Genomic DNA, 65,852 nt, shown 5'->3' with positions numbered 1-65,852 from the left:
TGAGTGAATTGTTCCGAGTTGTTCAATCTGCGCGACCTCGACAAATCTATCATCGGTTGCTACGTTCTGTAAGTGATTTATTAATTTCTACCCCATCTCGTTCATTGCCTGCACTATATATATATATATTGTCCTAACTATCTTGTTGTGTACGCTATTATGCAGAATGAAGAAGCGGGAAATGCGAATAAGGAACATCCATGATGTTGGGTTCATTGACCCACACATCGTTAATTCATATGTGTTAGAACACCACCCCGCCGACGTGGAGGATGACCTGTGGCGGTTTATTAGAAAACAACAACGAGAAAAGTGATATTCTATTTCCTTACCATTTTGGGTGAGTGTTTCTGTCTTGAGCACATTCTCTTTTGTTTACTCCATGCATGGTATGTGGCTAATCGATGAGTTATGCATGGTTGTGCATGTATCGTGTCCGCAGGTTCCACTGGATTCTTATGGTAATTAAAGTTCAGACCTCCTCGGTTCTCGTCCACGACTCTCCGAATATGGATCCGGCGCTTTGGGGCGACATGAGAAAAATGATGCAAAAGTAATTATTTTCATTCATTTGCGCTCTATATCGATCGGCCTATTTCGTTCATCATTTCCTAATATCAAGTAACTAATTAATAACTCTCTTGTTTATTTAATTTTCTTTGCCTCGTAGGGTTTGGAGACGGTTCGTAGATACCAAGGTCGGTGAATTCAAAAAAGAGCTACATTTTAAAATGGCGGTGCGGACGGCCGGGGATACTCAGCCACCGGGGACCAATCTATGTGGATACTATGTTTGTGAGAGGATCCGGAGATGCCGCAATGAGCGGGACCAGAATTGTGAGAACAACATCTCGAGGAATAACCTCCGGAAGACGCTTAGTCCGGAAGCTCGCTTCCGACCACTTCAAGAGGAACTAGCTGGATGGTTGGCGAGGGAAGTCATCGATCCTATAGGAGAACACTATTACGATGACGTAGAACTTTATATGCACCAGAATTTGTAACTAACTTGTTCAAAATTGTATATGGTCATCCGATATTGAATATATATTGTATATGGTCATCCGATATTGAATATATATTGTATATTCCTCTTGAATTCTTTTTGGTTCTAATTTCAAATTTGTTTGAAATTGTACATTCATATGCATGTATGTATACAGTACCGTAGAATATGTGAAACTCCTTCAAAATTAAAACCCAAAAGAAATAAAATAATACAAATTAAAAAGAAACCAGATTTAGGGGGAGGGGGGCTAAACCCTAAACCTCGCGGAGGCCTTTAGTCGCGGTTGGCCGGAAGAACCGCGACTAAAGGTCCTCCGCCCTGGCGCTCGCCTGCGGCCCACGTGGACGGGCCTTTAGTCGCGGTTCGTAAGGAACCGCGACTAAGAGGGGGCCTTTAGTCGCGCTACTTTGGTCGCGGTTGCGCCACCGCGACTAATGGCAGTTGCCAACCGCGACCAAAGCCCCTTTTTCCACCAGTGTGTGGAGGGGGTGGGGGGTGGGGGGGGGGGGTGGGGGTCTATTAGGGATGATACGGTTGTCTTTACATAGCATGACCTTGACAAGCCTAAGAACCTGAAATTAATTTTATCATTGTTCGGGCAACTCTTAGGACTCAAAATAAAATTTCACAAGAGCCGATTGTTTAGGCACATCATGATGCCACTCTTTATACCGAACTATTCAGTTGCGAGTAAGACCAAGTTCAAATTGGGTATTCCAATACATTACACGGGATCCACAAATGCCTAATGAAAACAAGTCGAGGACTGCATGCCAAAAAGGCTTAGTAGCTAGAAATGGAAGCTACTATCTGTTGATGGAAGATTATTTTTCATAAACTCGGCACTAAGTGATAAGGTATCGTATATGATTTTTTTTCTTCCAACTATCTAAAGGAGTCTCACACAGAGTAGATTATTTACGTTCGAGATTCTTTTGAGGGATAGTGAGAAAAAGAAATATCCACTAGCAAGGTGGAATGTCGTTTGTAGACCTACGGGGGGGGGGGGTCGGGGGGGGGGTATTCTATAAATTTTCAGCAAATGACTTCTTAAGCTACTCACCGAAGATGGGGTTTGGTGAAGTTTTCTAAAAAGAAAGTACATATGCTCAAATTGTTTTGTTCTTCGTCTATTGAAACAGGGTGACTCTCATTTTTGGGATGTTCTGATGGCGACGAAGAAACATTTCTTTCATAGTGGATCGTTTAATATTAAGGATAGTTCGGAGATTCTCGCATAATAAAAAAAGACAGTTTAGAGATAAGATTCTTACAGGATAACTGGTTAGGTAATAACACACCTTAATGTTAAAAAAAAAGCACCGACCTTGCGTGCCAAGATTCGATCGGTCGATCAATTAGCCAGACAGCCCCCTTTGGGAAGCAAACAGTTAAAAAAAATCAAAACTCCCCTAGCACGCCTCACTTAATTGGGACCCGGATCGATCGTAAAGGAGGCGTGCGCGCGGTTTATCTCGCACTAAAATTCAATGGGCGCCCCGGGCGGTTTAAGAGCATCTCCAGTCGAGTCCTCCAAATCGTCCCCAAACCACACCAGATTGAGCGTTTAGGGGACGAGTTTTGTTCATGCTGCGTTTGCAGGACGTCGCTCCTCAGTCGCGTCCCCCAAAGGCCGTCCCCAATGAGGAATTCAAATAGTTTGCATTCAAAAGAGATCGTTCCCGCCGAAGTCGTCGCGATCAGATTAACGGCGATCAAAGTACTGGGCTCGCGATCATATTACAGGCCGACTCAAGAATTAGAAGAAGGTAAAGGGGTTGGGCGACGCCGACGGTGCATCCTGAGTCAACGTAGGCCCGTCGTTCACGATGAACTCATCGTGATTTGCCCGGTGTACATGCTTCGTCACTGACGTCGAGGCAGAGGCCGACGCAGGTGTAGTAGCGGATGCGTCTGCCGGCTCTTGCTCCGGGGTTGGGGCCGCTACCGCTGCAGCTGCCTGGGCCACCGCCTCGGACTACGCCTCGGCCGCCGCTATTTTGGCTTCGATGTCGTCGAGGATCTGTCCTTTGAAGAAGTTGTGCGCCGCCCGCGTCCGGGGAGACATTCCTTCTGTCGACTGTCTCAGCAGGGACATGTCGTCCCTCCATTTCTTCAGCTCCATCTTCTCCTCTTGCCTCTTGAGCAGAGCCGTCCACCTTTCCTCGGCTTTTTTGTCGTGGGAGAGCAAGGTCGAGGAGACCTCGACGAGGCACTGCGTGAGCGACTCCTGCGTCTTCTCGGCCGATGCAGCATCGGCCAAGGCGGCCTTGGCAGCCTTGTTGCCAATAGGGCGCCTTGTGGATGTTGCCAGCGGTGCATCCAGATCAATGGCGTCTTTCCCCTTCGACAAAGAAAAGCACGTCAACCTCCATTTGTGGTTCATCTTGAGCTTGGTATAGCAATGCATCTGCACGAACGACTTATGCCCGTCCGAGTTCCTCCGGTACAAATCCATGGCCTTGTCTAACCAAAGGAAGCGTAGTCATTTCATCGAACATATTGTAGGCGCTGCAGATTGATGCGCGTGGTTGACGTATTGTCTTTTCGTTCGACACGCGTCCGTTGGGAACCCCAAGAGGAAGGTGTGATGCGCACAGCGGCAAGTTTCCCTCAGTAAGAAACCAAGGTTTAATCGGACCAGGTAGGAGTCAAGAAGCACGTTGAAGGTTGATGGCGGCGAGATGTAGTGCGGCGCAACACCGGGGATTCCGGCACCAACGTGGAACCTGCACAACACAACCAAAGTACTTTGCCCCAACGAAACGGTGAGGTTGTCAATCTCACCGGCTTGCTGTAACAAAGGATTAACCGTATTGTGTGGAAGATGATTGTTTGCAGAGAAAACAGTAAAAACAAGTATTGCAGCAGATTTGTATTTCAGTATTAAAGAATGGACCGGGGTCCACAGTTCACTAGAGGTGTCCCTCCCATAAGATAAAAGCATGTTGGGTGAACAAATTACAGTCGGGCAATTGACAAATAGAGAGAGCATAACAATGCACATACATGACATGATAAGTATAGTGAGATTTAATTGGGCATTACGACAAAGTACATAGACCGCCATCCAACCGCATCTATGCCTAAAAAGTCCACCTTCGGGTTATCATCCGAACCCCCTCCGAGTATTAAGTTGCAAAGCAACGAGACAATTGCATTAAGTATGATGCGTAATGTAATCAATAACTACATCCTCGAACATAGCATCAATGTTTTATCCCTAGTGGCAACAAGCACAACACAACCTTAGAACTTTCCATCACTCTGTCCCGGTGTCAATGCGGGCATGAACCCACTATCGAGCATAAGTACTCCCTCTTGGAGTTAAAAGTAAAAACTTGGCCAGAGCCTCTACTAGAAACGGAGAGCATGCAAGATCATAAACAACACATGTATAATAACTTGATAATTAACATGACATAGTATTCTCTATCCATCGGATCCCGACAAACACAACATATAGAATTACAGATAGATGATCTTGATCATGTTAGGCAGCTCACAAGATCCAACAATGAAGCACAATGAGGAGAAGACAACCATCTAGCTACTGCTATGGACCCATAGTCCAGGGGTATACTACTCACACATCATACCGGAGGCGACCATGGCGGCGTAGAGTCCTCCGGGAGATGATTCCCCTCTCCGGCAGGGTGCCGGAGGCGATCTCCTGGATCCCCCGAGATGGGATCGGCGGCGACGGCGTCTCTGGAAGGTTTTCCGTATCGTGGCTCTCGGTGCGGGGGGTTCGTCACGGAGGCTATTTGTAGGCGGAAGGGTAGGTCAAGAGGCGGCACGGGGCCCCACACCACGGGGCCGCGCGGCCAAGGGGGGCCGCGCCGCCCTATAGTGTGGCCCCTCCGTGGCCCCTCTTCGTCTCTCCTTCGGACTTCGGAAGCTTCGTGAGAAAATAGGCCCCTGGGCTTTGATTTCGTCCAATTCCGAGAATATTTCGTTACTAGGATTTCTGAAACCAAAAACAGCAGAAAACAACGAAGCGGCACTTCGGCATCTTGTTAATAGGTTAGTTCCAGAAAATGCACGAATATGACATAAAGTGTGCATAAAACATGTAGGTATCATCAATAATATGGCATAGAACATAAGAAATTATCGATACGTCGGAGACGTATCACAGATTATGTAAGAAAGAGTCGTACCAGTTGGGCGACGTCGGCGCTGCTATCGCCTCTGGTCTTTAAGTCATGATGGAAACCATGGAACATGTTCACCGACGCCTGGATGATGGCCCATCGCGTCGACATTGCCTTTTGGCTCCTCTTCATTGTCACTTTGTTGTATTCGCCCTTCATGAGCTTGCGCTCATCGAACTCGGCCTTGATCCTCGCCCAATACTTCCCGTATTTTTGGTTCACGCCGATGATGGAGTCATGGCTCACCGTCGACCACGACTCGCACATACATTGATCCTCTAGAGGCGTCCACTTGGGGCCTCGTGTGCCCGACGCCTTCTTCTTCTTCCTCCTCACGCCGTCCACGTCAACCTCCACGAGATCATCGGCATCCTCGCCGGCACCCTCGTCGTCCTCTTCATCGCCACCCTCTTCGTCCTCGTCGTCCTCCACCGCCTCCTCCACCCCGTCCCCCTCCTCCTCCTCCACCACCACCTCCTCCTCCTCAGCATCGGTGCCGTCGAATTCGAGCAGGCCCCTGCGGCCATTGAACGGGGCACCCTCCGGACCGGGGCCTGGCTCGTACGTCGGGGAGTAGAATATAACATTGGGGTTGAAGCCGCCATGAGGCAGCGCATCCTGGTACCGCGTCGACAAGTTTGGCGACACGCACACGGGAGTGGAGGAGGGGCCGTCCTTGTAGAACCCGGATGTCGACGGGGACATCATTCCTGGAATGTACGGCGGCATATTCGTACTCCATGGGCTCGCATTGGTGGCAGCGATACACCCGGCCAGCGCGTGCTGGTGCTGGTGCTGGCATGCCGCCAACGCCTTCTTCTCCAGCTGCGCCGCCCTCCGTCCTTTCCGCTCCGCCGTCGACAACTTCCGGCGCAGACAGTCTTGATGCCACTGATCATCGGTCCAGCCTTCCGGCTTCTTCTTCGGAGCCGGCGCCTTCCACGGCTTCGCGAAGAGCGCCTTCGCCCCTTTCATCTCATTGCTCGGCGGCTTCTTGGTCCCTTTCTTGGCTATTTTTTGGGGCAGTGGGTGGCGCCATGGATGGGGAGAGGGTGGCGGCGGGAGGAATAGCGTAGCGATGGCGGGAGGGAGAAATGAATCGGCCGTCGGGATAGGTCAAATGTGTTGGGATGGCAGAAATGCGCGGCGGGAGAGGAGCGATGTGGCGGGAGAGGCGCGATTTGGCGGGAGCGGCGGACGAATTTTCTCTGTGCCGTTGACGCGTCGGGCCCGCGTTGCTTCGTCTCGCTTTTCGGTGTGTCTGGCGTCCCCGGAGCGTCCCTTGTGTAGCGGGGACGGGCTCAGGGCGCCGGACACCGTATCGGGCCGCGCCGGATAAAAATGGGCTTTGGGGGATACGACTGGGAACGTTTTTTTATCTGGCGCACCCAAATCGCTTTGGGGGACGCTTTGGGGGACGTGAGTGGAGATGCTCTAAAACTCGGGATTTGATCGATTCGTTTCTTATTTTTAGCGTCCAACAAACTACCGATTGCCGGCCTAATTAAACATGGCACGATCTAGTTGCATAAGGCTGGTTATAGTGGGGATTAACTTAGACTAGTAACATATGTCATGTTACTAGTTTATGTTACTACCTTCATAGTGGATAGTAACTTATATGTGGTGTCATGCATTGTGTCATTTATTATGTTGTAGACTCATTTTGCCTTGGGGTGTGTGATGTTAGGGTAACATAGCTAGTTACCACATCACTCTCTTTCTTCATTTATTAGCATGCCATGTCACCAAAATGCCTTGATATATGTGATGTTACTAGCTATGTTACTCCCACTATGAGCAGTCTAACGTCCTGCAGATAGACACCTACTTAATTGCGGATTTGTTGCTTCAGATGGAAGATGGGTTGCCACATCCACCTTTTCGTCCTTCTTGAAAAATCGAAAGTCGAAACCGACGTTCGCGCGCGCGTTACATCACGGCTGGAACCCGTGGCTTATTGGAGAGGAAAAGGTAGCGACGTACCTTGGCCTGCCTGCCTACCCTGTACCCTGTCTGAAAACTGACAGCCAAACCCCAAAAAACGGATCGTTATCGACCAAACGTCTCTAACCGCCCGCTGGCTTGACATGAGGGTCTGAAACTTTGGTCGACCTGTTCTACGGATGAGAACGTACTACTTCCATAGATATAGATCGATCAAGGATCACTGCACCAATATTTGATTAACTTGGGATGGAGATGGAGCCGGGAGCAACCGAACAAACTGGACTCGTAGGAAGATAGCGATTTTGAATTTGTTTAGCTTCGATCGAGGCCGGGAAGAAAGATGACCAGACATATTTGATCCATAGCTAGCTAGCACATGGCAGTTACCGGCCGGCCATGTAAACCTGTACGTCCAAGGTAGATGACTCGGAGAGCCTAGCACAGTATATCCCTATAAGTCTCTGTAATGTAGTCTATAAAGTAGTGGCAAAGTGTTTAGTAAACAGGTTGAAGCCTATTCTAGGCAAGATTATCTCAGAAGCTCAGAGTGCTTTTGTTCCGGGCAGACTCACAGACAATGCCCTACTAGCTTTCGAGTGTATGCATTACATACAACAAGAGAAGGACCCAGAGAAGAGCTTTTGTGCATATAAGCTAGATCTCTCTAAGGCGTATGATCGGGTTGACTAGGGATTCTTGAAGCAGATGATGTACAAACTTGGCTTCTCCCATTAGTGGGTGACTTGGATTATGGCATGTGTCACCTCGGTGAGATACTCTGTAAAACTTAAAGGAGTTTTGCTTGAATCGTTCGCACCGTCGCGTGGGCTACGGCAAGGTGACCCCCTGTCTCCGTTTTTATTCCTTTTTGTAGCTGATGGCTTATCTGCCTTATTGAAGCAAGGAGTGGATTCAAACCAAGTGGAACCAGTTCGTGTATGTCGGAGGGCTCCAGGAATATCACACCTCCTCTTTGCAGATGACACTATATTGTTCTTCAAGGCTACTGTCGAGCAAGCCCAAAGAGTGCAAACCATTGTTGACTCTTATGCAGCGGCAACGGGACAATTAATCAACAAAGGTAAATGCTCTATCCTTTTTGGAGAGGGATGCCCGCAAGGAATCCAGGAGGAAATGAAGAGTGTCTTGCAAGTCCAAGCTAATGCATTTGAGGAAAAGTATCTAGGCTTACCTACTCCTGATGGTCGTATGCACAAAGGAAGATTTCAAAACTTGCAAGAGAAATTGTTGAAACGTATACTCATTTGGGGAGATGGACTCTTATCTCAAGGTGCAAAGGAAATCTTTCTATTCTTAATAGGTGATCCCATTTTCCTGCACATGCAAGGTGTCCACCTGATCATCCACCTCCAAGCAATCATAGCTTGCCACCTAAGATAATTTGCCACCTAATCAAAAGAACAAAAAAAAAAGTTGAAAGCCATCAATCTCCTATTATCTTCTTACATTACCAAGCAATCAATCTCAGCCCCTTCCGTTGCTCCACCTATGTCCCCTTTAACTCTTGGCAACTCTTTGATTTACATCTTTGCTCTGTTTCCCCTTCCTCTCCGATGCACTATCATAAGCTGTCCCAAACCAGTTCCTCGCCCTCTCATGCGACTTCTAGAAGCTGCATCGACATTTTCCTGCATCGATGTCGTGTTGATTTATTTCATTTGATTACTGAACTATTAACATCATGCCTATTCTCATTGCAGTCGGTGGTTTTACCAGTCAGTAGAGAGGCGGTGGTAGATGAAATTCGTCCGGTCATGGAGGCGACATGCCATGGACGCCCAACTCACCATATGTATCGTCAAGGCAAGTGACACCCATAGTCCAGGCTCGATCTTGGAAACTTTAATTGGTGTTGAGTGACTTTGCTCAGATCTGTAGCTAATTGTTCGCATGTTTTATGATGCACAACACAACCTGTAGATTTCATTTCTTCCAAATCTGAGTTTTCTCCAGGGGATTTGGATTGTGTTTTCTCCAGGGGATTTGGATTCGGTTTATGAATGGTGGCGGAGTATCTGGATGATGCACAGGACAGGCAGTATATTCTGATAATAGAGCGTTGATCTATGTGACGGTAACCAACAATAGAATCCTCTTTACAACTTCCTCATTCTCCATCGTTATACCTCATCTTTATTGGCCAAAAGGGACTGATTTCAGATTTTCATAAATACAGTACAACAATGTAATCAATATTATGCAAAGAGTCAGTGGAAAAAGAATCGAACCACTTATCCCTAGGTAGCTAATATATGTTCCTTCTGTCATAAGTTATCCTGATCCATCTTCTTTTTGCGTCAGTATAAGATTATGTAGTTTTTTTTAATGTGCAAATGAAGTTGTCTCCTTCATGTCAAGCATACATCAGGAAATGGACCTCCCCCTACGGCCCTACCTCCCAAATACTGAAGGATTGCGTTGTTGCTTCCAGTGATATAGTATCCCAAGTTGTTGAACAGGAATTCCCGCGTGTGTGCTACATCAGTAAACATGATAGAGGAAGAGATGGGTATTATGCTTGCAATCTACTGCCGGCAACATATCTAAGGTTTCTTCTTTATTTTCAATCTCCGAGCTAAAGTTTGATTTAAGAGTACAACCATGGATATTTTATCTGCTCCATATCTCTTTGAAAGATTTTCCATGACTTGATTTTTTTAATTGTCAGCACCGAACCAACCATTGCAGTTTTTCCTTTAGGATCCAAACTACAAATTCATGGATGCAAGCAACACGTCTTTCACCATTTAATGCACGGAATAATCATTTCAGGCTGTCCACTTTGATTGACATAGAACCATTTCTATTGAACACCATTAGTTTGTTCAGGTTTGATTTTTCTGAACAATAATATTTAAAAAGACTTATATATCGTCGCTATTAAGGTTATATTGTAATAGAAACCATAATCCAATATTTTATTCTGGCTTTTAGTTGTTAATTTATATATTGTGTTATTAAATAAAAAATGAAAAACATCTTATGCTTATGGAAAGCCATGTTAAATCCTTAAGATAGAACATTGTTGGACCATTGTGATTTCCCATTATTTTTTCTATTTGATTGCTCTTGCCTAATTTGCTTCACACTACCAAATATGTTTATGTTGATTTTATCAAATATGTCTTTATCTTTCAGGTTGTATGAAACATGATGATTTGAAAATTCATTTTCTGGGAATTCAAAAACTACGCTTTTGTAGGGAATTTGAATATCTCATTGAACTTGCTCCAGTGGTTAGATATAAACAATAATCCACTTTTTTAACATTTTACAACGCTACAAAAATGTATGTAGACCCATTTCCCCATTTGTAAGGAACATCAAAGCAACATATATTTTTCTACTGGTAAGTGCCACAAAATCTATAGAATTTCCCCTATTGAAAGTGCATTAACTATTCACTATCATTTTAGCAATTATAGTTTAGCAAGAGCCGCAGCAACGCGCGGGGTATCATCTAGTACTTATAAAGGTTGTAGCCCAGGCGATTCCAACCTACATAATGAGAGTTTTTAAGCTTCCACGGTCTGTTTGTGATGATCTCACGAGAATGGTGAGGAATTATTGGTGGGGAGCACGGAAAGGGAAGCGAAAAACTCACTGGCTGGCTTGGGATAATGTTACATGCCCAAAGTCTCTTGGAGGATTGGGGTTTAGGGACTTCCGTGTTTTTAACCAAGCACTGCTTGCTCGCCAAGCTTGGAGGCTGATCACCTATCCAGAGAGCCTCTGCGCGTGTGTGCTTAGGGCACGATACTATCCCAATGGATAGATCCAAGACACAGTTTTCTCTGGCAATGCTTCAGCACCCTGGCAAGGTATCCAACATGGCCTTGAGCTTCTGAAAAAGGCCTTATCTGGCGGATAGGTAACGGAGAAAACGTCATATGGCAAGATCCTTGGGTGCCACGGCCCCATGATTATAGGCCGGTCTCAAAACAGAGAAGGTGCAGGCTTAGGCGTGTATCTCAATTACTAATGCCAACTGGAGACTGGAATGTCACCTTGCTTCGCCGTCATTTCTTGCAGGTGGACATCGACACCATCATGAAGATCAAGCCATCACCGCGGGCACATGACGTTCTGGCATGGGCGCCGACGCGTACTGGCGTCTTCTCCGTCAAGTCGGCTTATTGGCTTGGTATGGAGGAAGGACGTCGGCCTTCTCAAGGCGCTGCGAGCAGGGCACCGGATGGTCGTAGGACCATTTGGAAGCAACTTTGGGGCTGCCCTGCCCCCCTAAAGGTACGCATCTTCGGCTGGAAAACTGCAACAAATTCTCTGGCCACTTGGGAGAATAAATTTCGACGGAAATGGAAGTTTCTAATGTCTGTAAATTTTTTGGTATGGAATGTGAGAGCACATACCATGCACTGTGTAGGTGTCCAATGGCGCGAGCTTTATGGATGGAGATGACTGATGAATGGAAGCTCCCAGATGTCACACTGGTTTGAGCATCTTGGGAAGGAGTGGATCCTACACTTGCTGGATGGGAGATCAGAGCTGGAACGCACGAGAATCCTGATGACTTTATGGAGGATATGGCATGCTCGCAATGAGGTCATCCACGACAAGCTAGCTCCTTCGATCGAGAGTTCACGAAGGTTTCTTTGCAGCTATGTTGATTCTCTGATGTCCATCAAGTACTACCCGCAGGCAGATGTAAAAGGCAAGCAACCAGTAGTTGAGAACCATGAGGAGATCCAGAGAGAGAGGAGGTTTCAGCAACGCTGTCAAAAACTGGGCAGTACATGGCTAAAACCTGATGCAGGCTTCCTAAAGCTCAATGTGGATGGGTCTTACTGTGAACATGCAGGGAACGGGGGTGTGATACGCGTACATCACGCGTCCGTTGGGAACCCCAAGAGGAAGGTGTGATGCGTACATCGGCAAGTTTTCCCTCAGAAAGAAACCAAGGTTTATCGAACCAGGAGGAGCCAAGAAGCACGTTGAAGGTTGATGGCGGCGAGATGTAGTGCGGCGCAACACCAGGGATTCCGGCGCCAACGTGGAACCTGCACAACACAACCAAAGTACTTTGCCCCAACGAAACAGTTGAGGTTGTCAATCTCACCGGCTTGTCTGTAACAAAGGATTAGATGTATAGTGTGGATGATGATTGTTTGCAAAGAACAAGTAAAACAAGTATTGCGATGAGATTGTATTCGATGTAAAAGAATGGACCGGGGTCCACAGTTCACTAGAGGTGTCTCTCCCATAAGATAAATAGCATGTTGGGTGAACAAATTACAGTCGGGCAATTGATAAATAGAGAGGGAATGACCATGCACATACATGATATGATGAGTATTGTGAGATTTAATTGGGCATTATGACAAAGTACATAGACCGCCATCCAGCATGCATCTATGCCTAAAAAGTCCACCTTCAGGTTATCATCCGAACCCCTTCCAGTATTAAGTTGCAAAACAACAGACAATTGCATTAAGTATGGTGCGTAATGTAATCAATAACTACATCCTCGGACATAGCATCAATGTTTTACCCCTAGTGGCAACAACACATCCACAACCTTAGAACTTTCTGTCACTGTTCCAGATTTAATGGAGGCATGAACCCACTATCGAGCATAAATAATCCCTCTTGGAGTTAAGAGCAAAAACTTGGCCAGAGCCTCTACTAATAACGGAGAGCATGCAAGATCATAAACAACACATAGGTAATAGATTGATAATCAACATAACATAGTATTCTCTATCCATCGGATCCCGACAAACACAACATATATAATTACAGATAGATGATCTTGATCATGTTAGGCAACTCACAATATTCGACAATGAAGCACATGATGAGAAGACAACCATCTAGCTACTGCTATGGACCCATAGTCCAGGGGTGAACTACTCACTCATCACTCCGGAGGCGACCATGGCGGTGAAGAGTCCTCCGGGAGATGATTCCCCTCTCCGGCAGGGTGCCGGAGGCGATCTCCAGAATCCCCCGAGATGGGATTGGCGGCGGCGGCGTCTCAGTAAGGTTTTCCGTATCGTGGCTCTCGGTACTGAGGGTTTCGCGACGAAGGCTTTAAGTAGGCGGAAGGGCAACGCGGGGGGCCACACGAGGGCCCCACACACCAGGGCCGCGTGGCCAAGGGCTGGGCCGCGCCGCCCTGTTGTGTCGGCGCCTCGTGGCCCCACTTCCTTTCCCCTTCGGTCTTCTGGAAGCTTCGTGCAAAAATAGGACACTGGGCGTTGATTTCGTCCAATTCCGAGAATATTTCCTTTGTAGGATTTCTGAAACCAAAAACAGCAGAAAACAACAACTGGCTCTTCGGCATCTCGTTAATAGGTTAGTGCCGGAAAATGCATAAATACGACATAAAGTATGCATAAAACATGTAGATATCATCAATAATGTGGCATGAAACATAAGAAATTATCGATACGTCGGAGACGTATCAGCATCCCCAAGCTTAGTTCCTACTCGTCCCGAGCAGGTAAACGATAACAAAGATAATTTCTGGAGTGACATGCCATCATAACCTTGATCCTACTATTGTAACCATATGTAATGAATGCAGCGATCAAAACAATGGTAATGACATGAGTAAACAACTGAATCATAAAGCAAAGACTTTTCATGAATAGTACTTAAAGACAAGCATCAATAAGTCTTGCATAAGAGTTAACTCATAAAGCAATAAATTAAAGTAAAGGTATTGAAGCAACACAAAGGAAGATTAAGTTTCAGCGGTTGCTTTCAACTTATAACATGTATATCTCATGGATATTGTCAACATAGAGTAATATAACAAGTGCAATATGCAAGTATGTAGGAATCAATGCACAGTTCACACAAGTGTTTGCTTCTTGAGGTGGAGAGAAATAGGCGAACTGACTCAACATAAAAGTAAAAGAAAGGTCCTTCAAAGAGGAAAGCATCGATTGCTATATTTGTGCTAGAGCTTTTATTTTGAAAACATGAAACAATTTTGTCAACGGTAGTAATAAAGCATATGTATCATGTAAATTATATCTTACAAGTTGCAAGCCTCATGCATAGTGTACTAATAGTGCCCGCACCTTGTTCTAATTAGCTTGGATTACCGGGATCATCGCAATACACATGTTTTAACCAAGTGTCACAAAGGGGTACCTCTATGCCGCCTGTACAAACGTCTAAGGAGAAAGCTCGCATTTTGGATTTCTCGCTTTTGATTATTCTCAACTTAGACATCCATACCGGGACAACATAGACAACAGATAATGGACTCCTCTTTAATGCATAAGCATGTAGCAACAATTAATGTTCTCATATGAGATAGAGGATATATGTCCAAAACTGAAACTTCCACCATGATTCATGGCTTTAGTTAGCGGCCCAATGTTCTTCTCTAACAATATGCATGCTCTAACCATTAAAGTGGTAAATCTCCCTTACTTCAGACAAGACGGACATGCATAGAAACTCACATGATATTCAACAAAGAGTAGTTGATGTCGTCCCCAGAAAACATGGTTATCGCACAACAAGCAACTTAATAAGAGATAAAGTGCATAAGTACATATTCAATACCACAATAGTTTTTAAGCTATTTGTCCCATGAGCTATATATTGCAAAGGTAAAGAATGGAAATTTTAAAGGTAGCACTCAAGCAATTTACTTTGGAATGGCGGAGAAATACCATGTAGTAGGCAGGTATGGTGGACACAAATGGCATAGTGGTTGGCTCAAGGATTTTGGATGCATGAGAAGTATTCCCTCTCGATACAAGGTTTAGGCTAGCAAGGTTATTTGAAACAAACACAAGGATGAACCGGTGCAGCAAAACTCACATAAAAGACATATTGTAAACATTATAAGACTCTACACCGTCTTCCTTGTTGTTCAAAACTCAATACTAGAAATTATCTAGACTTTAGAGAGACCAAATATGCAAACCAAATTTAGCAAGCTCTAGTTGTTTCTTCATTAATGGGTGCAAAGTATATGATGCAAGAGCTTAAACATGAGCACAACAATTGCCAAGTATCAAATTATTCAAGACATTTTAGAATTACTACATGTAGTATTTTCCGATTCCAACCATATAACAATTTAACGAAGAAGATTCAACCTTCGCCATGAATACTATGAGTAAAGCCTAAGGACATATTTGTCCATATGCAACAGCGGAGCGTGTCTCTCTCCCACACAATGAATGCTAGGATCCATTTTATTCAAACAAAAACAAAAACAAAAACAAACCGACGCTCCAAGCAAAGTACATAAGATGTGATGGAATAAAAATGTAGTTTCAGGGGAGGAACCTGATAATGTTGTCGATGAAGAAGGGGATGCCTTGGGCATCCCCAAGCTTAGACGCTTGAGTCTTCTTAAAATATGCAGGGGTGAACCACCGGGGCATCCCCAAGCTTAGAGTGTTCACTCTCCTTGATCATATTGTATCATCCTCCTCTCTTGATCCTTGAAAACTTCCTCCACACCAAACTCGAAACAACTCATTAGAGGGTTAGTGCACAATAAAAATTAACATGTTCAGAGGTGACATAATCATTCTTAACACTTCTGGACATTGCATAAAGCTACTGAACATTAATGGAACAAATAAATTCATCCACCATAGCAAAAGAGGCAATGCGAAATAAAAGGCAGAATCTGTCAAAACAGAACAGTCCGTAAAGATGGATTTTATTGAGGCACCAGACTTGCTCAAATGAAAATTCCCAAATTGAATGAAAGTTGCGTACATATCTGAGGATCACGCACGTAAATTGGCATATTTTTCTGAGCTACCTACGGAGAGGCAGGTCGAAATTCGTGACGAGCAAAGAAATCTATTACTCGCGCAGTAATCCAAATCTAGTATGAACCTTACTATCAACGACTTTACTTGGCACAAAAATGCACAAAACTAAGATAAGGAGAGGTTGCTACAGTAGTAAACAACTTCCAAGACTCAAATATAAAACAAAAATACTGTAGTAAAAACATGGGTTGTCTCCCATAAGCGCTTTTCTTTAACGCCTTTCAGCCTAGGCGCGAAAGTGTATATCAAGTGTTATCAAGAGACGAAGTATCAACATCATAACTTGTTCTAATAATAGAATCAAAAGGTAACTTCATTCTCTTTCTAGGGAAGTGTTCCATACCTTTCTTGAGAGGAAATTGATATTTAAAATTACCTTCCTTCATATCAATGATAGCTCCAACAGTTCGAAGAAAAGGTCTTCCCAATATAATGGGACAAGATGCATTGCATTCAATATCCAAGACAACAAAATCAATGGTGACAAGGTTATTGTTAACGGTAATGCGAACATTATCAACTCTCCCCAAAGGTTTCTTTATAGCATGATCAGCAAGATTAACATTCAAATAACAATTTTTCAATGGTGGTAAGTCAAGCATATTATAAATTTTCTTAGGCATAACGGACATACTTGCACCAAGATCACATAAAGCATTACAATCAAAGTCATTGACCTTCATCTTAATGATGGGCTCCCAACCATCCTCTAGCTTTCTAGGAATAGAAGCTTCACGTTCTAGTTTCTCTTCTCTAGCTTTTATGAGAGCATTTGTAATATGTTTTGTGAAAGCCAAGTTTATAGCACTAGCATTATGACTCTTAGCAAGTTTTTGTAAGAACTTTATAACTTCAGAGATGTGTCAATCATCAAAATCCAAACCATTACAATCTAAAGCAATGTGATCATCCTCCCCAATGTTGGAAAAAAATTCAGCAGTTTTATCACAAGCAGTTTTAGCAGTTTCAGGCAATTATGCAGGCTTTGCATTAGAAGTGGAAACATTGCCAACACCAATTATTTTACCATTGATAGTAGAAGGTGCAGCAACATGTGGAGCATTAACATTACTAGTGGTGGTAATAGTCCAAACTTTAGCTACATTATTCTCTTTAGCTAGTTTTTCATTTTCTTCTCTTTCCCACCTAGCATGCAATTCGGCCATCAATCTTATATTCTCATTAATTCTAAATTGGATGGCATTTGCTGTAGTAACAATTTTATTTTCAATATCCTTATTAGGCATAACTTTTGATTTCAAAAGATCAACATCAGAGGCAAGACTATCAACCTTAGAAGCGAGAATATCAATTTTATTGAGCTTTTTCTCAACAGATTTGTTAAAAGCAGTTTGTGTACTAATAAATTCTTTAAGCATGGCTTCAAGTCCAGGGGGTGTGTTTCTATTATTGTTGTAAGAATTCCCATATGAATTACCATAACGGTTACCATTATTATAAGGATATGGCCTATAGTTATTACTAGAATTGTTCCGATAAGCATTGTTGTTGAAATTATTATTTTTAATGAAGTTTACATCAACATGTTCTTCTTGAGAAACCAATGAAGCTAACGGAACATTATTAGGATCAACATTAGTCCTATCATTCACAAGCATAGACATAATAGCATCAATCTTATCACTCAAGGAAGAGGTTTCTTCGACAGAATTTACCTTCTTACCTTGTGGAGCTCTTTCCGTGTGCCATTCAGAGTAATTAATCATCATATTATCAAGGAGCTTTGTTGCTTCACCAAGAGTGATGGACATAAAGGTACCTCCAGCAGCTGAATCAAATAGGTTCCGCGAAGAAAAGTTCAGTCCTGCATAAAAGGTTTGGATGATCATCCAAGTAGTTAGTCCATGGGTTGGGCAATTTTTAACCAAAGATTTCATTCTTTCCCAAGCTTGAGCAACATGTTCATTATCTAATTGTTTAAAATTCATTATGCTACTTCTCAAAGATATGATTTTAGCAGGGAGATAATATCTACCAATAAAAGCATCCTTGCATTTAGTCCATGAATCAATACTATTCTTAGGCAGAGATAGCAACCAATCTTTAGCTCTTCCTCTTAAAGAGAAAGTAAACAATTTTAATTTTATAATGTCACCATCTACATCTTTATACTTTTTCATTTCGCACAATTCAACAAAGTTATTGAGATGGGCAGCAGCATCATCAGAACTAACACCAGAAAATTGCTCTCGCATAACAAGATTCAGTAAAGCAGGTTTAATTTCAAAGAATTCTGCTGTAGTTGTAGGTGGAGCAATAGGTGTGCATAAGAAATCATTATTATTTGTGGTTGTGAAGTCACACAACTTAGTATTTTCAGGAGTGGCCATTTTAGCAGTAGTAAATAAAGCAAACTAGATAAAGTAAATGCAAGTAAACTATTTTTTTTGTGTTTTGATATAGAGTGCAAGACAGTAAATAAAGTAAAGCTAGCAACTAATTTTTTTGTGTTTTGATATAGTGCAGCAAACAAAATAATAAATAAAGTAAAGCAAGACAAAAACAAAGTAAAGAGATTGGATTGTGGAGACTCCCCTTGCAGCGTGTCTTGATCTCCCCGGCAATGGCGCCAGAAAATATGCTTGATACGCGTACAACACGCGTCCGTTGGGAACCCCAAGAGGAAGGTGTGATGCGTACAGCGGCAAGTTTTCCCTCAGAAAGAAACCAAGGTTTATCGAACCAGGAGGAGCCAAGAAGCACGTTGAAGGTTGATGGCGGCGAGATGTAGTGCGGCGCAACACCAGGGATTCCGGCGCCAACGTGGAACCTTGCACAACACAACCAAAGTACTTTGCCCCAACGAAACAGTGAGGTTGTCAATCTCACCGGCTTGCTGTAACAAAGGATTAGATGTATAGTGTGGATGATGATTGTTTGCAAAGAACAGTAAAACAAGTATTGCAGTAGATTGTATTCGATGTAAAAGAATGGACCGGGGTCCACAGTTCACTAGAGGTGTCTCTCCCATAAGATAAATAGCATGTTGGGTGAACAAATTACAGTCGGGCAATTGACAAATAGAGAGGGCATGACCATGCACATACATGATATGATGAGTATTGTGAGATTTAATTGGGCATTACGACAAAGTACATAGACCGCTATCCAGCATGCATCTATGCCTAAAAAGTCCACCTTCAGGTTATCATCCGAACCCCTTCCAGTTTTAAGTTGCAAAACAACAGACAATTGCATTAAGTATGGTGCGTAATGTAATCAATAACTACATCCTCGGACATAGCATCAATGTTTTATCCCTAGTGGCAACAAGCACATCCACAACCTTAGAACTTTCTCGTCACTCGTCCCGCATTTAATGGAGGCATGAACCCACTATCGAGCATAAATACTCCCTCTTGGAGTTAAGAGCAAAAACTTGGCCGAGCCTCTACTAATAACGGAGAGCATGCAAGATCATAAACAACACATAGGTAATAGATTGATAATCAACATAACATAGTATTCTCTATCCATCGGATCCCGACAAACATAACATATAGAATTACAGATAGATGATCTTGATCATGTTAGGCAGCTCACAAGATCCGACAATGAAGCAGATGAGGAGAAGACAACCATCTAGCTACTGCTATGGACCCATAGTCCGGGGGTGAACTACTCACTCATCACTCCGGAGGCGACCATGGCGGTGAAGAGTCCTCCGGGAGATGATTCCCCTCTCCGGCAGGGTGCCGGAGGCGATCTCCGGAATCCCCCGAGATGGGATTGGCGGCGGCGGCGTCTCGATGAGGTTTTCCGTATCGTGGCTCTCGTACTGGGGGTTTCGCGACGAAGGCTTTAAGTAGGCGGAAGGGCAACGCGGGGGGCCACACGAGGGCCCCACACACCAGGGCCGCGCGGCCAAGGGCTGGGCCGCGCCGCCCTGTTGTGTCGGCGCCTCGTGGCCCCACTTCCTTTCCCCTTCGGTCTTCTGGAAGCTTCGTGCAAAAATAGGACTCTGGGCGTTGATTTCGTCCAATTCCGAGAATATTTCCTTTGTAGGGTTTCTGAAACCAAAAACAGCAGAAAACAACAACTGACTCTTCGGCATCTCGTTAATAGGTTAGTGCCGGAAAATGCATAAATACGACATAAAGTATGCATAAAACATGTAGATATCATCAATAATGTGGCATGGAACATAAGAAATTATCGATACGTCGGAGACGTATCAGGGTGCTGGCTTGGTCCTGCGGGAGCAGTTTTGTTGGCGGCTTGCCAACATATTCCAGCATGCACCTCGCCGCCGGAAGCTGAGCTTGTTGCTTGCAGGGAAGGCATCGCCAAGACAAGATAGTGGCCTGATCAGATATGCATTGTTGAGATGGACAGTGTGGAAGCAGTTCGGATGATCAAGTCTACAGACTTGGATAGATCATGTTTCAGCCATACGGTGCAAGAAATCAAGCAATTGATGCAGTTAGATCCTAGGTACAAGTTGATAGCAGTCGATAGGAACCAAAATCGAGCTAGTCATTTGTTAGCAAATAGGGAAAGATCGAGTGCTGAAAATGTAACCTGGATCAGGACTGCTATGCGTGTTGCCTACAGGAGGCTCCTCCTGTAGCCTAATCAATACAATATTTCTTTCGCAAAAAAAGGTTTCCGTGGTCAAAGGTCAACTATACTGCATAAAATACCACTCCGTATTATTATTAAACAAAGGTAGTACAATAGAGATCACGCAACTGAGCCAGGTGCATGACACGTAGCACGTACGTGTATGTAAAAAAGGTTTTGTAAAACGACGACTTGTCTGACGACGATCGAGCATCGTACTAGGCTCGTAGCTACCACGGGTAGGTGCATGTGTATCTGTGTGGACGTGTGTATGTAAAAAAAACATTTGTCGATTCCAGAAGCTGGATTACTAATTAACATACTGCCCATTTGCAACCATGTACGCAGGGTCTTCGCCAGTACTTCCACCAGGTGGAGGGGATGCCTGGACCTGATCCGGGAGCGCGAATCTCAAGGCAACTTCACCTACGCCTGGATCCTCTGCACCCGCGTGGACGGCTTCTGGACCGTGCCGCTCTCTGCCGATGACGCCTTCCACGCTCCGATGGCGTCTACGTTCTCCCGGAGGGCTCCACGTTTAGCGGCCTCAATGATCGGCTCGGTGTCGGGACCCGTGCCGCCTCAAAGGTCACGTTGTCACGCCTCTTGGACCCGTGTCGGGATGGTATACTATAAGTACTGAGGTTCAGTGGCATGCAATTGATCATTGTAACACCTTACTTTGGTATTTTATTCCTATTGAGAGTGGGCTTATGATGTTTGTTATCCATACGATCTAGGGGGAGAATGTTGGAATAGATCTTCGGTTGTAACAAACCTGGAGAGAAATAAGGGAGACAAAGTCTCCACTTCTCACGTTTTGTGCATTGATCGGGAGCACAAGCCAACGACTTGGTTTTGGTCCCTGACCCTTACCACCACGATATAAAAGGAGGAGGTTAAGTCCCGCTGGGAATACACATACGTACGGGAAAAACTCCCAAACCTCAACTACCGATCCTAAAAGGGTGGTCAAGGGGTCAGAAGGCCAACTACCACCGCCGGCCACTCCAAGGCTGTGCCGGCGGCGTCCTCCATCATCGACCCTCCACGAGATCTACCACAAGCCTGCATCGAGCAGGCGATTATGTCCAATCCAATCAGGTGTAAGTGTATCTCCTAATAATTTCTCTGTATAAACGTCAATTATGTGCCCTAAGTATGATCAGCACATGTTAATGTTTTCCTAATGACGAAGTAAATCTAACACCCTGCACATGTGTCGACAGTCTCTAGACCGTGCATCCAAGGTGCAGCCCTTTTTCATGCACGGGCATGTACGTTTCGTTTCATTTCCTTGACTCAGCGAAGAGGAAATGGTCCCAATTCAAGAACGCCGCCGGCTACCAACATTCCAATGTTGCTGCTATTGCTGCTAAGAGTATCTCCAATGGTGTTCCCCAAAGCGTTCCCTAAACGGCGTCGGATTGAGCGTTTGGGGAACGTGTTTTATTCGTACCGCGTTTAGAGAACATCGCTCCCAAGCGCGTCCCCCAAACGCCGCCCCCAAACATTAAAATACTTTTTTTTTATATTTTTGTATTTTTATTTCAATAAAGAGAAGAAATATTCCACAAACTAATACATAATTGGGAACGTGGTTTACATGAAGATATAATTTGGAACATGGTTTTCCATAAACTAATACATAGTTTGAACCATGGTTGATACAAATATAAAAGATTGCAAAAAAACTAAACCTAACTAGGCCGAACATCGAAGGTTTCGTGTGTTCGCTGCCAAGATAGAATACTCGAGGGCACACCTAGTCACCCAAACTGGAAAATCCAGCTGGTGAGGGTGCTCCTGTTGGTTCTTCCGAGGAAGAACATCCAGAAACCTTCGTCAATTTTTTCGCTGCGAAGAAACAACACTCTTCAGTCATCGTCCTCCTCGGCGCTGTCGCCGTGGTAGTTCTAGCGGCAACGCATCTCATCGAACACCTTGACGCTCATGTCCCTGTCGCCGAAGTAGGAGAACACGAGCATGAAGCCGGCTTCGAGGTGGTGGTTGTTGAAGTATAAATGCATTGTCTAATCTCTTCCATCAGATCGGTCTTTTGGTTGCATTGGTTAGAGCATGCAGTTCTACATGGTATCAGAGCCAAGAGGTCTTGAGTTCAAGACCCGGCTGGCGCAATATAAAATAAAAATATTGTAGCCCACTTTCGGTCCACGTTTAGGCCTGAGGGAGCCACACGTGAGGGGGAGTGTTGAAGTATAAATGCATTGCCTAATCTCTTCCATCAGATCGGTCTTTTGGTTGCATTGGTTAGAGCATGCAGTTCTACAGTGGTAGCGCGCGAACTTCTCCCAGCCGATGTGGAGTTGCATGTTGCCGCGCGCGTCGTAGATCACGTCGACGATCCACCAGCAGAAGTGGCAGCCATCCTCACGCAGATGCAGCGAGCCCGGGCGCTACTCGTCGGCGACGAAGTCGCCGAAGTCATCCGGAAGCCTCTGGATGCCGTGTGGGTCGCCCTTGAGGACGGCGATGAACTCGAACAGCACGGGCCCTTCCTCGTCCCGCCTGTCCGACGATGAGGACGACGACGGCGTCACATGCGACGGCGAGCGTGCAGCTCTGCCGCGGCCGCGGCCACGACCACGGCCGCGAGCTCGGCCTCCGCCTCTACCAGCAATGGCGTCGACTCTTGAGATGGTGGCGGCTAGGGTTGGGGAGAGAGGCGCTAGGGTTTGTGTGTGAGAGGGACGATGAGAGGCGGCCCTTTTTTATAGGCCGAAGGGAGGCGGGGGAGTGGTGGCGCTCATTAACGCCGGCACGCAGAGCTAGGCGGTGACGAGACGCTTCGCTGCGCCTCTGCGGGAACTGCACCGTCGCTGCACGCCAATAACTTCCGTCGCGAGGTAGGCGACGGTTAGGTTAAAATTCAATTGTACCGCTGACGGGTCGGCCCCGACATTCCCCGCCTCGCTTTTCGGTGCGTCCGACGTCCCCGGTGCGTCCCCTGTGGGGCGGGAACGGGCTCGGGCGCCGGACACCGTATCGGGGCGCGCCGGACAAAAAGCAGCTTTGGGGGACGCGGTTTTTTTGGTCCGGCGCGCCCCAAATCTCTTTGGGGAACGTTTTGAGGGACGCGACTGGAGATGCTCTAAGGCGGATGACAGTTGACAAGGAGGTGGAGTGTGTGGCAAACGAACGTGATGGATGGCAGGAGGTGATGCTGCTGTGTGTGCCGCACAGTCCGGTGGCTCTGCTAGCCTCACCAGCTGCTTACCGCCATGTTTTTGCTTGGCTCAAAGAAAGATGTTGCAGGTGCCTAGCTTCTAGTCACCGCGTTGTTGTTTACAGTGATCTCTTCAGGTGCTTTTGATGCTTTGAGAATGGTCATCGGGCGCATAACTACCGTAACCCTTGGCGTCCTCAGTACCACTGAATTCGGCTGAAGCATTGTATTGTACTGTACAACAATACGTTGAGTCAAGAACTGTCAATCCGTGGGATGGATACACCGAAATTCTCCGTTTTGAAGGCTACTAGAACATTATGAGAACAAGAATTTGATTCTTTCTTTAGCAGAAGAATTTGCTTCAACATCGTTAGGCCCAAAAACATCCTGGGCTCGGAACCTCAACGTGATTTCCCCTACTATATTCTCAATAATATTGGGCCTCCACCTCATTTCACTCCACCAACCCACTGCAGGCATGAGCAGCGACGAGGCCGAGACAACGAGCTCGCCGGCGGCGCCGCCGCTGGAGGACGACGACCTGCTCTCCGAGATCCTCCTCCGCCTCCCGCCGCAGCCCTCGTCCCTCCCCCGCGCCTCCGCCGTCTCCAAGCGCTGGCGTAGCCTCGCCTCCGACCCCCGCTTCTGCAGCCGCTTCCGCTCACACCACCGCCGCAACCCTCCCCTCCTCGGCTGCTTCGTCAAATTCTTTGACGACATCCACTTCGCTTCTACCCTGGACGCGCCCAATCGCATCCCGCCATCCCGCTTCTCCGTCCCCATCCACGCCGGTGACAGCTTCCGGCCCCTCGGGTGCCGCCATGGCCTCGCGCTCATCCTCTCGCCCAAGAACCAGCTCCTGGTGTGGGACCCCATCACCGGCGGCCAGCACCGCCTGGGCATTCCTCCAGCGTTCGACGCGGATGACAGCTGGATCAGCGCCGCGGTGCTTCGCCCTGCCGCTGCCGGAGACATCCAGCACTTCCAGGTGGTCTTGGTAGGAAACAGCGACTTGCACCGCCGAAAGGCCGTCGCCTCCGTTTACTCGTCCGAGACCGGCGTATGGGGTAATCTCATCACAGTACAGCTTCCGCCTGATGATCCTAGTGTTAATCAATACAACCCCGCTGTGATGGCTGGGGATTCCCTTTACTGGTTGATTAGTGGGGAAATCTACGGAATTCTTGAATTCGATTTGGATAGGCAGAGCCTATCTTTGATACCTGTGCCAGGGGAAGAGATTCACTGGTGGGAAGGTGTTGGCAATATTTCGGTTATCTTGTTAGAAGATGGTGGCCTTGGTTTCCTCATCCTGTCAAAATTCAGCGCCCAGTTATGGAAGAGGGAGATGGATTGTGATGGTGTTAGTTCGTGGCTGCTGGAAAGGACTATTGCGCTGGACAAGCTACTTTTAGAATGGGCGACAGAGCACCCATTCATCCTCGGGTTTGCTGAGAACAATAATGTGGTGTTATTACGGACATCGACTGGCGTATTCGCGGTCCAGCTGGAATCATTGCAGTTCAAGAAAGTTTTCGACTACAACAATTGGCATGGCTTTTATCCATTTGAAGTTGTCTATACTGCAGGTATAACTAGACCAAGTTATCTGATACTCTCTTATTACTAGTTTCGAATTATATAGTTCAAGTCTAAGGTAACCAACACTTTGGCTGTTTAATCTATGGGTGTGCCTAGTATAAAACAGAATACAATGATTGATAGAAAAAATATTTTTTGAGGTATACATGCAAATTATTTGTACATTATTGGAACTAAATTTGATTGTTGCCTGTCTGTTGACTTATTCAAGAGCTGTATAATATAGCTAGTGTTAGTGCATAACTTGCTGCTTAGGTATTTCTAACGATGAGATACTCGATGGTCGGAAACTGAGGACAGCTATATTAAAAAACTTGGTTGAATCAATTCACATGTCGAACACATGGTGTGATATTTACACTGTAACTTTTGACCTTTAGAAGAGTCCTGTTGTATGTGGCATTTCCATTTTGCAGTATCCAGGCTACATTTATCTAAATATAAATAGTCATGATCACTTTTATTTGTAGAATTTATTATTACAAGAATATTTTGTTTTATCCAAGATGGCATGGACATACTTAAGATTAATTTAAGGTGACTTCTCCCTTCAGATCTGCTAATTGTTGTGCATCATTGTTCATTTTATGAGATAAGCGAGTATATTCATATACTATATAATTCAACAGAAGAGAGTATACACTGTAATATTATTTGTATTAAATAGTAGTAGATATGGTTTTGTTATCTGTTCTTATTGTCCCACCAAGATTCAATTGGTTTTATATGAAATTACAGCTATGTGTTTATTTTGATATCTCATTTATGCCCCCCTCGTATCTATTTGGCTTTTCGTTGGAATCTTATTGGTTCCTTGAATTCTTATGTTTGTAGACAACAGCATTGGTGGTGCGCATGATGGAGCTGAACTTCCAAAAAACATAAAATGATTTGTCAAGATGGACACGCTATTGTGATGTCTTGATCAAGCAGGTAACTATCTATCGGTGGTAGCAGAATGAAATGTGTTCCTTTCCTCTTATGCTATTTTTCTTTTACCTTTTCTGGATGCTTCAATACATCTGGGTTTTTTTTCTGTGCTTATGAGTTCAAGTTTGAGGATCATGTGTTTGATGTTCCCTCAATGCAAAATAATTGATAACTTAAAACTTGTGCGCATTTGGCTTCGAACTTCCATTATTAATATCGACTTGCCACTTTATTTTATTGCTTATTTAGGGAAACACATTTCATATTGTTGCTCATTCAGGATCTTTGTAATACCTAGTTCTCGCTTATTGTTGTACAATTATGTTAAGCTAGGAGGATAGGTTACATATCTCTATTTATGATTAAGTCAGATAACCTCCAGTATAGTTTGTATGATTCAAACTACATGTTGGATGTTTTTATGGTTTATGTGCAGTCTGATTTTCTTCCATTTCGGTCATTATGAATATTTAATAGTTTATACAGAACACATGATAAGGTTGGTATGACTGAAACATCGCTTTCTTCATAAGTATGTGCTAGTGTTTTGTTTTTACAGTGGAGAGTAAAAAACAATGATGGCGACCTTTACTTCAGGCTTGACAACATGAATTTGATTTGCTAGTGACTATATATCTCGTACATTTCTGCTCTGTTACTCCATGAGCCCCTTATACTTCCATAATAATAAAGAAAAATTCAACATATTTGATAAACTAGGTTGTTCCAGTGAGTTATTTGAACCACTTTTAACCTCTACTGAAACTAGAGTTAGCCAAAAACTTGAGAATGTGCTACCATTTGGAGTTGGAAGGTTTGCCACTACAGATTTACTGTCTTCATGTTGCCTTTCCCTGTTTCTAATGCTAGTTTTTTTTTCCATTAATGCTTAGATGACGAAGCTTTTGACCTTTCGGCACAATCTTGATAATTTGAAGCTAATATTTATCGGTTGAATCATACAAAAATTGTGAGGTGTTTAACATACTTTCCATGAATGAATATTAGGAATCGGTTTGACTGATGGCATCTTTTGCTCCGCAGGTATATAGTTAACTTCCGGTGGCTGAGATGCAGAAATGGATTATTTTCTGTATGTTCTTCCATTTCATTCTGTATGCTGCATGGAACCTGTGAAATTGACCCTTTCTATATCATCCCCTGGTCAAAGATGAAGTGATCTCGTAGGAATTAGCATGCCCTGGTGGACCTTGAAGTGTGAACTCATCTGAAGTAGCTATTTTGTGTATGTTATCTGGTTTCAGTAGACATTATTCCAACTGGCATGAAGAGAGACTAAACTTGCTTCTATTAATTCCATATTGTTGGCCCTCTCAGTTAACCACGTGGTTCATTTCCTATTATGCCTTCCAAGCAAGCATTTTTTTTTTTGTGAAAATGGAACCGATTGGTGCATATAGATAGACTCGAATGCAATCACTAGGGAGAAACTACCCAGCGTCGATCATGGTAGTGGTGGATTATTTTTTTCGATAAAGGGAATATATTAATATCAAGAAGATACCAATTACACCCACCTCTGCAACAACGCACCACCCTAATGGCGCTACAGATGCACACAAATGGCGCTACGGATGCACATAGCCAAAAAAAGAAAAAGAAAAGTAAGAAACAAAAGTCCCGCTACAGTATCTCGGGTCTAACAACAACAATACATCTATCGCCAAGACAACACCAAAAAACGATGCCTCCAACAAGGGAATAGTGCTCAAATACCATCGTCGCCCGATCAAAGATCTTAGGTTTTCACCCTGAAGATAGTCTCCGCTCTCAAAACAATGCCTCCACCAAAGCTATTGCCATGCACAACCAGTTAAGGCCAGACCTTGAGTTTTCACCCTGAAAGGTAGGACTCTGCACTTCACCTGTGTTGTCGCCCCCACTTTCATACCGCTGCTGTGAAATCGGAACACCAAGCAAGCCTCCCAACAACGCGGAGACTTGAACCTCCCTTAGCTAGTCCTCCCCTCCGGCCTTCATGAAATTCTCTTCTTCCGACTTTCATCATGGATTCATCGTCACTTGATGTCAACACAGAAAAAGAGATTCACGCCGCTCCCTCCAGAACCAATCAGTTGGAATAAAAGCATGGGTGTGCACGACCAAATACCTCCGATCCAGCAAAGCACTGTTACATTCACCGGCGGAGCCTTCCGGAACTCAACCCACCGGCCAGATCACGAGTCCAGGCCTCCGGTAGGTCCTCCTCTTCACATAAGAGAGGCCCTAGGACCGCCGCCTTTATACAGGTCGGACCCCACGCCGGCGACCATCCCGGGCTGGCCAATCCAACCCTCCACCGGCGACACCATCACCGGCTTCCATGCCCCTCCATCCCGCCGCTGGATCGCGGTGATAGGTCAAAAGATCCACCACCACCAACCGCAAGACGACCCTCTCCGGCGTAGAAGAGAGCCACCTCCTCCGTCGAACCCAAGGTTGCTGCCCCGGGCGCCCTCGTGACGCAGAAGAAGCCCGACATCGCCTCCACGCACCGATGAGAGGCGGGGGGGGGGAGGGCATGGCGCAGACCGAGGGCCTGGCCGCCGCCCACCACCAGCCCCTGCCGGTGTGCTGCGGGTGGAAGCCTACGGGAGGGGGGGACCGCAGCACAAGAGCCGCCGCCGCGTGCGTCGAGGAGGGGAGAGCCCGTCTGCCGTCCCCCACGTCGGCGAGGAAAGGCCCCGCCGCCGCCAAGCCCCGAGGGTCTTTGCCCCGGCGGCGGCGGCGGCGGCGGTTAGTGGTGGATTCTTAACTCTCTAGGAATGTTTTCTTTGTAAAAGTGTATCATTCATAAGTTAGTGTTAGTCACTGTCTTGCAAACTTCGCAAGAGCAGGAGCTCAATCTGATATGTGGTTAGGTTCTAGACCGGAGTGTGTAACACATGCCCTTGAGCTTGACCTCCATGTAACCCAAGCTGCTTAATATATCCTCTTTTCTATATCTATATCTATACCTACTAATAAAGGAAGTAAGGTTTCTCCCCCAAAATTTTCGTCCGTTATAGATATGCCCCTGTTTTTCGAATGTAATTACAAGCAATGCCACCCCTAAAGTAACATAACGGTTCGTTCAGGAGAAAAATCGCTTGTGTCAATCATGGGAAGAATACGTGCAGTTCAGCTTTCCTCTTGGGCCTAGCAGAAATTGTGCACTTCGATTTTCCTCTTGGGCCTAACAGAAATACGAAAACACGGAAGCCACCGGTCGAATCAATCCAAAACGAGGCACAACTTCAATATTCTGGGCTGAATAGTCCCACACCGTTCCCTTACAATGAGTTCCACCAGTTTATATACCTTGGATTTGCCTGGAATATCAGCAACATGAATCAACAAGAATGCCACCATTGATTGGTCTGAAATCTGATGCCTGCATGAATTAAAGGAGGGGTTGCCTGCTGGATCCAAACTAAATCGACTGTGTGAGACAGATAGGAGGGTTGCCTGCTGAATCTAAACTAAGAGACGGAGAATAGAAGTATATGTCGGTCACTCGGGCCGGCAAGGACAAGAAATAGGCCACGTCAGGAAGAGGAGATAGACGAGGGAGCGGCGGCGCTAATATATGTATTTTAGCATGGGGGAGGCTCGGGTGTGCTGGTCTGGAGACGAGATGTCGTATGGAGCGGATTGCTTTCAGAAAAAAGGAGGCGGGGGCAGAATACAAAGCCGACCAATGCGCGTGTTTTGTTTGGGTTGGTGGCCGGCTACTCAAGGCTTCTTTGCGCTAGCGAGTTGTTGGTCTGCTCTCTCTCTCTCACACTGAAAAATCTATTTGTTTTATTTTTATTTCTTCAAAACTTTTTAATAAATAAGTTTAGAAAAGAAATTTGCACATACTGGTGTGACCTGGCAGGAGGTGTCCGTAGCGAAGCACGGGCGTTGTCCTATCTATACCTATACCTAATAATAAAGGAGCTAATGTTTCCGCGGTTTGGTCCGTCTATGTGCGCTTTCGTCCATCACTTAATACACTTTCGTACGTCTCCGTGCCGCCTAGCTGATCGTGGTAGAAATAAAAAACGAAACCGATCGGGAGGGGAGTCCCAGAGCACCACGGCCGTGGTAGACTCTCTAAAGCACGCGGCCATGGAGCTCCACATGGACTCTGTTGTCCGTTCATCAAGCCAAAGGCACCCATAAAAAAGAGTCGAGGCCCGCCACCGATCTCTCTAGACAATGGACGTCATCTGGTACAACGGGTTCGGCCGGCGCGCGTTTGGCATCGATGATCCAATCGAAGGCTGTGCGTTTCCCCGTCGCCTTTGCTTTGGGGAGGAAGGGATGGCCATGTCTGGGGCTGAGACCTCCTCTTCGCGCTTGGCATGGACGTGGGTGATGCAGACTTGGACCTATTAGCCGAAGCCGTGTTCACCGCCCGATGTTACGGGTTTTCGCCCCGCGGGTCAAGAGATCCCTAGCAGAGCTGCTGCAGCAGCCATCAATTGATCCCTGGCAGAGATACTGGCATACTTCTACAATGGTCGATCGGAATAGGCTCCGTTTCCTCCATACGTAGTCCGCTGTCAGCGAAGCCCACATTGACACGCACGAGCAGAGTCCAATGGAGACATGGAGACATGGAGTCAAAACAGCAAGCAGGTGCAGGGCTCCCTTGTACGCACGGCCAGTCCGATCAAAATAAAACATCCTAGCTAGCCAGGGCTCCTTGGTGCATATACGTCAGAGGGTGCGGCCACACGATTATAGGTCGGTGCTGGAAGACATGAGTGATCTGATCCTCCCAAACCAGTGCTGTCTACTACTCTCTGCCCGTACCTGACTTGATTTTGACCTGATCAATTTTCGTGAATCGTGAGCGGTATCTTTCATCGAGGATCAGAATATCAGATAGAGCTGAAGCAGCAAGCTGGCCAGGAACCCAAGCCCAACCAAGATCGCCGCCCAGAAGTCGGCGACCACCAAGACCTCTGCGTTGTGTCATACTCTCAGCCTGCCCCGCGCCCTCCAGCCTCTCTCCGAGGAGGAGCGATGCAGACGTCGACATCCACGAAGACCTTTGCGTTGTGCCCTACATGCTAACGGGGAGGACACTGTTCATGGCGCGACACGCCGCAGTGCTGGAGCTGGATCACTCCCACAAAGTCTAGGGAGAGGCTCGCTTGGATGCAGTGATTTGATCTGGGGTGGACATCTACCTATGCTTTTGTAACCAACCTCGCTAAGGTGCTCTTTGTAGCATCGCCCCGACTCAAGATGAAGATCGTCCGGTCAATCCCGGAGATTGTGGGCGACCTGGAGTATTATACAAAATTGTTCAGTTTGTGCATACCTTCAGTCTTTGGCTCTTTGCTGGTATAACCGTCTTTAGAGTGCGACGGTTCATTTTTTTTCCCATTTCAATCTGTTCTCAGTAATAATAAGAATTGTTTCGAGACCTGCAAATTTGGATCGGAGTGTATTCAGTAATATTTTTTGTCATGGATTTGGATTTTTTTTACATGGATTATTGATCGAGAGCCAACACTGGGTCTTTCTATATTCTTTTGATAGTTTCTTTTTTAATTCAACATATCATGTATCTGAATAACTGAGGTTCAAAATTCTACATAAAATAGCGAAAATTATCGTACTTGTGTTCTGGTATAATGCCACATCACAATAATATGTTCTAAAATATTCCTAGCAACTTTTAGTATAAGTTTTCTTCTCCAAAACTAACATCAAATGGGCGCCATGCATCTGTACCTTGACTCCAACCCTAATGATATCTTTGTCTTCCTTTATGTGCGGAGGAGGTGTTCGCGGCTTTTCTAACCAGGTTGCAGATTTTTTTTCCATCATAAAATATTTAATAAAAAAACATCCCATTGTAGAAAAGAAGATTGTTTCTTTTAACAATTTTTTTGTTTTCGAACATCATAAATTCTTGATGAGTGGTGCAATGGGGACAATAAAAGAGGGACGGAAGAAATATGTATGCGTGTACGACATAGCTATGTAACATTGCCCATGGACGGTGGTGCTAGCAAAAGGACGATGCTTGTGTCCTGGATGACACCAACCGGAATAGACTTACAATTTGCTCCGTAGCGAAGCATGGGCTTTGTCCTAGTACCTAATAAAAACAGAGAACCATTTAAAACCATATCGTTCAACTCTACGGAGCACACTCCAAACAAGGTACGACACAAAGTTAAACTGAGTATAACTAGATTCCATTTCATGGTTCGTTCAGGTCCACTTGGGCTCATCGAGTGGCCCTCCCGATCTAGTACAACAACGCATGCCTAGACAGACCGAGCCCATGTACAACCGGCTCAATATTTGATCCGGTGCGATCAATCCATCTTTCCACCCCATCGATCGATTACGGCGCCGCCGCCGTGAGTCCACCCATGGCCATGTTGACGAGAGCCGCCCGCCGCTTAGTGCCTGCGTCGAGCCTCCTCGGCGCGGCGCGGCGCGGCCGTGCCGGAGAACGTACAGCAGCAAGGTGCACGGCATCTTCATCAACTACGTCGATCACGGCCGGCCGCACCTCTTCGCCCGCCCCACCTCCTCCCGGACCGTGGACGCCATGCTTGACTTCCTGCCCGACGACGACCGCCTGCGCTTCTGGTGGTCGGTCCTGGACCACAGCGGCGGCCTCCTCCTCTGCGACATGACCATCGAGCTCTGCGTCTGCAACCCGGCGACGCGGCGGTGGACGCTCATCCCTCGCCTACAGCGGCAGCGGGAGGGCTACATCAGTGTGTACCTCGCGTTCGATCCGGCGGTGTCGCCGCACTACGAGTTGATAGTGGTCCCCGCCGCGCCGCCGGGGATGGAGAAGCCACCGTTCGTAGATGACGACACGAGCCGACGGTTGCTGGAATCGGAATGGCCACCGAATTTGTGGAGGCTGGACGTCTTCTCATCGAGGACTGGTCAGTGGGAGGAGAGGGCTTTCTTCCGGCAAGGCGAGCCGGCGGGAACCGTTCGGAGCTTGCTCCTGCATCAAGCCGACCCGACCTGTTGGGGTTGCCAGCGCTACGGGGTCTTTTTCCAAGGAGCACTCTACGTGCACTGCCGAGGTTCTTTTGTTTTGAGGTACCTTACATGCACCGATCGATCCTCTCACACCACTTCCTTATTTTTCTTATTCATAATTTCATATACATGAAAGTAGACCTATATTGATTTAGTATAATATTCGTATTATACTTTCCTGCCTCCTTCGATTTAAATTAATTGATTCAACTTTATATGTATCTAGATGCGTTTATTGACTAGATACATATGCATCTAGATAAAATTGGGTCAATTAATATAAATCGGATGAAGTATTTTCTTTTTGTTACTATAATTAATTGTAAGTGAAAAATGATTAGTTTAAGCAAATACCATATGACTCGTAAGATATGATTAAAAAATTTCAGGCTTTCATTATCCAACGGTACATACCAAGTGGTTAGTGTGCCAACATACAATGAGAGCAAGAGATACATAAAGCCATATCTAGGGAGATCACAAGATATGGTGTACTTTGGAATAGTCGAAGTGCCCGAGCGACTACGGATTTGGATCCTCGATGAGTCAAGTGGACGAATGGAGTGGATACTGAAGTATCAAGATGACCTTGTACCCTTAGCCCAACACCTAATGAAATATGATCGATATGATCGCCCGATGGATGCACATTGGATGGTACACGATGTGTCTGATGCTGAGGAAGATGCTTCGGCGGAAACTCTGACAAAAAAGAGATTTGAGTGGGATTCTGATGATGATGGATTTTTTACAATTAAACGTGGTCCTAAGATCTACCACAAGCACTTTCATATTCTTGGATTCCACCCTTACAAGGAAGTTGTTTATTTGACTGATGTCTTCGGTGTGGTGGCTTATCATTTGAATAACTCAAAGGTTCAATACCTGGGGAATTCACGTCCCAGAAGTTACTACCAGGCCCACACAAATAACATAGATGAGTCATTTGTGTATACTCCGTGTTTGCTAGGTGAGCTTAACGAGGAAAATACTGATGAAAGCTCATCTTAAAGATTAGCATTGATGAAGCACAACGTATGATTTTTTTGTTTTGTTTTCTGAACTATTTGAATTGTTCTTTGATATATGTATATCGATTTTTTTCTTTACTTTTCACATTCTACAAACTATATTGGATTAGTGGCATGATGAGTGTTCAGTTTGAGGATGTGGAGATAGTTCTACTAACAAGGTAACACATGAACTATGAGATGTGCTATAAGTAGTATGGCTCTATTGCCCGAAAGCAAAGTGTTCGTTTACCTATTTGGAGCGGCGAGTAGGCCTGCTGGGCATCTTGTCATGGGTTCTTAGATATTGTCAAGAAATCATGGAGCAAGCCGGTATCGTCCAATGATGTTGTCCGCAAGTTACACACTAAGCTGTCCAGAACTGCCGCCGGCCTAAAGAAGTGGTATAAGAATCTCCAAAAGGAAACTAGATTGCAGGAAGATATTGCCAATGAGGTTATCTTTCAGCTTGACCTTGCTCAAGAAGAAAGGGAACTCTCAACGGATGGAAGATTGCTAAGACGGTTCCTCAAAGCCAGATTACTTGGTATTGCTGCTGTTGAAAGATCCAGATGGAAGCAAAGGGCTAGACTATCCTGGATCAAAGCTGGAGACGCTAACACAAGGTTTTTTCACCTTAAAGCAAATGGAAGGAAAAGAAAAAACCACATTCCTGCTCTGAAGTCTGATATTGGCATTGAGGTCACGGATCATGAGGTCAAAGCAAACATTCTACATCAGCATTTTGCTAAACTGCTTGGCACTACTGGACATAGACATGTGGGTTTAAATTGGGCTGCTTTGAATATTATTCCAGCATATCTTGCGCACCTGGAGGTTCCTTTCACTATTGAGGAGCTAAAGTCAGCTATTTTTGGACTATATTAGGAGAAAGCTCCAGGGCCAGATGGCTTCACTGGACTTTTCTATAAAAAATGTTGGGAGATTATACATCTGGATCTGCTTAAGGCGGTGAATCAAGCCTTCTCTTTTCATGGAAGAAATTGGAACCTGTTGAACTCAGCCAATATCACTCTCATTCCAAAAACCCAAAATGCTGACAATGCTTTGGATTTTCGCCAATTAGCCTTATGCACAGCTTTTCAAAGATCTTTGGGAAGCTTATGGCCACCAGATTAGCGCCTGAACTTCGCAAGACGATAAGCTCCAATCAAAGTGCTTTTATTAAAAGGAGATCCATCCATGATAATTTTGTCTTTGTGAGAGGAGTCATCAAAGAAGCTCATAAGAAGAAAAATCCTTTGCTTTTCATGAAGCTTGATTTTGCCAAAGCGTTTGATTCTATCCATTGGAACTACTTGCTTGAGGCTCTGCAGGCTTTCGGTTTTGGGGAGAAATGGAGAAGAATTATTTTCTTATTGCTCTCATCTGCTTCTTCAAGAGTGCTTCTGAACGGCACTCCTGGACGGCCTTTCACCCATCGCCGTGGATTAAGGCAAGGCGATCCCTTAGCTCCCATGCTCTTCATATTGGCTTTGGAGCCTTTGCACAGAATCCTCAAGAATGCTGCAGCCGTTGGAATCCTCTCCAATATCTCCGAGCAAACCGACAAAATGTGCACGAGCTTCTACACCGATGATGCAGCCTTATTTTTTAACCCTGTTAAAGAGGAAGTTAAAAGTGTTTTTGACATCCTGACCTTCTTTGGAAAAACCTCGGGGCTGCATATAAATATCAACAAATGCACCATCTTCCCCATTCGTTGTGAGATGCTGGACCAGGCTGACTTGATCGCTGATTCTGGCTGCAGTATTGGCTCCCTCCCCTGCACTTACCTGGGCCTCCCTCTCAGCTGCAGAAAGCCAAGGAAGATAGACTGTCAGATATACATTGACAAGATTGCAAGCAAGCTTAAGGCATGGAAAGGGAAATTAATGTCCAGGAAAGGAAGGCTGAACCTTGTAAACTCCGTCCTCACCTCCTCCATGACCTATTTCCTCACAATCTTTGACCCTCCAAAATGGATGACTAAGAAGATTGATAGAATAAGGAGGAATTTTCTCTGGTGCGGAGAAGAAAATGCTTCTGGGCAAAATGTATGGTTAACTGGCGGCAAGTGTGCTCTCCCAAACACCTTGGAGGAGTGGGAATCAAAGATCTAAGTTCCTTCAGCAGAGCCCTTCGTTTGCGCTGGCTCTGGTTTGACTGGCACAATGATGACCGGCCATGGCATGGCCTTCCACTCCCTGTAAGCTCGGATGACATGCTCCTCTTCCATGCTTGCACTATCCTCAAGCTTGGGAATGGAGCTAAAGCACTCTTCCGGAAAGATCCTTGGCATCAGGGCATTGCTTTGCAACACAGCTTCCCTGGCCTCTTCAAGCTTGCGTGGAGAAAAAATTTGACCGTCAAAGATGGGCTTACCAATGGCACATGGATGAAAGGATTGCAACGCATAAACTCTCCAGAGCTCATTGATCTTTCTGTTTCTCTCTGGAACTCCTTGCAAGGATACGATTTCGTGGACACAAGCATCAGACAACTATTACACAGCTGCTTCTGCTTACTCTGCTTGCTTTTTTGGGCGGATACCACAACCTCTTCTCGCAGCTGCTTGGGATGTCAAGATCGAAGACAAAATCAAGTTTTTCCTATGGTTGCTGCTTGAAAGATCGAGATGTCGCCTAGAGGGGGGGGGGTGAATAGGCAATTACAAACTCTTGCGGATTTGTCTTGTAAGAATGCGGAATTAAACTATCGTTTAGTTTACAAGTACAAACCCTAAATATGTTAAGCTCAACTAAGTGTAACAATAGCAACTAGAGCTAAGCAAGATAGGAACAAGATATCTGTAGCACAAGTGATAGCAAGATATATGTACTTCAAGCATGATGGCTATCACAAGGAAAGAGAGCTCGGGTATAGAAATAACCGAGGCACGCGGAGACGAGGATGTATTCCCGTGTTCCCTTGCTTTGCAACAAGGTACGTCACGTTTGGAGGAGTGGAGGTCCCACGAAGGATTCCCCGCGCCACGAAGGCTCACCCTATTCTCCGAACCACACCCACGAAGGATAATGGCCCTTTCCTTATGGTTAGCTTTTCCTCCGCTCCGGAGATGGCAAGCTGCACAACCACTTCACAAGCTCCACGAAGGAGAAGCCCGGGCCCCTTCACAATCTTCCACGAAGAGATCACCGGGACACCAACCAAGCCAACTAGGAGGTCACCCTCCAAGAGTAACAAGCTCACGGTCTCTCACTCGAACAAATCGTGGTGGAGAGCTCAACACTATGCAATGATGCAAAGCAAGAACACCGGAGGTGTTCAAGTCCTTCACACTCAAATCCCACCAAAGCAATGAATGCTAGGATGAGATTGGAGAGGAAGAACAAGGGGAAAAGTCAACCAAAGACTCCAAGATCTAGATCCCAAGAGATTCCCTCACTTAGAGAAGAATTGGTTTGGTGGAAGTGTAGATCTAGATCTCCTCTCTTAGATCCCTCAAGAATGAGCAAGAATCATAGGGGGGAACAAGAGAGAGAGCAACTTCTTCAAATGCAACAATGGAGGTGAGAGAAAGGGAAGAAGTAACTTGCTCAAGGTGGAAGAAGAGCTATTTATAGCATGGGAGCAAATATAACCGTTGGGGAAAAAGAACCATTAAAAACGTAGGAAAAACGGCCAGAAAAACGGCCCAGCCGGTCACCAGGCCGGCCGACCGGAGCAGCAGCCGGCCAGGCCGGTCAGCAGCCCGGTCGGACCGGCCCAGCAACCGGACTGGGCAGCAGCCGCGCTGGGCGGCGGAAAAGCAGGAGGAGCGCGGGGCAGGTGGGCCGCGCTGGGGCTTGAAGCCCAGCCGGCGGAGAGGCCGGTCCGGCCGGGGCCTCCACCGGGCGGCCCGGTAGGAAACCAGCGCCTGGGCCGGAGTATCCCGCCAGGCCCACTGGAAGTCGCCCGGATGGCAATGGCGCCCGGGCCGGTCACGACCGGGTGGGCCGGCGCGTGGCCCGGCAGGCCGGCCGGCCGACCGGCTGCCCCTCCCCCTTTTTTCTTTTTCTTTTTTTTTATTCTTTTTCCTTTTTCCCTTTTCTTTAATAACTATTGCTCCCGAACTCCGATTCGCATGAAACCAATTTTGTTGGAAATATGGAGACTCCTCACATAACATTTTTAGATGATTTTAGAGAGGGAGTCTCCCACCGTCAAGAAACGGTAAAGACGTCCAAACTCGAAAACGCAATAGAAGATGCATGCGGATTCCGTTTTCGATGAACTTGGGCTTGTTGTAAAGCTAGCAACAAGCTCAAGAACCTCACACAGAGAAACACCAAGAAGCAATAAGGATATGCAAAGTCTGCAAAGGATTGAGCTCCCTAAGACGATGTGATCAAGTTACCCAACCGAAAGCCCCTCTTGATAGTGCGGCTATCTATCCTATAATCCGGTCTCCCATCAACCACCTCGAGACCGGTAAAAGGAAAACCTATCAAGGTCATACCTTTGCCTTGCGCATCCCGCTTGATCTTGATGATAACTCTTCAAGCTTCACTCAAGCCGGAATGCCTCACTTGATCAATGTTGCGTCGTGAATACTCACAAATGCTCCCCCATACACCATGATGGGAAAGCTCTATTGATGCACATCTTCACATGTCCATTATCACCAAATGGACGGCAAGCTTCAAGCATGTGATCCACTTGAGATGCTCATCTTGAACTTGCCCGACTTAATCTTGTATCTTCTCATACTCACATAAGATAGAGCATGGCTAATATTGAGTTCCACATAAGAACTCCATCTTCATTTCTTCTTCTTGATCATATCACATATATATCTTCATACCGATGATCTTGATGCCAATACACAAGGTATACCTTTATCTTCATGGCATCCATACTTGAATCCAACACATGGAGAGCAAGTAGTACCTATGGAATATTCCTTCATATAAACTCAATGAAAACATTAGTCCATAGGGGTTGTCATTAATTACCAAAACCACACATAGGGGCAATGTACCCTTACACCGCTTCAAAGTCGACTCTGGACTGCTGACAGGCTTCAAAAGAGAGGATGGCCTCATCAAGATCGCTGCTCCCTATGTGATCAGACCTTGGAGTCGGCCTACCACCTATTCCTTGGATGCTCTTTTGCTAAGGAGGTTTGGCATGGTCTCTGTGCTTCTCATGCCGCTGTTGCTAATATTGGCAATCGATCTACCTCCATTCTTGGATGGTGGAAAAAGATAGCGAGGTTCAGAAAGAGCAAGTCTCGCAGAGAGCATGCCGCAGTGGCTGTCTATGCTCTGTGGCATATTTGGAAGGAGAGGAATAGACGAATTTTTGGGAATATCTCGTCTAAACCTGAAGATCTGATTTTCCAGATCAGAGATGCGTTGGCAAACCTGAAGGCCGCTCACAACGAGTAGTTGGTTTTGTTTCTGTTATTTTTCGCCCTTTTTTCTTTGGCTTTCCCTGGCTCTTGCCTTGTACAGTTTTCCCTCTTGATATAATGAAAAAGGAGAGCTCCTCCTGTTCACCGTCAAAAAAAGGCTACTATCGAATAAGTTGCAAGTTCTATGATGCCTACATGCATTGTATGATCTCGCTAACATATAAATTACTGAGCACAAAAATTATTTTTGTCATCATACATAGTATTATGACTGTGTATTATTAGTGTGTGCCTTTTTTAAAAATCTACACCAATATTGGAATTGAAGATTGTCTTCTTACTCCTCACCAAGATTGTTCGGTGAAGACTGACCAGAAATGCAGATTATCCTCTTACTCTACATCGAGATTGACATTGAAAATTGAGCAGAAAAAATGAGCGAAATTGCAGAATACTGGGTAGGGAATCTATCATGACCAACACCAATCGACACATATTGAAAAAATCTACAGAATGAAAACAATCCTCAATTTTAGCTTTGGTGATTTGAAAGTTATCATATTTCTAGTTAATTCCTATAATCTTTTACATAGCAGTTAACAAGAAATATCACCGGGTTGTATTGCTCGTGGAACACGGCGCATGTGAGGCTTGCTACTCGTTGGTGTAGGAAGCTTCAGACCATCCAAACCATAGTTGTCATATACTAGTTATATTAGTGTAGGAATCTACCTTCCAACCCTCAAATGAATATAAATTAAATTAGGAAAAAAGTATAGGAAGGAGGAGCTCACGCAAGAAGGTGCTCCACTTCTACTTTGACCGATGTCACCTACATATCTGCTGACACACAGTACAACGTTGGGCCGAGTCCACAAATGATCGAAGCCGTACCAGCTATGTAGGAGACAACCTGCCCGCTCCCGCTCTGTCCAATGATCATTTTCTTCATGGTGCTACCTGGCTGGGTCACGATCAAACCAGTCTTGCAGTACAACGCGAAGTCCTCGCAATTGGTCTTGATCAGGTTGTAGCACCTGAACCCATTCCTCAACAAGTAGCTGGCACGGTGGACAACCAGCTCGTCGGGATCGGCGGTGGCAAGCGTGCACGTCCCGCCTCTCACCTTGGCAAAGAAAAACCTCTTGCTGACACCATACTCGAAGCGGTAGAGCCGACCCTCTACCATGAAACAACTGAGGCAGGAGCACGCCATACTATTTGTCTGTGGCATTTGTCTCCGTGGCGGTGGCAGAGGCGGCGACGGCGACGGCGGTGACTTCCAGTTGGTAGCTTCTGCATACCAAACATGGCGAGGTTCTCCTAGAAGGGACATAACTCCCAGGAAGAAGATCAATGACTCTTTCAGCTCCAACCACTATCCAGCCCCTTCCAGCGGTAAAGTGGATCACCTTATCATCGGCCACATATATTCCCGCATGGGTAAGGAACTCTCTTATATATCACCAACAACTAAACATATGTATACTACTTCCTCAGTCTAAAAATAGGTGTCTCAATTTTTTAAATATAGATGTATCTATAATTAAAATATATCTAGATACAAATATATCTACTAGACAAAAGTGAGACACTTATTTTTAAACGGAGGTAGTATATAAGCATAAGAGTTTGTACGACCGAGAACGTTCCACACCATGATGCGTGTAAACCCACGCGGCCCTCCACGAGTAGATGTGATCCCCTGCATTCAAGGTCTCCTTCTCAACCCTAAAACAAAGCGGGCAAAAATCTACTGTAAACAAAATGTAGGAGACCCGAAAAATATGGAGAGATCAGTTTGGAGCAAAACCTGTTCGACAGGACACCCATGGATGAACAACAACAAAGATAGAGAAGGTCGGAAACGAAAATGCGTCTTGCTTGCGCTTCGGTGCTAAGCGTCAAGGAGGAGATGACAACAAAATAAATGGGCGTGTAGGATTTTACCAAACGTAGTACTGCACCTTCATATCCAGCAATGATCCAAGCTCGGCCTTCACCCTTGATTAGTTATATATGCCACACGGTGTAGCATACATTGGTTTATCCTAGCTTGATGTCAGTTATACAGGGTTGAGATCATATATTTTTTTTAGGAGAAGCGGAGCAGTGAAATGTAGCGGGCTTTCTGTTATCGTGGGCCTTCTCTCGTTTTCTGGGCTCACTCCTCAGTCCTCCTAGGAGAAAAGGAAGGGTAATGACGCGGACTTTCTCGTTAATTTAGGTCACCAGCACCCCTCATTCCACATCCAGCATGAGCCACGACATGACGGCCAGCGTCCGCCCCAGCTCGCCGGCGGCGCCAGAGCCGCTGGAGATCGAAGACCTCCTCGAAAAAATCCTCCTCCGCCTCCCTCCGCTACCCTCCTCCCTCCCGCGCGCATCGGCCGTCTGCAGCCGCTGGTTTGGCCTCGTCTCCGACCCCCACTTCGTCCGCCGCTTCCGTGCACACCACCGCCACAGCCCTCCCCTCCTCGGCTACTTCAGCTATTATCGCAGCTTCCTCTTCCAACCTACCCTCGAGGCCCCCAATCACGTCCCACAAGGCCGCTTCATCTCCCCCGCCGGCGACGTCTCGGCCCCTTGGATGCCGCCATGGACTCGCGCTCATCCTCCACTCATCACACACGCACCTCCTGGTATGGGATCCCATCACCAGCGAACAGTGCCGCCTAGGCACTCCCCCGGGGTATGACACGGAAACCTCATTAAACGGGACGGTGCTTCGGTCTTCTGGAGAAGACCACCACTTCCAAGTGGTCTTGGTTGGCAATAGTGACATCCAATATTCACAGTTAGTCAGACCGGCGTATGGGGCAATCTCATCACAAAACCACATCCGCCCGGTGATCCTACCCATAACAATCTTGATTTCACCGGGATTTATCATGGCATGCCCTCTGTGATGGTTGGGGACTCCCTTTACTGGTTGTTTTCCGGGAATATTTTGCCAACAATCATTGTTGAATTTGATTTGGCCAGACAAAGCCTAGCTCCGATACCTGTGCCAGTGGATGAAGCTGTCAGCGATAACAATATGTGGGTTGTGCCCGCAGATGGTGGTGGCCTTGGTTTCCTCTTCCTAGCTGGCTTTTGCGCCCAGTTATGGACGAGGAAGAAGGATAGTGATGGTGTTATAAAAGCGACAAGCAAATAACGAAGAACGAAACAAGAACACACGCAGGGGACACAAGATTTAACGTGGAAAACCCCTTCCAACACAGAAGGGGAAAAACCACGGGCGCCAGCCAGCAAAACTTCACTATATCGGGAGGTGTTTACAAACGCCGTGGGTTATCTTATAATCTGATAAACCCTAGCCGGCGGCTTACAAGATGTATATATAGGCGGTGCCAACGATCCGTACCGTACTGCGGGGGCTGCCGCCCCCGCACCCCCTTCGCAGCGTCCCCGCAGGGCACGACGTATGGGCTAACTTCGACTACGCTACGCTCGGCCCAAGCCTCCGCGGACGGGCCTCGCTCCGCTCGTCGAAGTTAGCCTCCCTTTAGTATATGAATTTGGATCACAATACAACAAACTCCACCTTGAGACAAATTCCATCTTGTAGCATGAACTTCAACAATCTCCTGAACAGACAAAGGAAAAACACTTGCTGGCGCCAACAGCCACTTGGGCTAAACAGTTATACCAACCAAGCTCGAGCAAAGCTCAAACTTGGAAACAGGCCGGAACTGGCTTTGTCATCATATCAGCAGGATTATCATGAGTACTTATCTTGCATACCTTCAATTTACCTTTAGCAACAATGTCGCGAATATAATGGTACTTGATATCAATGTGCTTTGTCCTCTCATGGAACATTTGATCTTTAGTAAGGTATATTGCATTTTGACTGTCAGAAAACAAGTTAATGCAAGAATCATCTCCACAAAGCTCAGCATACAAACCTTTCAACCAAACAGACTCTTTGCCAGCTTCATTAATTGCTATATATTCTGCTTCGGTCGTAGATTGGGCAACAACAAATTGTAACGTTGCCTTCCAACTCACAAGACATCCACCAACGAGTGAACACATAACCTGTGAGGGATCTTCTCTTATCCAAATCGGCAGCAAAATCTGAATCCACATAGCCAACGAGTCCCTCACCGGTCTTGCCAAACTTCAAACAAGCTTTGGATGTGCCACGAAGGTACCTGAAAATCCACTGAACAGCTCTCCAATGTTCTTTACCAGGATCAGCAAGATATCGACCGACCAAACTCATAGCATAGGATAAATCAGGACGAGAACAAACCATGGCATACATCAAGGAACCAACAAGCACTAGAATATGGAACTCGAGACATGTACTCAATATCTTCATCGGTACTAGGACATTGCAATGCCGACAATTTGAAGTGGGAAGCAATTGGTGTACTAACAGACTTTGCATCATGCATATTAAAACGATGAAGAACTTTCTGAATGTAATTTTGCTGACTAAGAAATAACACACTAGATTTTCTCGTCTCTTGTAATTTTCATACCTAGTATTTTCTTAGCAGACACCAAGATCCTTCATCTCAAACTCACTACTTAATTGTGCTTTCAAAATAGTGATCTCTTTCTTGCTCTTGGCAGCAATCAACATATCATCAACATATAACAGCAAGTATATTGGTGATCCATTAACAAACTTGATATAAACACAACTATCATACTTAGATCTCTTAAACTCATGTGCAAGCATAAATGAATCAAACCTTTTGTACCACTGTCTTGGAGACTGCTTCGGACCATAAAGGGACCTCTTCAACTTGCAAACAAGATCCTCCTTACCGGGCACAACAAAACCTTCAGAGTTGGTCCATGTATATCTCCTAATCAAGCTCACCATGCGAAAAGCGGTCTTTATATCTAGCTGCTCAAGCTCAAGATCATGCATAGCCACAATACCAAAGAATGCACGAATGGAACTATGCTTCACAACCGGAGAGAATACATCATTATAATCAATACTGGAATTTGGCTGAAACCTTTTGCTACTAACCTTGCCTTAAACCTCGGAGGCTCATTAGGAGACAAACCTTCCTTTCTTTTAAATATCCACTTACAGCGGACAGCCTTCTTTTGTTTAGGCAAGGGCACAACATCCCATGTGCCATTCTTGTCAAGCGATTGCATCTCCTCTTGCATAGCAGAAATCCACTTCACGTGGTCAACGGATGCAACGGCCTCAGTATATGTAACAAGATTACATTCTTCAATTAAACGAGGACGTGGACCTTTGTTACGCCTCGGTCTATCAGCAGCAATGGAACTATTTGTTTGCTGCAAAACAGGTGGTGAGTGCTGAACAACAGTGTTATCAATTTCAGCAACATCATTTTCTTTCTCCTCCACGTGCTCCACCTGCACGCTAATCCTCTGTTGTTCATCATCAGAATTATCAGAAAAAATCAACAGCATCGATAACATCTATAGATGAACTCTTATAAAACATAACAGCCTCATTAAAGACAACATTCCTGCTATGCAAAACTTTCTTAGTTTCGGGATTCCATAACTTGTATGCCTTAACTCCCGAACCATAACCAAGAAACACACACTTAACAGCCCCGGGCTCTAGCTTTCCATTATCAACATGAGCATAAGCGATGCAACCGAAAACTCTCAACCGTGAATAATCAGCAGGTGAACCAGCACCATACCTCAATAGGAGTTTTCTTATCAAGCGGAATACAAGGTGACTTGTTTATCAAGTAACGAGGCGGTGGAGGCTGCTTCAGCCCAAAAAAGTCTATGCATACCGGCATTAGACAACATGCAGCGAGCCTTGGAGATGATGGTTCTGTTCATCCTCTCCGCCACACCATTCTGCTGAGGAGTATATGGGATGGTGTGGTGCCTGACAATGCCTTCATCGCTGCAATAATCATTGAAAACAGTAGAACAAAACTCCATGCCATTGTCAGTACGAAGCAATTTAACTTTCTTTTCTGTTTGCTTCTCTACCATAACTTTCCACTTTCTAAAAGCATCAAACACATCAGATTTATGTTTCGGAAAGAAAGGCCACACTTTTCCGGAGTAATCATCTATGATAGTAAGCATGTAATTTGCACCACCAAGAGAAGTCTTGCGGGAAGGTCCCCACACATCAGCATGCACATAATCTAAAATCCCTTTGGTGGTATGAACGGAAGCATTGAATTTAACTCTTTTATGCTTACCAAAAATGCAGTGCTCAGCTTCCCGCGACGGGCCTCGCTCCGCTCGTCAGAAGTTAGCCTCCCTTTAGTATATGAATTTGGATCACAATACAACAGATGGGGTTACTTCATGGGTGTTGGGAAGAAGTATTCAATTTGACAAACTGCTTTCCCTAAATCCGAAGACTGAGTACCTGCGGATAGTTGGGTTCGCTGAGGAAAATAATATTGTGTTTCTGGGGACAACTAAAAGCATCTTCACAATCCAGCTTGAATCACTACAGTTCAAGAAACTTTCCCTACCTGACGAGGGCTGGTTCTTGTTTTATCCATACGAAGTTGTCTATACTGCAGGTAAAAAATAACTAAGCTATCTGATATTCTCGTATGATGGTAGCACACAGTTTATCTGTTTATTAGTTGAATCATATAGTTCGAGTTCATAGGTAGCACACAGATTATCTACTTATTCTGTGGACGTCCATAGAATAAAATAATGAACGCAATGATTGATAGAAAAATATTTTTGAGGAGATTTGCAAATACTTTGTATATTAACGGAATTCGCTTTATTTGTCGCCTGTGTTGACATATTCAAGAACTGTATACAGTAGCTGGTATTAGTGCATATATGTTTCTTATGATGAGATACTCAATGGTTGGAAACTGAAGAGAATTAAATTAAATCTTTGATTGAACCAATTCTAATGTCAATATGCTTCTTTGGTATTTAGAGTATAGCCTTTGACCATTACAAGAGTCCTGCTGTATGCGGTCAGTCCATTTGCGCTAGCGAAGTCAGGCTAAATTTTATTTAAAGATAAGCTTAATATGAATAGTAATAGTGAGACTATATTTTATTTTATCCAGTATGGCACTGGCATGGACCAAGCTAACTTTCTCTCCTATCTGCTAATAATCATGCATGTTCTTCATTTTATGATATAAGCGAGTATATGTGCATGTTCTTCATTTTATGATACAAGCGAGTATACATGTTTAAACTGAAACAGTATATGATGTTATTGCGATTTCTTGGTACTTGATAGTAAATATGGTTTTGTTTATATATTCCCTATGCTGCACCAAAAATGAACTGTTTTTCTGAAATTACAGCTATGTGTTTATATAATATCACATTAATTCCCCTCGTATCTATTTGATTTGTTCGTTAAATCTTGTTGGTTCATTGACTCCTTTTTCTTGTAGACAAGGGCATTGATGGTGGAGTCGATGGAGTTGAACTTCTGCAAAATACATAATATGATTTGTCCACATGGACTTGCTGTTGTGATGTATTGATTGAGCAGGTAAGTATCTGTTAGTGGTAGCAGAATAAAAAATTTCTTACTTTCCTTTCCTTCGAGGGTATTTTTCACTTAATTTGCTGGTTTGTACATTGTACTTTTTGGTGTGGTTATGGGTCAAGTTTGAGGCCGATTTGTTTGTTCCCTCAAAAAATTGTTGACTAATAACAGGTGAACATTTTTCTTCATTCTTTCTTGATTTATAGGGGCTTGTAGCAATGTCATTTCACCTCGTAGCTCATTTGCGATCCTTATTATACCTACTGCTTGCTTCTAGTTGTTGTACAATTATGCTAGTCTTAGCAAAGTTTTAAATAGAGCCTTTCGGAAGACCTGCCGCTGCGGCTATGCCATTTATAGGCTAAATGAGAAAAAATCCTCTAATAGCCAGCTATAGCCCTATTTAGCCTCTAATTTAGCCGCTAAACCTCCTGCAATTTGAATTTCTCTTCTCTTTTCTTTTTTAGTTCTTGTTTTCTGAATTTGCATTTAATATAATTAGATAAAACTTGTGAGTTGAATAATTGAATACTTGTTTGCCCTGAATAGTTGAATAAGTTGTATCATGAATCGTGTTTGAGTCATAGTTTTCTTCTTCTTTTGGTAAGATATGACTGAAATATTCCAAATTTTTGAAAAAAGGCTAAATGGAATAGCCCGCTATAGCCCAGCTATAGCCTTTTATAGCCTCCAAAAAAATCTCGGCTAAATAAGATAGCCGGCTACTTTGAACTATGAGTCTTAGTAATCCGTTTAAACCCTTTCTCAGCAAATATCTCTGTGTGCTTCCCCTTCTAACTCACATGCATGATTGTCCATTAGCCTCTAACATAGTTTGTCTGATCCAAACTACATGTTAACTATTGCTATATAATTATGCAGTCTAATTTATTCCCCTTTGGTCATCATAGATGTTTAATTATCATGTTGGCTGTCCATTATAAGAAAGATAACTTCAGAAGATTTGATAATAAGTTAGGGGTTTAGGGTTCCATGACTTATTCTTGTAGACATGGGCAGCGTGGAGCTGAACTTCTGCACAATACAGAAGATGATTTTTCTCAATAGACATGCTACCGTATGTCTTGTTTGAGAAAGTAATCCATTTGCTACTAGCAGCATAATGAATGTCATTGTATTTTTTGTTTCACTTCTACTGGGCTACATTGCATTTGTTTTCATTTATGTTGTTACAGATCTATCAAGTTTGAGGGTGATTTGCTTGCTGATCTCTCAGAGCAAATAATTGATATCTGAAAATACTAGAGATTCTGGATTCAGACTTCCTTTCTTAGTATGGGTTTGTAGCAATGCCATTTCACATTAAATTTTTGACGTAGAACATTTCACATTATTGCTCTTTCAGGATTGTTATAATACTACTAGTGTCGCTTGCAGTTACTAACGTGAATTATGCAAACCCTCGGCCATTTGTGTAAATATTTTCTAAGCATATGCATATCTCTGTTTGTCAGTCTAACTCGCATTTCTAATATAGTTTTGTCTGTTCCAAACTACATATTGGCAGTCCGTTTTGTTTGTGTGCAATGTAACATCTTCGATTTTGTTCATTAGGTTACTGCAGATGTTCAGTAACAGAAACATGATAAAAAGGACGTGACTATTCATATCAACATATCATACACTGCTTTCTCAATGAATAGTTGCCAATGTATTGTTTTTGATCGCGTGCAGCGTTAAAAAAAGAGCATTGGCAATTTGGACTGAAGGAAGCATGAACGAATAGACATGATCTGCATATAAGCTAGAAACCATATGTTTCTTCTTTCCTACTCCATGAGCCCCTCATATACCCATGATAAAAAAGAAAACTTGAATAGATTTGATAAGCAAGGATGTTCAGTATTTGGCTCTCATGGAGTTATTTGGACCACTAATCTTTTGGCCTCTGCTGAGATCAGATCACCGGATGTATCGAGAAACTTGAAAATGTGCTAACAATAGGACTTGAAGGTGTTTCACTATGGATTAATTATCTTTCTATTGCTCTTCTTTGTTTGTATCATGCAAAAATTGTGAGATAAGTTTAACATATTTTCTATAAACGAATATTACAAGTTTTGGCTGACAGCATTGGTTGCTCTTCAGGTATCAAAGGTTGCGTTTTAGCGGCTGAGATGCATGAAGGATTATTTGCTGTGGAATCTTCCATTCTGTATGCTGTGCAAGGGATCTGTGATGCGCTCGACAAGGAAATTGACCATTTATGTGGCATGCCGTGAAATTGTAGGAATTATCATCTCTTCGTCAACTGTCTTGGAATTATCATGTCTTCTATGCAGTTAACATTCATCTATTATCTGATTTATGTTTACATTGTTCCAACTGGTATTGAGAGTTTGAGACAAACTAACTTGCTTCGATTAATGGCCTTGGAAGCAAGCATGCTTATTATTGCTTTTATATGTTTTCTGTGCACATAACCTTTCAGTATCTTTTGCTCATCTACCACTAAGTCTCTGCTTTTGCTTGATGATACCTTTTTTCAGTGCGTGTTAAATTTGTCTATCGTTGTTGAATTTGTGTGGGTTGAATTTGCATCTATTCGGTAGCAATGCTACTTAGACGGGGACAGTTTTTTTTCTTCCTTTCCATTGAGACAGTTAACTGATGCGTGGATTTTAATTCATGTATGAGTTAACCTCTTAAGAAATGCAACATACAGTTAACCTCTTTGACAATTGTCTGTCTATACGTTTGTCCATAGATACTTTTCATTTGTTTTTTTCAAGTGAATCTATACATCTATTATCTATACATAAGAAACTACTTACACGGTTGTGTACAGTGGACTTTCTGTTTACCTGTTGTCTTGTTAAAATTAAAAACCAAGCTAGCGCTGTGAGGAGAGCTTGGTGTACATTTGCCTGTTCCTGGCGTGAGGCTGCAGAAGTTGGCGATGGTAGAAAGTAAGAGCTCAGCTATGTCGCAAAGGAGATGGAGAGGAGCTCTGATTTGAAGATCAGTTTGCGTGTCTTTTGTGTGCTGCTTTCTTTCTTCCAGGAGAAGATGCGGTGACGAATCATGGTGGCTGGGGCATTTCAATCTCTATCTGGAGTCAGAGTTGAGATGCTAGTTGGTAATGCCCTGAAGCAGCTTTCAGTTAGAGGTATTCGTGACCTGAAGCAGGCGGGAAGAAGCTCCTAACTTTCACCATGCTTCTGGGCTTTTGAGGAGGCCAGGGCCATCCGGCCATGTTCCTGGCGATGCCCCCGAGGTACTCCATCTCATCCTGATCAGTACTGGTCCCGGGTGACCTGGATTTTCAAGAATGTCAGGACTTGGGGAGGTTATCAAGACGATGCGATGCTTATTTTCAAGATTACTGATTTTCCTCGCGCCTTATTATTACCAACCACTACCAGCGAAGGGGTTTTATGCTTCAGTGTCCCTCTCTCCAAACTTTGGCACCTGTAGACATGCAGAGGGGCGCGTGGCCTCGCCGGCGTGCGTTCCAGCCAGACAAGCTTGTCCATGAGAGGAGACACCGGTGCCCAGCAGATCATTGTCCATGGGCAAAGTCTGATGCGTCAGCAGAGGGGCGCGGACGCGGATCTTGAGGCGACAGCCCAGGACTGATTCATCAAAGCAGTCGACAGAGCGAACGCCGGGGAGGATTGCGGCAGGTGCAAGGCCGCCGCACGTCACCTTTGAGGCGAGGTGCAAAACACGAGCAAGTCGAGCTGGGGAGGGACTAGACCTTCATTTCGGCAGGCGCGCGGGACCGTTCGCATACAAGTTATAAAAACACAAGGAGCAAATAAACTAGTTGAAGAGATACACTAGAATTTAATTTCCAACTTCAAAAAAAATGCAGCAGTAGTAGGGTTCTGTGAACCTGTCAAGACGCAGGACACAGTACTAAGCAAGATACACAGCTCGTGTCTGTCATGCCAATGACCTAGGACAAAACTTCGTACGGCAGCTGGAGTTTTTTGATGGTGTTGCTCCGGATCCTCCTAGCGATATACTCTTCCCAGACCCTAAACATGGGCCGACAGAAACTGGCATCGAGCAGCTCAAGGCGTGGGCAGTGGTCGAGGAGGGCGACAAGTAGCTCTTTCTGGAAGACGCTAGCACCTAGCGTGAGGTGCTCCAGCAGAGGGAGCTTCTTGATGATCTCCGTGATGAGTTTTGTGTCGCGGATGTAAGGCCATCCTCCAACATAGAGCTTTTTCAGCAAAGGCGCTCCGCTTGCAGAGGCGACGATGATAGGTTAGTCGTCAGGTAGATTAATTAGGATCAATTCAACACGATTGTGAGTAGGACAGTAGGAGTATAGGTGCCTGTTGGCGAGGTGGACTAGGACATCGGCGTCGACGTAGCCGCTGAATAACTCACACCGACGGTTGCTGCGATCCACTGCGACGTGCGCCATGGTTTCCATCCTGCAGGGGGCTTTTGGTGCCTGCAGGGCCACATAATGCCGTCACTTAGATCGATGTGGAGCCACAGCTGGGGCTCCTCGAGAGCTATGCGCCGCCAGGGCGAGCACACGAGCTCCGCGCCTCGGAGGATGTCGGTCTGCCGGAGTCGGCCGAGGACGATGCATAGGACGTCCCGGGGCAGCGACGCCCAGTCCCTCCACTCGTTACATGGTCCTCATGGCGGCGGCGGCAAGACGATGGGGCGACCTGGTAGTTTAGGGTAGCGCTTTTCCTTTTCATATCCATCCGTCATTCCTGTGAAGCTGTTTCCTTATTATTTATAGGAGAGTCCTATTGCTAGTGGCTAATCTAATTTACTACTCAGTATCATAGTTTAAAATAGCGGGCTATTTCATTTAGCCGCGATTTTTTTAGAGGCTATAAAAGGCTATAGCCGGGTTATAGCGGGCTATTCCATTTAGCCTTTTTTATAAAATTGAAATATTTTAGTCATATCTTACGAAAAAAGAGGAAAACTATGACTCAAATACGATTCGTGATACAAATTATTCAACTATTCAAGTCCAATAAGTATTCAGTTATTCAACTCACAAGTTGTATCTAATTATATTGAACGCAAGTTCGGAAAATAAGAAACAAAAAAGAGAAGAGAAGAGAAATTTAAAATGCATGAGGTTTAGCGGCTAAATTAAAGGCTAAATAGGAGCTAAATTGGGCCATAACCGGCTATTAGCGGTTTTTACTCTTTCTCATTTATATTAGCCTATAAAGGGCATAGCCACAGCGGCAAGTCTCCCGAAAGGCTATAGCCAGGCTATAGCCGGCTATTTAAAACCATGCTCAGTATTAAATTAAATGAGATCATTTCATATTATAATGTTAAATTTATTTGAATACAATTAAATATGAATAATCATGATCATTTCTGTTGCTAGGATTTATTGGTAATAACATATTTAATTGGGCAGAGCTAGCCCTGGGTCGGCCGATCTGGCCCTTTTGTTGTTCCCGTTGTTGCGATATTTCAATTTGCCCCTCATGTTTTTTGTGAAATCAACCCCTCATCCACAGCCTCAACTTAAATCAAAGAGGTATATCTGTGTGCCCTTGACCATCCCAATATTTGCATCAAATATGCCATCGTGGTGATTTAGCCTATAGTAGAGAGTATTGCAACTAAAACACTTCATCCCACATGCAAAAATATAAAAATTACAACAGCATTTTCCAAATAGTTTTTTTAATGATGGTCCCTCTATTCCTAGATATAAGTCATATAGTTTTTTTAAAAAAATCAGAATATAAGGTGTATTGAATTGCACCATTTGTCTGGACAATTTTTTAATGATTAATTTATGTATTCTTATCTCATACATAGTTCTCTATTTTCTCAGTCAATAGTATAGTGCTAATCCCGCCCCAAACCTGGTATAGTTTTGTATCATGTCTCGGTACAAAAAATCAGAGTTAAACAACATTTGATGGTCGTCATTGGGAGCATCCTGTACGTCCAATATAACATCAATCCCTCTGCTTAACATCGGTCCGTTCATCAGATCCACATTCACCTTAAGGTCCCTCCTTCCCGTGTTAGTGCAATCATGTTTGGAAAAATGAAAGGATCGCTGGAATCACGGGAAAGCAAAACGGAATATTGTGGATTTATTACACAATTAATTAATGCCAAATTAATCATCTTTCCAAACTAGTAGTCTCCACAAGCCACAGGGCAATGATGTCATCCTCCCTCCCTACTCTGGCTTCATTCATTTCTCTGGTCCTCTCCGCTTCCTCGTTTCTCCAATCGTCGGCGTAGCAGCGACGAGTACCAGGCTTAGAGGCCTCGTTGGTGGGAACTAGGGCCGGCAGCGGTGGCTCTCAGACGAACAAGCAAGGCCGGGTCGGCCGGGTGCAGCGGCTCGCAAGGGCAGGGGCGGGTGTGGAGGCTCGCAGGCGCAACGGCGATGGCTCGCACGCGAGGCGACTGTGCGAACCGGGGGCGGGTGCGGCAGCGAGAATCAGGAAGGTAGGCGGCGGAAATCAGGATGCCGGTCCCGGCCTGTCCACTCCAATTTGGCCTCCTTCCCTATTTGATTTGGCCTCCTATCTCTCCAATTTTCCAAGGTGAGAAGAACTGTGCTGAATCTGTTTACTCTGATCGATTTTGACGAGGGGACTGCTGCTTATTCAAGATGATCATAGAAGACCACATATAACCTATGGGCCAATGTATGAGAGATCAACAGAGGATTAAATGGACTGCAACGAGTTTGGACAATGTTGATGAATACTTTATGAACTTGATCGTGTTTCTGAAAATATATTCTTTGTTCCACAGCCATGGTGTCTCTTGTAAGTAGTATAGGCACATATATTCTTGTTTTCTTCCTCGAGGAAATTACACAATTACACAAGCATCAAATTTCCGAAGTACCTAAAATCAGGGATGACTATAATGCTTTTACATGGATGATGGATGCCACAAGTACTCAAATGGAGCAAATCAATCTGCTATATACTATCAGCAGATGTCCTAAACAAACCAAAGCAAATAAAAAAACCATTGGTAAACCCTCGCACGGGAAAGCTATAGGGGTAGATCTGCGGGGACCTCGCCCTAGGGTTTCCCAAGATATAGACCACGGGAGCGCCGGAATCGCTGGGAAAATTGCATCTGTCCCTAACATATGTGTACAAGTGTGATATAAGGTTTGTCTAACCTTGCATGCACCCAGCGTTGACGATTTTCGCATACATGGGCAAACACTTGGTAAAATCCAGGATCTATATGTGAAACTCCAGCCAAGGCTCAAACGGAGCCTATTTTATGGTAAAGTATGCCCAACCTATGGTTTCCATGTGCATATGTTCTAAACAAACAAAAGCAAAAAAAATAAAAGTCCATTGGTAAACTCTCTCACGGAGAAAGCTATAGGGGTAGATCTGCAGGGTCCCCGCCCTAGGGTTTCCCAAGGTACAGACCACCGGAGCGTTGCAATCGCTGGAAAACTTGCATATGTCCCTAACATATGTGTAAAAATGTGATGTAAGGTTTGGCTAACCTGGCATGTACCCAGCGTTGACGATTTTCGCATACATGGGCTAGCACTTGGTAAAATTCAGGATCTGTATGTGGAAACTCCTGCTACGTACGGCTCAAATGGAGCCTATTTTATGGTAAAATATGCCCAACATATGGTTTCCATATACATATGTTGTAAACAAACCAAAGCAAATAAAAAAACCATTGGTAAACCCTCGCTCGGGAAAAGCTATAGGGGTAGATCTGCGGGGTCCTCGCCCTAGGGTTTCCCAAGATATAGATCACGGGAGCGTCGGAATCGCTGGAAAACTTGCATCTGTCCCTAACATATGTGTACAAGTGTGATATAAGGTTTGTCTAACCTTGCATGCACCCAACATTGACGATTTTCGCATACATGGGCAAGCACTTGGTAAAATCCAGGATCTATATGTGGAAACTCCAGCCACGGCTCAAATGGAGCCTATTTTATGGTAAAGTATGCCCAACCTATGGTGTCCATGTGCATATGGCCTAAACAAACCAAAGCAAAAAGGAAAGTCCATTGGTAAACCTTCTCACGGAGAAAGCTATAGGGGTAGATCTGCGGGGTCCCCGCCCTAGGGTTTCCCAAGATACAGACCACCGGAGCGTCGGAATAGGTGGAAAACTTGCATATGCCTCTAACATATTTGTACAAGTGTGATGTAAGGTTTGTATAACCTTGCATGTACCCGGCGTTGACAATTTTCTCATACATGGGCTAGCACTTGGTAAAATTCAGGATCTGTATGTGGAAACTCCTGCTACGGCTCAAATGGAGCCTATTTTACACTAGTAGGAAAACCCTTATAGGCGAAGCTTAGTTCTGTGGCGCACCGTTTTGAGTGCGCCACAGAAACTTATTTTGTGGCGCACAAAGCTCGGTGCGCCACGAAATAGCTTAATTTTGTGGCGCACTACTAAACCGTGCGCCACAAAAACTTGGTGGGCCCCACACCCTGTCACCCCCAATCATTGGTTTTACAATTTCTATGGCGCACAAACCTCGGTGCGCCACGAAATTACTTCTTATGTGGCGCACGGCAACGGTGCGCCACAAAAATAAGGTATTCGTGGCGCACTGTTTTGTGTGCGCCACGAAAATAAGTTATTCCGTGGCGCACTTGCGCTCGGTGCGCCACGAAATAAGCTATTACGTGGCGCACCGTGGTTGGTGCGCCACGGAATTAGCGAACCAGATCTACAAAAGTGAGCCAACCTCCCACCTACCACACTACACAAGCCATTCTTCTTCCTCCATCTAGCTCGTCCCCCCCTTCTCTCTCATACCATTTTGACTCCACTTTTCACTTGCTTGGGTATTTATTGCACTTAGTGAGGAGAAGGCTCTCCATACTCTCTCCTCCTCTCGAAGTCATCGATCGCGGTCTCGTCTCGGTATCGAATCTAGAAGGTGAGTAGTTGGAGGAGACATACATATGCTTGGAGGAGACATGCATATGCTTGTAGATCTTGTGTGGCCGTCGTGTGTATGGATGCTTGTTGCAGGTGAAGCGCTTGTGTGTGTGCCGGTGTGGTGCATGGATGTTTGCCGAAATGTTGATTCATTTCCGTTTCGGCAAGTTTTGCACTACCCATATGTCCTACTTTGAGGAGAGGTCATGCCGAATTTTTCCACTCCATGTAATACCTTGAGGAGAGGTACGGCCCATGCATGTGTGTGCATTTGGTGCGGTTCTAATTTCTGTTCTATGTATACCATTTGCGAGGCAAGCATGGTCCTCTCGATGAGTTCCGCTCGAATCTCTAGATACAAGATAGACGCGAAGGAGGACATGATTCGGAACGAGATAAGATGTCCGTGTCGATCATGCAAACTCGAGCGCTGGATCAACCCGATTCCGGATAACTGGAGGAGCACCTGCCGAGGCGCGGTTTCATGCAAGACAACCGGGCGCGGCCGGCCCCATCAAATGGTGCGCATGAAGACCATGTCGAGCGAGATGACTATCATCATGAAGAAGACTATCATCATGCCGACGGGGACTATCATCATGAAGAAGAAGTCGACGGAGAAGATCATCATGAAGAAGAAGATGCCGGCGGAGAACATCATCATGATGAAGAAGAAGATTCCGGCGCGACCCCGCTAATTTCGGCCTTGCGGGACTCTCATGTTCAAGATCTTCTCCTCCAGGAGACGAGCAACGATAGAGTTGCAGCTAGAGAGAGAGCCAAGCTGTCGCAAATGGAGAAAGACGGGATGACTCCGATCTTTCCTGGGTGTCGTCCGCGGGATACGCGCTTGCATGTAACGCTTGATTACCTGCGGATGAAGACGCGGAACAAGTGGACCGATTCCGGCTTCGAGCAAGAGCTTAAAATTCTGGCACGATCGTCTCCCGGAGGGGAACACATTGCCAAGTAGTACCGAGGAGGCCAAGAAAGTCGTGTGTCCCCTTGACCTACCGCACGAAAAATACCACGCCTGCATTAATGATTGTGTGATTTATAGGTGCGAGTACAAGGACAGAACCACATGTCCGGTGTGTGGCCACGGACGGTACAAGGTTGGGAACAAGAAGGTACCTCGAAAGGTGGTATGGTACTTTCCTATCACTCCCCGTCCGCAGCGGTATTTCGTGGACCCTAAGGAAGCAAAGCTCATGCAATGGCACGAGGAAAGGCGAGAAGCCCGAAGAAGATCCGGAGATGGGCTATATGCTGACACACCCTTCGGACGGCTGGACGGTGGCAAACATTGGACATCGCCTTCCCTAGGTTCGGGGCGACGCAAGGAACATCGGGCTGGGTATGAGCACCGATGGACTCAATCCGTTCGGCAACCAGAGTAGCACGCATAGCACCTGGCTCTGTGTTTGTATGGCCTTACAACCTACCCCCGTGGCTGTGCACCAAGCAAAGGTACATACACATGAGTATTCTCATTCAGGGGCCGAAACAACCAGGTGTCGACATGCATTTGTATCTCGGGCTGCTGAAAGAGGAGTTAGACACGTTGTGGAAGACGCCACCCCGTACGTGGGATGCCTACACTAGAACTTATTTCGATATGAGAGCCGCGTTGATCACGACGGTCACGGACTATCCTGGTTACGCATATGTATCTTCCCAGGTGGGCCACGGATTCAACGGCTGTGTGAAGTGCATGGACGATACCCCGCATCTACAACTACCAAGGGATCCCGGGTCCTCGAAAACCGTCTACCCAGGTGCTCGAAGGTGGCTTCGCTTGGATCACCCATGGAGAAAACGCGGTGATCTGTTCAATGGTAAAGATGAGCCCGATGGACCCCCACGCCGAGGAGCGGCGCAGAAATCAATGATCTTCGAAAAATTGGAAGGAGTGCCCGGCGCGGGAAAGAAGCGACCGAAGCCGAGCCGCTGCTCGGTGTATGGAAAGCGAGGTCTGTTTTCCACGACTTGGAGTGCTGGAAGGTCCTCCACACGCCCCACAACCTCGATGTCATGCACATTACGAAGAACGTTACCGAGAGTCCGCTTGGCACTCTTTGCAACTCGAGAAAAGTCCAAGGATGGACCGAAAGCAAGATACGATCTTAAACATTTTGGCATCAGGAAAGATCTTCAAGCCCCCGATACTGACGACGATGATGATGATGATGATGATGATCAGACGGAAGGGACTCAACGTCTCCGTAAAAGGGCTAAGAAGAACGCGGTGCAGCTTCCCGCTGCACGCTTCACAACGAGTCCGGAGGAGCTCGAGCAGTTTTTCAGGTGCCTCCTAGGAGTGAAAGTTCCTCACGGTTACTCGGGGAATATAAGCGAGATATCCGGATGTAGCGAAGAAGAGGTTCACCGGGATGAAGTCTCACGATTGCCACGTGCTAATGACGCGAGATACTTCCCGTTGCGATCCGAGGCATAATGGACGAGCACGTCGCGTGATACGCTGTTTGGCCTATGCAACTTTTTTGACGTTATCACCGGGAAGTCGATCGGCGTGAGGCAGCTCAAGATGCTACGAGGATGAGATCGTGGTGATACTATGTGAGCTCGAGATTTACTTCCCGCCTGCATTACGTGATATATGCGTCCATCTCCTTCTCCATGTCGTTGAAGACATCAAGCAGCTCGGCCCAACGTTCCTCCACAACATGATGCCTTTCGAAAGGCAGAACGGTGTCATGAAAGGATACTTTCGCAATAGGGCCCGTCCAGACGCAAGCATGGCCAAGGGGTTTCTAACCTACGAGTGCATCTCCTTCCGCCAGAATTATCTAAGCACCGAGGACGACGAGGATCATGTTGGTCTACCCCCCGGGACGCACCTCGGGAGGCTCGGCCGGAGTCGGTCACCGCGAGGGCTACCGCTCGGTCCATGTCGGCATTGAAAATCGACGCGACGACTTTGACAGGGGCTCACCGGGTCGCGCTACAACACTTAAAACTGACCGAACCTTTCGTGCAAGAGCACAAAAGCATGGTCGAGCAGAATTACATCGATATGGGCCGGCCGAGGAAGATGGGAGACGTAACCAAAAAGCACAACTCCAGCTTCACGCGTTGGTTCAAGCAAACTCAAGCTGGTTGAAGCACGGAGAAATACGCCTTCTACCGAAGATGAAAAACTCATATACACCTTATCACGGGGACCCGCGCATAACGTAAGGACCTATCGGGGTACGACATCAACGGTTACAGATTCTACACCGAGGAAAAGGACAGAAATAGTGAAAATCAAAACTCGGGAGTAACTATGCTTTGTCATACGCCGATGACGAGACTAATGTCAAGGAAAGATTTTTGGAAGGATCGAGGAGATATGGGAGCTCAATTACTGTGGAGAGACGGTGCCAATGTTTCGTGTGAGATGGGCCAAGAAGGTCGAAAAAGAAGGCCGATATTTCACAACCATGGTTATACCCGATGCAAAATCGAAGAACGCATCCGCGAAAAATGAGCCATGGGTACTCGGTAGCCAAGTTGACCAATGCTTCTTCATCACTGATCCGTCGAGGCCTAGCCGTGTTGTCGTGAGGAGGGGCAAGAGGAGCATCATAGGAATGCAAGGAGACGCCAACGAGGAAGACTTGGACAAGAACGGTGACCCGAAGATGGAGGAGGAATTCGACAGACACTTCGACATGCCTACTACTAGTAAAGTAAGAAGGAAGACCTCCCTACCCTCTAAAGGTTGTCCGTTCACGCGAAGAAATCTCAAGGTGGCCAGCATAAAGTATTCAACCGCCAACAACCGAAAGGGCAAGAAGATTGCGAAGAGACGCTAGAGCTCGTTGCCAGGACGAAGAAGATCTTTTTTGGTCTATCACATGTGTGTGAGTGTGTGTGTTAGACAAGTACATGCATGTGTGTGTGAGAGAAACAAGAACATGTTTGTATGAGACAAGTAATTTATAATTCTCTCTACTAATTACTAAATAATGTTGTGTTATTTATTGAAATGTAACTAAAATATGAAAAAAAGGAAGAAAAATTGTGTGGCAGCCAGGGTTCGAACCTGGCTACTAATGGCCTAACATTGGCCTTAACCACTAGACTAGTACTATGTATCTGTCAGGACACAGCAGTAACCCGTTTTGTTTTGCTAAGTGTCTAAATTCTGTGGCGCATGCCTCTTTAGGTGCGCCACAGAATTAAGAAATTCTGTGGCGCATGAAAGAGCTGATGCGCCACAGAATGCTTAATTCTGTGGCGCACTTAGAGTGGTGCGCCACAGAATTAAGACACTTGGTGAAATAACTTGAACCTTTCTTCCCCACTCCCCACACTAGCGGTTTCTTCCCCGACAACGAGCCAACCCTAGCGCAACCACCGCCGCCGCCAAGCGCCGCCACCAAGCGCCGCTGCCGCCGAGGAGGAGGAGGAAGGGGACCGCCACGCCGCCGCCGAGCAGGACGCCCAACCCCGAGCCGCCGCCGCAGATCAAGAAGGAGGAGGACCGCCACGCCGCCGCCGAGGACGTACCCGAGAAGGAGGCCGCCGCACATCCGAGGAGGAGGAGGCCGGCTGCACCTCGAGGAGGAAGAGGAGAGGCCACGCGTCGTCGCTACCGTCACCATCGGTGAGCTTCCCTCTCTCCTTCCCTCCACCTTCCCCCTCCCCTCTTCCCTCCCCTCTCCCCTTCCCTCCACCTTCCCCCTCCCGGCTAGGGTTCCTGCTAGTTAGGGTTCATTGGAGTTCATAGTCTCTGTTTGCAAATTGAAATGCTTTAGGGTTCCTGCTAGTTAGGGCGAATTCTCATGCTCATGCTCATGCTCACTAGAGATTTTAAAATGCTACTGGTTGCAAATAAAGATTTTGAAATAAAGATTCTGCAATATTGTGGTCAAATGGAACGAAACAAGGGACAAAGCAACATGATTGATCCATCTATCAAATGCCTAATGCAAATGCAAATGAAAATGCCTAATGCTACTTGCAAATGAAGTAGGTACTTGGTTGATATAGCAATAAGTAGTATTTTTTAAATGAACAACCATATTGCAATTATCAAGTGCATGATTATGCCAATACTATTTAGTGTGTTACGAGTAATTAAACCGGTGCATGTTTTCCATAAGCTGCTACTTGCTTATTGGTGCTTCTTTGTGGGCATCTTGATGCTCATAACAATAATGAAATGAAAAAATGCTTGCTCATGCTCATGCTTGCCATAAATTGCTACTTGGTTCAAATTGCTTGTGATAGCAGCTTTTGTTTTCTTTATTCATTGCTTGTTGTTTGATTTTTGGGTGAGCTGGATGCTTGCTTTATGAGTGACTAGTAATAAGTAAATGACTTATGTTGCTCATGTTGCTCTCCGGTTAATAAAATGAAATTGCATCATGCTTGCTCTACTGGTTTGAAACTAATTTTTTGGTTGAAAATGAATGCGATAGGAAATGCAAAATGAAATGGTAAGCAATTTATATAGTTGGTTTAGTTGGTTTAGATGAAATGCAAAATGCGGTAGCTAGCTAGGTTCATTTAGTTGATTTATGTTCGTTTAGATGAAATGGAAAATGCAGTAGCTTGGTTCATATATAGTTGCTTGCTATATTAACTTTACTTCGCTTCCTTTTGGTCAAATGCATGCTACTTGATCCAGGGTACATAAAAAATTGGAATGCTATTTAATTATATCACGGAATAATAGCATTTTCATTTGAAGTCACATGTTGGCGATAGCTACTTGGTTGGCTTGCTCTATAAGCTTGTATGCTTGTTTATGCTCTATAATGCTACTAGTACATGAAATGCTACTACTATTTGAATTCATTTAATGTACTCTGGTTTTTGTAGTGCTCCAGGTTGTGTAGTGCTCCAGGTTGTGTAGTGCTCCAGATTTGTAGTGCTCCAGGTTTTGATGCTCCAGGTTTTGATGTAGTTGTATTCTTCAGGTTTTGATGCTTCAGATTTTGATGTAGTTGTAGCTCCAGGTTTTGATGCTTCAGGTTTTTGATGCTCCAGGTTTTGTTGTAGATGCTCTAGGTTTTGATGCTTCGGGTTTTTGATGCTCCAGGTTTTGATGTAGTAGTATTTGGATACAGTTTTGTATGATGATGAACATGGTTAGAATCTGTGAATATGGTGATGAATGTGGGCTCCGGGTTTTGCGGGGATTTCATTGAGTTGCCCATTTCTCCCGAAGCGTTGATTAACTTCCGTTTCGGTTGAGAAATGGGCACTCCTACGTAGAAAAATTAGCAAAAGTCATGCCGAATTTTCTGGTTGACTTTTGTACTAACTTGTTGCCTCTTTTTAATGAAGTGCAAATAAACATGTCGGGCAACACTTCTAAGCCCGGGAGCCGGAACGAATAAGCGAGAGAGGCCAACAAGGACTTACGGGAGGGCAACGAGCAGCCCCGGAAGGCCGCCGCCGAGTCGCCCGACGATGAGGAAGAGGGCCGGGACGCCGCCTCCGAGGGAGAGGGCCGGGACACCGCCTCCGAGGGAGAGGGCCGGGGGCCGCCGCCGACACCGGCGACGATGACGATACCTGGGACGACGCCGCCCGGACCGGTGAAGAGACGGCCGGTGAAGAGAACGCGGCCAACCGCACGGAAGGTGATAGCGGCGGCAACCCTCGGGAGGGTAAGAAGAAGAGGACGGCGAGGAGGCCAAGGAGGGATCGGAGGCCGCAAGTGCTCGCCAACGTCACCGATCATTTCACGGTAGTCTCCGAAAGTGGCCTACCCTTGGAGCCTTCGTGGGTTGCCAAAGGGTACGGCATGCAACTAGGGTGCATCATCCGTGAAACCGTGCCGATCCTAACTCAGGACCTCGAAGCAAGGAGAACGAGGCTATCGCCCAATCCCTCCTCCAGAAGCTTCACCAACGATACACGTTCCCGGAGCCGTTAAATAAGAAGGTGGACTCTTTAGCTCTCACGAAGATGAGCACCGCCTTGAGCAGGCTGGAAGAACCGGCTGAAGGGAAAGATCGAGGCCGGTGAAAGCTGGGAGAGGATAAGTAGCAAAGACCCGTCGCTCTCCTTAGAAGACTTTAATGCATTCAAGTCTTACTTACGGAAGTGACGCTGTTAAAAAATGGACCGCACTGGGGAAGAAAATGCGAGATTTGAACTTAGGGACCCACCATTGCGGAAGCGGCGGTTACCGAGGAAAACAGCCCACTTGGGACAAGGAGGATGCCGAGATGGTACGTACGGGGAAAGAAAACCCCTGGCACAAAATCCGGGATGAACAGGGCTAGGAACTTTGTCCGGTCCCGCTACTACTTAGGCTGGAAGACGGGGGAATTTATTACGGATCACGAAGACGTGAGGGATTTCGAGAAGTACCTGGTAAGGATAGTTCTATATTATTTCGCTCATCTTATTAGGCAATGAAGCCAAATGGGCTAACCTTAAGTTCCTTTGTCTAAAGGATGAAGAGTTGACGAAGGCTGGCCCGTCGTCCCGAGGGTCGACGGAACCGTGGGACACGCCTTTCAACGGGGCGATGAACAAGTACAAGGAGAGGGAGCCGGACAAGCCACCGACGTCGGGTGGCCGTGTGTCCGGCTTTGGCACAAGTATGAAGCTATCCGAGTACTACGAATCGGATGCCAAGACGAGAAAGGCTGGAGAGGAGGTCATCGGCTAAGGATAAATCCGAGGTTCGGGAGCTGAAGAAGAAGGTGGAGTCACTAGAGAAGCTGGTGGCCGAAAAGCCTGTGGAGAACACGGAGATGATGAACAAGTTATTGGACGAGAAGATCGGCGAGATCATCCCCACGGGTTGATGGAGGGGTTAGGCTGCTTGGAATGCGGGAGGTCAAGTGGGGCCGATACATGTGCCCAGCATTAGCGGCAGCAACTCAAGCTTCCACGTGTCGCCGACGGTGCCACTCCACCCGACGCCGGCGTCGGGGCTCCACCGAGACGCCGCCGCAGCTCCAGCCGCCGCCGCGGCTCCAACTGGGCGGATCGACGCCCCCAACCGCCGCCCTTGTATCGACGGTAGCCGAGATCGACGCCATCAAGGAGGTAAACTCATTAGTTACTCCTTCGCGTCATCTTCTTTAACTATATATGCCTTTCGTGGCTGCCATCTCACGATGCCCAACATGGCGCCCCGACTCGGGATGAACAATGCATACTTACGCAAACGGTGGAGCCCGGCGGCAAGTTGGTGGAAGTTGCTAGCGGCTATGTCATGGCTTCCCGCGTTATGCACGGCGCTACATTGACGGAAGACGTGGCGAAGGTCAAGTTGGTAATGGTAGTGCCGGAGCACCGCTACGCCATCCCCCCTTTCAACCTCCGGGCACAGAAGAAGGCGACGTTTTGCCCCTTGGGGATTGCACCTCATGGCTTATGAAAGGGCCGAAGAACCAGATTCGTGGGGGGGGGGGGTCTTCCGAGTTGTAAGAGAAGCACCGGTGCCACCTCCCCTATCATCCGGCCCAAGATCGCCAACGCCGACGACACCCTTAAGGAAACGGCGGTCGCCGCCCCCACTACTCGAAGGAACCGACGGTCGCCGCCGCCACCCGGAAGGAACCGGCGATCGCCGTCACCACCGAGACGCCACAAACGGTTGTTGGGAGCGCTACCGCAACGACCGTCTACTAGACGCACGGTACGCCAAGCGGCGGCATCGCAACCGCCACCACCTAAGGTCCGGGACATGGCGCCACTTGATGGCAACGATGTAGATGATGATGATGACATCGATGCCTACATCAACAACGGCGCCTGCAGCCAAGATATGTACATGCCTCCTATGGATGAACAAGCCTTCCGCACACACGGCGATCAACTTAGTCGTCCCCCTACAGTCACGAAGCGGCGCCTGGTCTTCACGGGTCTTTCTCAAGACACTCCTCCGGAGGCTGGCAATCCAGCTCAAGTCAAGCCTGCTACCGTTTTCAGCCCTAACACGCTGCGTAAGACGATCATCGGGGATCCACCCAAATCAACCCCGGCAACCTCGAAGCACCACCGGCACCCGAAGCACCACCATCAGCACCACAAGCACCCCCGAGTAGGTCAAGTGAAGAAGGGAAGGAAGAGAGGAGCCAAGAAGGGCGCATCTTCGAGCCAGCCTGCTCCTAAGAGGATCCGGGCCGACGACATGGTACCACCTACACCGGATGGCTTGCCCCGGTGTCATGAAGCTGGTAAACCTATACTGCCTCCGGACATGGAACACCTCGCAAGTGGACAAATGCTCCCTTTGCAGCACTCTATTCATTATCAAGAGAGCGTCCTTCTTAAAGAAAAGGATCCAAATTACCCGGTGTTCTCGGTCAAGGTGCCGTCCAACCAGAACTTCGTCAATGAAGACCCCGCGGATATCTTCTTCATAGCGTTTGAGGACGTCTTCAATCTATTTCACTCGAAACGGCTCGACTATAACTTGGTCCGCCTATACGCGATCAATCTTCAGATGAAGATCAACAGAGAGAGACCCCGCCACATCGCGGTAGCGGATCCCTACTACATGCGCGATAGCCAGCTCCGGGACGGCTCAAGGACACGGACCAAGGCGGTGCGGTACCTCCAGAACTTCATGCTCATGCACAAAGAGAGCAACACCATTCTTCACTGCTGTCTTTCCCGAGTAAGTACACATCCGCTCACGGCCGTCGTAACTTATGCTTTCTTATATATTTCTTCCATTGCCGATCATTTCCAACATTCCATTTCAATTGCATGTGTTGAGCAGGGACAAATACTGCACACTCATCATCCTAGATCCAAAGTGGTCACTAGCCCGGTATTTCGACTCGTCGAGTACGACGACGAAGAAAGACTACACGAGAATAAGGGGTGTTCTCGATGAGGCTATCCTTGGCTACTCCAAAAGTGGAGGCACCTTCGACAAGAATGGGCAATATATCAGGCC

The 65,852-nt window shown here is 45.9% G+C and overlaps 2 protein-coding genes across 2 annotated transcripts; one reads left to right on the top strand and one right to left on the bottom strand.

Moving 5' to 3' along the window:
• The first annotated feature begins 24,166 nt into the window (after positions 1-24,166).
• Positions 24,167-27,557, top strand: LOC124689371. The gene is made up of 3 exons (XM_047222916.1): positions 24,167-25,277; positions 26,125-26,223; positions 27,265-27,557. The coding sequence occupies exons 1-2, from the start codon at positions 24,167-24,169 to the stop codon at positions 26,178-26,180; spliced, it is 1,167 nt and encodes a 388-aa protein (XP_047078872.1). The 3' UTR covers positions 26,181-26,223; positions 27,265-27,557.
• Positions 27,558-40,438: 12,881 nt separating this feature from the next.
• On the bottom strand, positions 40,439-41,439 carry LOC124689370 (protein LEAD-SENSITIVE 1-like). Its single transcript, XM_047222914.1, has 4 exons — positions 41,420-41,439; positions 41,264-41,337; positions 40,875-41,059; positions 40,439-40,831 (listed from the first exon to the last, which is right to left on the bottom strand). Exons 1-4 carry the CDS (start codon positions 41,437-41,439, stop codon positions 40,439-40,441), a joined length of 672 nt encoding a protein of 223 aa, XP_047078870.1.
• Between the last annotated feature and the right edge of the window lie 24,413 nt (positions 41,440-65,852).

This window comes from Lolium rigidum, chromosome 2, assembly GCF_022539505.1.
Source record: "Lolium rigidum isolate FL_2022 chromosome 2, APGP_CSIRO_Lrig_0.1, whole genome shotgun sequence".
NCBI lineage: Eukaryota > Viridiplantae > Streptophyta > Magnoliopsida > Poales > Poaceae > Lolium > Lolium rigidum.
This window is presented reverse-complemented; position numbering and strand designations above follow the sequence as displayed.

Coding starts and splice junctions, on each gene's coding strand:
- LOC124689371 (XM_047222916.1), top strand. CDS start 24,167: ATGAGCAGCGACGAGGCCGAGACAACGAGCTCGCCGGCGGCGCCGCCG. Junction 25,278..26,124: donor TGAAGTTGTCTATACTGCAG/GTATAACTAGAC, acceptor TTATGTTTGTAG/ACAACAGCATTGGTGGTGCG.
- LOC124689370 (XM_047222914.1), bottom strand. CDS start 41,439: ATGGGTGTCCTGTCGAACAG. Junction 41,338..41,419: donor ATGGGTGTCCTGTCGAACAG/GTTTTGCTCCAA, acceptor GCTTTGTTTTAG/GGTTGAGAAGGAGACCTTGA. Junction 40,832..40,874: donor AACTGGAAGTCACCGCCGTC/GCCGTCGCCGCC, acceptor CAAATGCCACAG/ACAAATAGTATGGCGTGCTC.